At 40.5% G+C, this 63,067-nt stretch overlaps 1 protein-coding gene and 1 long non-coding RNA gene across 12 annotated transcripts; one reads left to right on the top strand and one right to left on the bottom strand.

The window, feature by feature from the left end:
• Positions 1–20,678: 20,678 nt before the first annotated feature.
• LOC111272172 (uncharacterized) lies at positions 20,679–58,178 on the bottom strand. Of its 11 annotated transcripts, none has more exons than XM_086973192.1 (12): positions 57,989–58,178; positions 57,703–57,791; positions 49,247–49,386; positions 48,853–48,996; positions 47,792–47,976; positions 47,279–47,327; positions 47,035–47,191; positions 45,606–45,716; positions 45,221–45,404; positions 44,366–44,479; positions 37,922–38,045; positions 37,150–37,374 (listed from the first exon to the last, which is right to left on the bottom strand). In XM_086973192.1, exons 4-12 carry the CDS (start codon positions 48,892–48,894, stop codon positions 37,255–37,257), a joined length of 1,086 nt encoding a protein of 361 aa, XP_086829318.1. In that variant the 5' UTR covers positions 48,895–48,996; positions 49,247–49,386; positions 57,703–57,791; positions 57,989–58,178; the 3' UTR covers positions 37,150–37,254. The 11 variants fall into 11 exon arrangements, with proteins under 11 accessions (XP_086829307.1, XP_086829302.1, XP_086829305.1 ...); XM_086973191.1 differs by having other exon boundaries at positions 49,247–54,839; XM_086973195.1 differs by lacking the exon at positions 49,247–49,386 and adding an exon at positions 57,358–57,476.
• A 1,068-nt stretch (positions 58,179–59,246) lies between these two features.
• On the top strand, positions 59,247–60,619 carry LOC111272164 (uncharacterized). The gene is made up of 2 exons (XR_015315636.1): positions 59,247–59,352; positions 59,596–60,619. It is a non-coding gene; the product is annotated as an uncharacterized LOC111272164 (long non-coding RNA).
• Positions 60,620–63,067: the final 2,448 nt, after the last annotated feature.

The following is a 63,067-nucleotide window of genomic DNA, read 5'->3' on the forward strand; positions in this document are numbered from 1 at the left end:
GACGGCTCTGTAGGAACGTCCTTCATGCATGCTTCATGACCATTCTCTCTATGTACGAACGTGTGTTGCACGGTATATTCAAAATACACGTGCAATTCAGCATTAGTCTATTGTGCCTGTCATTTTTATTTGAAAATTTCCATGAAGGCTATTTCGGCCTCTAGCCAGATAAGCAGGACTGTCATTTGCCACTTTGCAGGATAGAAGGGTCCAGACAGGGAATGTGCCCCTCTTAGAGGCAGGACGACGTCGCTGCAACGTTTGTGAATGGCATTCTGTCTACCAGCCAAGCCAATAGGTGGCGACAATTACGACAAGCTAAGTGGCAACGGATTATATGGCCGCAGAAGCACCAATTATTTGTTCTGTTATATATGACATTCCTAGCATCATCACAAGCTAAGGGACTGGCAAATACGACGTCTGGCTATGATGATCGGCGCTTACGGGAAGCGCTTAGTACAAAGTAGCTTAACGATTCCGGACGTATTTACATTTAATGTTAGACAGGCTTGAGATTTTTGATGTGTCAGCTAAAAAAACAAAAGAAACGGTACTGTGCAAAAACGAATTTGCGTCTCATTATGGTTTCTTTGCTTTAACCCATAAAAAAGAAAGCGGATATTAGGATTAATTACAGATTTAAACGACGATGCAGTTCCTATAGTAGAATTATGTAAAAAATAGCTACCTGGAAATAGGCAATCTACAATGAACTAAAACAGCCTTGCGATGACAATTACCTAAGTAATATAATATGTAACATAAATAACAAACGCTTCTTTTATCATTGCCAAGAACTACTTAGAGAATTAACAGTTCTATTTGCTTTTTTTTTTTTTTATTATCGACCAGGTGGTTGTCATTTATGCCGCGATACGCGTAATGTCCCGCTGTTTTAGACTTCAGTTCTTGTTGGAGCTGAGCGCCGCTGAAACACTTCGGTATGTTTTATACAACAACATTTTTTTAACTTGTGCTTATATTTCATGTCTGTCTGCTGCGACAAATGTAGCTAACTTGAGTGTTTACTGTTGTAAAATAGACAATGACAACTTAGATATTTAAACTTGTTTTACTTGTGCCACTATATGCGTGCATGGCTGAAGTAATTTAAGCTTTTTTTGTGTTTTTAACATACACAATTCAAGTTAACATACGAATGCGAAACGCACACACGTACAGGTGTGTATACGTGTTTGCTTAAACTCAAACAGTTGCAATAGGTTACAATATATCTAATAGAATTCACCGTGCTATCCTCATGGTATTCCGTTCTAACTCGCAAACTCTCTTTCCGCCCTCTCCCTGTTTATTGTGTTAGCTCTTGTTGACAGATGATATCGATAAACAGCAAGTAAAGGCTACGGATTCACGTTGCTATTACCGTTCACGCCCCCTTCGGCGCCTGTTACCGGAATCGGCGTGACGTAGCGTCGCGTCGCAACTACGAACGGGCAGCATACGGGTTGGATGAAATGGGACGGGGGTCAGCGGAAAAGGCTGAAGAAGAGGGAATATATTACGCTCGAGTGCAACTTGTCCCTACGAACGTCCCAGGATCACCTTCACTCCTGTTGATCTACCGCTATTGATGTTACAGCTGGCCTTGTAGAGTCGAGCTTGTATACTTGTTGTGCGGGAGAGGCAGCGTGCATTACTGGCTTGGACCCTATGTCAGGCATTGCAGATTGCCAGTCCTGAACCCCATTGGTAAAACAAAACTAGCAACCAACAGATGCTTCTCCACTTGATCCATAGTGGTTCGACTTGCAACAGCATGCCCATGTTTCCTTTTTCGTACGGCTTTCCGACGCATCTCGACGAGTCGAGCAGCAAAGACTCCAACGAACAGCCTAAAGCTGAGGCAGTTGACGTCGATTGTTTGTACTCTGTTTACTCGAGCGATGACTCCAATAATATGCTGCAACTGGCACGACCCCCCGTCACTACTGGAGCTGCCCTATCGAAGCATCCACAACGAAACGAGGGTGAGACGGGAAAACAGCGAGGATGGGCAGGGGATAAATCGACATCACGGGACACCCGACGGCGAACTTCGGCACTTGCCCATTCGATTATGCACCGGTACTAGTGGAATAGACCGTAGACCTTGTTGTCTTTGGCTTAGTGTTCCACGACGTGTGCCAGTTTATAGAGGCGACTATTTGTATTATCGTAGACGCGTGCAGATGCTGGCTATAGTCTGTTTAGCAAGGTACGGACAAGAGGGTCTAGCAATACAGATCGAGATCGGCAAGATTAAATGGCTAACATTGAGTTTTGTTTTAGTTGAAACATATATAGTGACATCGTAACGAAGGGAGGAAGAATTACCAGCAACTGCTCCATGAATTCTGATATCGACTGTAGCGTCATTCAGGCCTACCGGCCGTGTGCCCAAGGCCGACATGGCTGTCTATTTCATTGAAACGGGTCAACACGATATTGTTTCCATACGATACGTGCGCGCTATGCTACTTATTGCATGTTGACGAGCAGACCTTTTAAAGTTGCTCGTGGTGGATAATTAGGTATGTAATAGCGATATGGGTTTGTTTGCGTGGGAATGGTATGTCGGTAAGATAGCATGCTGGTTCTCTCTGCCGTAAATGGTTAGCTTTATGATAGCCAAATGGTGTTGCGGCTCAACTCTCCCAGCTGGGGAGATGGCGCCATTGTAACATTAGTGCCAACAGGATTGGCTTCAAGACCACTCTTCTGAGAAGGTTACTGCCATTGCGGGTGATTGGATTACTGAAAGGCCAATTAAAACGACCTGAAAAGATCAGCTTAACTTGATATAGAAATGCCACAACGCAAAAATCAAAAGTGATAAGGATCAACGATTTAGAAAAAAGCAAACGTGCAATTATGTTGTACTTTGCTTACTGACTACGAGGTGTGTGAAGTACGTATTATACTTCAATCTCAGCAAATTCGATCGCGATACGTAGGAATGCGTTATCCAACCTTCTGACACTTCAAGCGATTGTTGTAGACTGGCCACTATTACGATTACTAAACAAAAGAAAATATAACATACTTGTTGGGCTTGAAAGGTCTTGTTCGTTTTTCGCTATAATTCGGCCTACTGTGTCCGTGCAGCAATGGCCTGGATAGCGAAGCCTGCAGTTGAAATAGAACAGGCGCCTGTCGTAAGTACCGTGTAGAGGATCACGCACAATTCGTACGAGAGAGAAGGTTAGCTTCTTGTAACATAACTCGATTCTTGTCGCCATGCGGAGCATCTACAAATCGCTACCATCGTATTTTTTTCCACAATTTGATGCAGAGTAAAGTGTATCTGATTTAATTCTTACTCTAGTCAGATTCATACTAATGATAATATCCTTTGGACTAGATATGAAGCTAAATGCCTTTCCGTATAGAGGGCGTACTACTCACGGACTTCATCACCGGCTAGAAACAGCAAACCGCAATCAGTCCTTGCAAACCTATAATTAATAGCTGAGTTAATAGCCATGTTAGTATGAAAGAACAGGATCATCATTTGGTGAAGTTTCTCGATTTCCATCAGGGAAATTAACCACTTCGCGCGTGATATACATATGGCCCAGAGTACGTAAATACATACATATATGTATATATATACATATATAGATATGTGTATATATACAGATATATATGTATATATACATAGACATATGTATATGTACGTGTGTGTATGTCGAGGGCGACATGAAAAATGATTTGAACGAGCCTACTTGAGGTAGACATAGCGTCCACTGAATTGGCCCCGTCTCAAAAGAGCGATATTAACACGCATGCACACACATGTACACAAACAGCCATGTTATACATCCATGGCTAGCTCCCAGCGGTGCCGTACGACAACGTTTACTACTCCCTCGCCATTAATCAAATGATACCATAATCTAAAGCTTGCTTAACTCTGAACTTTCCCACAAAAACTAACCGCAACCGTTTCTGCTTAAATTGAAAACTTAGAACACTAGCCCCCCTTAGAATGTGTGCCAACAACAGGAATGACCGTGAGAGAAGCGTATTGTATATTTTAAATACGGATAGTCTTTGCATCAATTTATAATGCCATGCCCAACCCAAGCCTTACCATACGTGAATGCTCTGTTTACCTTTGTCGTCGTTTCTATCCCAAGAGAGATTTCTAGGGATAGCTACGGCCAGCACGGCAGAAAATGAGAATATGGAAAACACGGAAAAGATTCGTAGCGTGTCAGATTAAAACATGCCAATCTAAGTTAGTTTCAGCTAACAACTGGTGACAGGAAGGGATAGACTAAAGGCACTTTGTTCGGAAGAAGAAGCGCTCATATTGGAGATATTTTAACGCCCCCGATCATCCGTTTTTCGCTGCCAGCCATTAGCAGAACAACCAGCCAGGAAATTCGCTAGCCTTACGATAGGCCCGTGCAGGACAAGTGACTAGAGACACAGATGATTTCATTAGCCTTCGTACGAGAGTCGAGTACGAGCAAGCGATATGAAAATGACGGTGTCGGATGCAGCTGTGGCAGTAGTTACAGCAGAAGCACTTATAGCAGCAGTGCTGCTAGTACTAGTGGGCTGTAGGGGAGCCAACGGTTACTCCCGCCGGTCGCCTGAGTAAGTCAGTTTTTTACACTCTCCCCTTGAGATCCAGCAGTAGCAACTTTTAGTCATCGCAACACTAAAGTCACTAACCTCCGATAAGGTAGAGTGTAATATCCGAGGTTGGGGGTTACTAGCTTAGAAGGACAGGATATCCGTGCCGATCGGTACAGGTGGCCGGCAAGTTTGGTTAAAGTTAGCGTAAGGTAGCTTTATGTAATGAACGGAAAATGATGATCCGTTCAATTCGTTATATTCTTTCTCCACCAATTTCCCTTCTCCCCCGAGCTACGAGGCTTCCTCTTTCTCAACCTGTCCTGGAAAGTGCTATCTGTCTAAGGTGGCAGCACCGTAGCGAAGTTGAAATCGAAGGCGTCGGTAAATATTGACGGCGGTGGAATGACCGACAACCATTGGCTGTAAAATAGTTGAAATTGATTATTTCCTGAGGGGGGTGATCTGCTTAATGTTGCATTAACCACGATCGCTGCTCTATCGAAGACACTGACTAGAATAGATTAGGCCGCGTCGAGCTGAACGATGCGAGAAAAACGTATAGATCCTCTGCTTCAATTGATATAGAAATATGTCATACAGGCGAACCTTAATGGATAACAAGTGAAGATGAATATAATATATAAAAAGATATTTTACTAGTTGACGATACAAAAGTTATCTTGCTGTGGTACACGTAAGCCAGCAATGATTGTCTAATGCTGAAGTTTTCCAGATCACGTTCAAAGCCAGAACGTTAGCCTCAGGTCGGTCGACTCACTTAATCTGTTCTATAACGTTTCCTTTTTTTACAATAAGAAGAATAATAATGATTTATATCATGCGAGTTGTGCGGCTCATATATGTTTGTGTAAAATATGTACGGAATAATGGTGCAATTTTATACTTATCCTTAATTAAGGGTAAAATTCTAAAAGTTCAAGGGTCACTTTAGACAAAGAAATTATATAAGAAGCGATATGTTGTGCTTAATTTAAATAAATCGTCGGTCGAGGGAACACGAGCGAACACTAGAAAACTGACTTTTGATCCATTCTAAATAAATGGTACTTAATTAGAATAAGTGGTTCATTAGAGGCATAAAAAATTCGAATTTCTAACTGGGAGCGATAACATGATGAACACAGTTTTAATTCTCATAACGGAAAAATTACAGTCATCGCTAAATATAAACTGAACTCTATAAAAAAAAGTCTCATTATCATTGTACTATAAAAGCCGATATATCTCAGTTAACAATAAGGGCGCCCTCTACACTCACCCGCAGTAAAGGACGATTTAGCTATCGCTGATTTCGGGTACCCAATGCTGTGTGTCACTTTTATTGTTTCCTATAACCTTTAGCTCACTCATTAGATCCACAGCAATTGAGGTTAGACAATCAAAGATAAAACCCTTCAATGCAGTAGGGTAAGCATTTAATCGGTTAGACGATAGTCTGCTCTGATGGGGAATTGGGGTGCGGGTGTTTACATGGCATACTTACGCATATCGGATAAAATTAGTTCTCTACTCAGCTATCGATTACTAGTTGATTGACAAAAGAGCGTTCTCGGAAACAAATTGTGAGACAAATTGCGTAAACACGTTCTAAGGACTTGTACAATTTATAAATGAAAAGTATTCTTTCCCTCGATTAAGTCCAGATTAGCTTTTCAATGTGTGGAGTCCACATAGAATAACAAACCATATAAATATGCTAGTCTATATCTTCTAGAGCAATCAATATGTTCTGCACGGTACTTATGTGTTTTATTTTATTATAACTAAAGTAAAACATATTATACGTAATCGCCGTTCAAGCACAACTTATTTGTGTGCCAGTGGGCGAAAATTATCGCCAAGTAGACTGCCGTGTTCCATCGCCTGTGCCAGCTAATCGTATGTGTGCTACGATCTTCATGCCATTTTGTAAGGATACATACTAAAATGTACGTTGTGTAACAGGACGTACTGTACATACGAACAATAGTCAAGAGAATTATTGAATTCAACCTCATAGTGATGACAAATTGCTTAACTTCGCTCGTAAGGACCAGGTCAAGCTCAAATCTGCACAACCATTACACAACCTTTAGCCAGTTGAGGTTCTGCCATCTTGAATGAACTAAGGGAGCCGGGCGAAGGCTACCGCCTGGGCAAGATCGTGCCATTCATCCTGGCTAGTGCTCTCCTACCTATGTTAGTGCTCATCGCCATGGAGGGCCTATTTTCTATCAAAACCCTCAAATTAAAATAGTATAGGCCTGGAAATCGCTCCAGATGTAATATCATGATACTATGTTTATCTGGCCAATGGTGTATCTCGTGAAATGTCTCTTTTTCTTATAGTTTCGTTAAATAAATTGTTTTAGCGCAAATAAACGGTTCCATGAAACTATGCTAGTATGACGCTGTTTCCCTGTCAAGAAGTGAGCCATATATAGCATAGCACGGTAACAGACAGTGAGTCTGCCCAGGAAGACCAGTCAAAGGCTTCCCGATGACATGGGCGGTGTCAAGAGAGCTCTCTCAAACGACGCGTTGTACATTCTACCTACGATTTCGAAAGCTAGTCCAGGACGTTGATTTCATCGTCGAACAGCGGACAGGCCACATGACAGCCTGGAGCAAATTTATCGGAAACATACTAAAAGACCTATTCTTATGCATAGCATGGGTAGCGCCAACGTTTTTCCGTAGTCCTAACTTTGTGACGCAGGACTTTGTGCTCCAGCAACACGAACATCATTCAAATAAAGCCCTCATCATTGACATAATGTGTATCCGAAAGGCGCTGACCATGACTCAGGCAAGGTTTTTTGCCTAGAAGGGCCTATGCGACTCGAAAAGCTATTGTTCAAACATCTTTCAGTTGGCAATGGGTTCGCTTTTGAGATGCTGCAGAAAGCACAGGTCGCACGTACACTTCAGTATAAAACGATGCAGATGTTGACAAAATGCACCATATTCGATCAATGATACTCATTGCCCTATTTGCTTTACTGTCATCAACAGGACGAAAAAGAAGGCGAAAATTACGGGTAAAATGTATGGACTACGTGTGTGTGTGTGTGTGTGTGTGTTAGCTTAAATGTAATTCTCTGTCCTAATTCGTTTATTGTCTCTCTTCCTCTTCTTCTCTGTTCTGCTAGCTTTGGTTGGAGGTACAAATTAAAGCCTTCCACAATATGCATTTAGTTTGCACCCTGTCTGCATAGATACTACGATAAGACATGGACCTCTGCTGCATGTCCCTGCATAAGAGTTTCTGCACAAGTGTTGCTTATTACAACGGCAGCGTAAATCAGCGCGGACACGGAAAGAGTTTCAGCAGACGGGAGGCAAGCGGGCGGGCCTTGACTGTTCCCCAGAACTAACCTGGACGTCCAACCAAACCCAACTGCTCGAGCCATCACACAGCATGCGAACTGTACCTTCATACGAAGCCGCCCCAAGATCTGAAACAGTCACTTGCCATCACAACAACACCCACTCAGCCACATCAGCAAGAATTCACGGCGCAATGCAAAATTCAACGCAGTCATCCTTTCCTAATGCCACATTGTACACACACGTACACATTGTACACGTGAATGGCATTCAAGACGGAGGCGGCAGCGGCCGCCATAGCAACAACAGCAGCAGAAAAGCTGACGTCAGAAGACCTTGCGCGGACCGTAGCCGAAGCAGCAGGGGGTTGGCTGGCTGCTCGCAAAACAAAGCGGCCTAGCAGCCGGACGTGCTACACAAGGTTCACCGTTATTCGGACGAACGGATCGCGGCGGCACGGGAGTGCGGGGGTACCGGCGCCAGCGGTTCGCGGTAGAGCGGTAGTCGCAGAAGCGGATAGGAGGCGAACAACTAAGAAAACTTTCAGGAATGTTTCGTTGTTCGGTTGATTGTTGTCACACAACTTAGAACTTGCTCAGCTACCGCCGAACTTCTACCGCTGCTGCTGTTGTCGCTGGGCAAGATTATATATGGCGGGCGTTGTCGCTATATAGTAGGCTTTTGTGGTAATTGTAGCAATCGTTGTTGTTGATATTACTGCTGCTGCAGTACCGGTAGAATGAGTGTGCGGATACAATGAGATTGTTCGCATTGCCATTCTACTGTCTTCCTTGATTGCTGTGGTGTGGCACCGTTGGAGGTTTATGCCGAAAATGTTTTGTTTACGGAAGTTGGAGATGGTGACTGACGCATGAACTGAAATTAGGCCAGCGAGAACATCTACTCACCACGTTTCTGTCGCTTTTACTGGAGGAAGTACTTCAATTAATGGATATTCATGAACGAAATATATGGTCTAATCAGAAAGTCACTTATCATCATTATCGTTGACGTCGTTAAGCTAATCTAAGTTTTCGAATGATTCCTCAAGATACGCCAACATTCATTGCGCATATATAGAAAATAGCGCGTTCACGTTATTCTGTTCGTTATTGAGCGACTGCAAAATTCGTGCTTTTATGCTTCGCATAGAGCATCATTGTTTCAGCCCCTTTCTTAAGTTTGAAACGATGTAGAGGCACACATCTACGGGCCGAGGCCATTCTATCTAATATTTCTCATCGAGTAAACGGCTAAGAAAGAACGGCTAACGGCAATCAAGTAATTACAAAACTCATATTAACGTATACTTGTAAACTAGCTGCTGATCTTATTTGGGTGATTCTTTTCCCCTCGATGGACAAAGGCCTTCTTATTGTCAACGCAGTTCGAGTAAATAAACTTTAAAAAACATATGCACATCGAGTTGTTATATGTTTACATATTTTAAGTACACTGAGGTTACCATTGAGAAACCACCATATTTCAGCCCCTATTATTTTGCACGTGGCTACAGCAATATCTAATGTTGCCGCTTGATTTACATTTAACGCGCATGATTTATGAACGGAAATATCATTGTGGTACGTTTTCTCCCCCCGGCACGTCAATAGCAACTGCATACGGATAAGTATATGCCTATTGGTGGAACTACGCTGAAAAGTGAGGTATCACGAGTGATGGAATTTCATTTGGCGTCGCCCAGTAATCGCAGAAATCTGGATAGACGCTTCGAAGGTACTCCCTCGCCAAAGCAAGTGTCGTTCGCTCTCTTTAACTGTTCAAGCAATAGAATTTTTACTCAACCCCTGGCAGGCCAACTGGCCTCTTGCTTCGATCAGTGACGTTGAAAAAAAATATTTAAATATCATCTAAAGTTGAGGAAAAGACCGAAAGCAAAATAGGTGGGAATAGAGACGTTGGGAAAGAGCTGGTTCTAGAAAGGAGGGCAAAAACCTCCTCTTTGTGATTCGCTAGGTCAATGCGGTCTTGCTCGTGCGGCTCGTGTCCTAATGGTTGTCCACAGTCGAGCAATTCTCCATTTTCCAAACGAAATCAAGGCATAGAAACGGAAGAAATATCGTGAGGTTTTGAGAGCCACTTAACGTGTACGCTGATCTGCATATGTGTGAATATAGCAGGCACGGTCGCAATAAGAAACCAGATTTAGGTGAGTGAATAAAAAATCTGTTTGCCGCTGACGTCGCCATATTGATGTTAACCCAATACAATAATGCCATCGAAACATGCCGACGCTCTTTTGTAGAACTGTAGCTTGCTCTAGGATATTAGACGCAACCTATTACGAACATTAATTAGACTTTATGTGATCAAATACCGCACTGAATATGGTGACAAGGTCGATACGCTTCTGAAGGTGTGTCCATAGTGAAGAGTAGATATTTTTCTGTTCTACAAGAACTTCGTAGGCAGACTTTTGTCTACCAAAAAATTTTGCACTGTTTGCTCATATACTATTTGCTGATTCGCCTGCGAAAAAGGAACCGCAAGACGGTTGGTACAGGTATGCAAGTCCAACCGGCTAGCGATTGTGTCTGACTTAGTTACAGACCTTCACCTTTGTATCAAAGCGCAATAAATTAAATTGGCTATTGGGAAATGCTATACAACTGGGATAATCATTAAATATGCGCGCGCCCTCTGGCAACCTATTCTGGCCAATTATTCTGGCAACTTTCTATATTATAAAAAGTTTGCTGCGTCGTTGCTATCGTTGATACTTCGGCGGCCGCTGCCGCTACTACCACCGCTGCTACCGCCTGGCATTTTAGTGTGCCCTCACGTTCCTTGGGGTAGGGGGTATTTTTATTTCTAATGAACGCATGCCTGAAACGTTTTTAGAAGCGACGACAGCTAAAAACGCAAGAGCCGCGGCTAAATTTAAACTGTCGGGCTAATTCCGAACGAAGGAAATAGTTACCCAAGGAATAGAACGGACGCGGTTCGGTGGAAACCAGTTTCGAGACGAATTCCGCGGCATCCATTGTGCAAAAATGGGAAGCTAACCAGCGCTTGCGTTTTTGAAGTGCGATTTGAAAATATTTTGCTCGACGGCTAGCCTAACGGTCCGAGTCAACGCAAAAAAGTTCATTACTTTGCTTAGAAAGGTACACATATTCCTTGAGTCCACTTGGTAAACAAGTACAAAGAGTGAAAATAGTAGTTCATATTGTGAATGTTCTAGACAATCGGAGTTCGTGTTGAAGTCTACCCTGATAATTTTGGGATTTGCCCTTCAACAGTGGTAAGGGCAAAGTAAAGAAGCAGTCCACAAGTAGACGTTATCTGTTGATGTAGTTGGCTCCATATTAGGAAGCAAAGTTCATTCTTTTGACTTGAGATTAAATTAAATAGTTTCGTAATCGAAGAGTCGAACAGCCTGAAATAAGGAACAAATTAACGCATTTATAGGGATGTCAGTAAACAGATGTGGGTAAATATATGCGCATTTAGGCGAAGTTGTGTCAACTTACGGGTCTTCCTAGGTCCCATGAAGTTGTTTTCAAACGTAAAGCGTATGTGAGCGCGTCAAGGCACGGGATTTTAATGTTTCAACTAAGGCTCAGACGCACAGAGTAAATGCAAAGTATTTACAGAGTGTAGGACCCGACATGAACTCAACGTATAATATATTTTGAGTTAATTAAACGGAATTGTCCACGGAGGAATCTTATTAATATACATTACAAGCTGATATATGACAACCTGCAGAACATATTTACGATCAAACTAATACCGTGGCACTACTAAATAGGTGCTTTGCATGAGATCTGTTGAATTTTCGAACATTCAAGGTATCCTATTATATTTTCTACGCGTTATACACGATCGGCTATAGCAGTTGGAAACGCTCGATTCGTATTGAAAATAACCAGCTAGAAAGACCTCCTTCATTACATCAGTAACGTGGTTTTCTTCAGCAAATCTTGATTTCTTCAAGATGATCCTACTCACTTGTCGACGGCACTATCTCCAAGGAACGACAGGGGTATTGACTTATAGCATATTCGGCAGACTGCTTTAGGCAGACAGCCGGTGCTCACTCGCTTCGAGGGCCAATAAGGTGGCAATATTGGGTCAAGGGCCTACACATTCTACAACTGCCCTGGACACTTCAGCTGGCTGAACAAGCTGTGCCCAGTAACTTTACCTCTGACTGTTATCCGATATTGTCACCAACTAAGTATCCTGTTCCTTTATACTTCTCCAGAGACCTCTTCCACTCTCCGGCTGATACAGATCCTGCTTCCCACCACTGGCCGTACGGTACTGTTGCTGTCGCCGCTGTGTACGTCAACCACAAGTAGTTGCACTGCTTTTTCTTTAAATAAAGGACAGACTTTACCAGAAGTTATCGGAGCTGTAATCACGAAAACAGAATTCTATGTTTGTTGGTTCAGCTGGTTAATTAGGCGCAGTAGTTATTCTTCGAGCTTATCATTTTTTTTTATCAATTTTACAAATTTCGCTTTTTTCTCAGATATTCTAATAGCTGTTTTTAAAGAAAATATTGCTTCTGTTGTACGGATACGTCTATTGCATTAATACCATCATAGAGAGTATTTTGAGTAATCTTAGCTCAGTAACGATTAGGAAAATCGTGCAAAATCTTCTTTAGATAGCCGAGTACGAGTAATAAAGCCGATCTGTCACTGTGCTAATCGATTCAACTTCCGTAATCTACTCTGTTCCTTTATTGTCATGATATCGATCTCCTACTACTTTATATCGTTATCTCATGGTCAAATGATCTGATAAATGATCCGGTTGCGAATAAGAGTCGTACCGTTTTTATCGGAAAACCCTATCACAGTACGCTGCTTGTAGCGTCCGCATGGTTTTACCAGTCAGCGTTGACATTTCTGCCAAATTTGAACATAGATATAAATGTCCTGTAATGAAACAGACGGCCGTGAAACACAAGGTATCTGCCATAGCGTACTGCTAACATGTTTGTACATATAAACCGAGAAATAAACAATGGTCATGGCTCGAATCTAAGTGTAGACACATTTTGTTTAACGCCGAAAACGAACCGTCCAAAGAAAAAATGCCTTGCAGCCGTACCTGACGCAAAACTCGAACCATCATTTTATGGACGGCTTATAGAAAACATGTTAGTGTTGATAGGAAGCGATAGAATTATGTTATAGGGTTCACTTTTAAAGGCGTCTTCTCTATAATAGAGTGGCACACGTTTCGAAACCGAAAGTATTGGCTGTGAAGATCTTTTTGAATACCGTTGTTTTAGGATCGCTTCCAGTCTTGGAAAGCAAGGATATAATATATTTTCGCGTAGGATTTTTCCACCCGGTCTAAAGTTTATGTGGTTAGGCAGCAATGTTTTTCGTCCTCATGTAATCCTTATTGAAAATAACTATATTAGAATGGCTATACTAGATTGCAGAAGAATCGTGAGTGGAGAATAACTTAGCAGCTTTCAAGTCGCTTTACCTCGGGTTAACTGTATTGAGTAGGACCTCCACATTATAAGTTCCCGGGAGATTAAATGGCCTCCTTGTTAGGCTTCCGTCCAGCATACATTTGTATGCCTCCGTAAATTTGTGTCAGGACAACTTGTTAAAAACCCTATTAGCAGGTATAAAATAGAGAAATTCCTTGAACTTGAAATTATAACACTTCACAATATTCTACCTGGATTTCTAAATCGATGCGAACAAAAACAACGTGTTAAGCCAGTACTCTTTGAGACAAAGCAAATTTACTCCGTGTCATTCCATTATGCACAAGCACAACATTTCAAAGATTATTCAATAAAGAGAAAAGTCTGTGATAAAGGCTGTGTGTAGGTCTTTTTATTTTTAGTCAGCTTTCATTTAATTCAGTCGACCCAAAATTTTCGACCAGTTGTAGGTTTTTCTCAACCTTTCTCGTGATTCTGCCCTGCTATTATAACTATTACCTCTCGTTCAGGTATATATTCATTTTGAATTATGCTTCGCTTCCATATATCATTGCAGTTGCTCGGTTTTTGCCTATCCTGCGAAGTGCACATAGTAATAATGCATCGTTCCTCATTCCACCAAAGCAGCCCACACGCTTCCTGTTCGCCATGGCGACATGCATGAAGACCCTGTTTTACATGTCGAGGCTCATACGCCCACGCTATAGTATCACTGAGCATCAGATAAGCCAGTTCACATCAGTGCTTTGGATTCATAGATACTGCCACGATATTTCTAACGTGCTTGGGATGCAGAACCGACAAAAGTTCATTTAGAGCTCATTTTCTCCATAATAAAGCAAATCGTCTGACTACCATATTTGTCTTCGGCATAACGATACAGATGATGTAGAATGGCCACCAAGTACATAAAGCGTATTCGTTCTAAAATACTCGCTCGACGAGTAGAGGAAGCTTCACAGTAAGAAGTTGCCGTTTGGGAACCCGTAAACAATGCACCAGTGTCTTCTATACGTCTGCTCTCAGGTCTCAGGTTGCTATCACCCTCATCATATACGTCTGCCGATAAAATGTTTGCCATCGCTGAAACGTTTATCGTAAGATACTTCTTCTAGTGGAAAAAAGAGAAAAAAACATTTTTTGTATTTACTGCTGTAATTTTATTATAGCTATAATTAAGACTTATTGTGTTGTTAGCAAGAGCTTTCGATGACTGTCGGCTTTCGCATTTAAAGGTCGGAATTTTAAATTATAATTTTTCCGTTCTTTAACACAACCTTCTCAGGCTGCCAGACGATATGTTCTCAAATTGGCTAACCATTGGCTGCGTATATTCCGCAATACGCAGCCGATGGTTAGTGGCTTATACAAACTCAGCAGATCGCAGACAAGAAGTTGAATAGTCAGCAAAGTGCATTCCAACATGGCTACGAGGATCATTATCAAATACCCAGCAGAGACATATAGAAAAGCCGATTATCGTATATAAATACAAGCTTATTTTATTGAAAGTCACTTGCTTCTACTGGCCATGTTGAGAACTGTAAGGAAATCTAATTAATGCTGTTAAATTGCTTGAATATAAGCAGTGTCAACTCGACCAATTAGCCAAATAATGGCAAAGGAAATAAGTCACAAACGTTCAAATGGATTCCCTACCCCCATAATTTTCTACAGCCTACCTGGTATGTGATCGCATGGAAGCTTCGTTCTTAGAATCTTTTTGGCGGAAAATCTAGAGGGTCTACCTATATTCCGTGGGGGGGGGGGGGGTCGTGATGCAATTGGAGAACAGACAAGTAGCCACCTAGTCACATAATTGGTAAACAAAAATAAGGAAGCATTCAGTTTCACTAAAATGGCTGAGGTTCTACCTGATAATGGAATAACCTGCAAAGAATAAAACATATGTTTTTGTTTTTGAACCATTTCGATACGTGTGATTTATACCGTTAATGCTCTGTAGTTTAGCCTAACAGGACGCGAAATTGTAGATGTTTCCAACTTTGAATATGTACGACACAAACGACCTGAGCTAACAGTTTGTAGTATATAACATCAGTGTAAATATCATCACTGTCACCTGCCTTCGACCTATCTTTCTAACCCAATCTCTACATCAAGATGTATAGCTAGAATATACAGAAGGTAGCCAAGAGCGCTTGTGGTCGTTTCGTGCCCCGCTAGGAACAACCTGACTACCTATGTTTGGTATATAGCGAACGCCTATGTTTGAGTTATTGGTGATGATATAGTTAAATGGCGCAAATTGTTTCCATATAGAGAGCTCAGTCTACAGTCAAAAAAAAGTATTTGAGAATTCCTGTGTTAGCCAGGCCACTTAGCTCCCGAGCCACTGATTGGTCCGACCTAAAGCGTACACTACGGCGTAACCTTACATATACATGTATTGTTCAAAGGAAAAATATACCTGCGTCCGTAACAGTTGTGGACGTTCTTTGGTTTCCGAACACTTCTACTGATTATTGTCACTTAGTTTTTAATCGTTTACTGCCACAAACAATGTATCAGTTGTCATTTCTAAAAGGAAAGGAGTAGCCCCTAGGACTCTAAAGCCATAATTGCTCCTGTGTGTAGGCAAGCGCTTCGAAGAACAAATCTCGGGTTTTGACGAAGTTAACACCTAATCCTTTTCGATGATTTTAGCTTGAAACTATTGGCTATTGGTATATAGAACTGGAAAATCCATTTTATATATTGCATAGCGATTTACTTTATATACGCATACAAACGGCTCACACTATTAGCATCCATCGGGCAACCCCTGGCAAAGTCAATTCCATGCTTGTCTGATGCCCTTCGAAGCTTAACGATTTTTTTTTAACTTTCGAGGAACTCATCGTCGCTTGTAGCTGCAATCAAATCGCGTTCAAAGAGAAACCGAGGTAAACCCTTCACACGTTTGCCAAAAGGTTGAAAGCCAAGTAAAGCCATCCAACACTGGACATTTCGCCAATGTCAAGCTTGACCTTGAGCATGGGCGACACCTACCTTCACAACAGAGACATTAAGCACTTTCCTAAATATTAATCTTAATTACTCCCCGTATCTGTGCTTCTCATTTTAATTGCGTTCTGAATTGGCCAAAAAAGGTATGTTGCGAAAAACGCATGATCGCAAGGAACATGCCTTTGAGAGATAGCCACAAAAGTACATGATCAACTCAGTGAAGTCTAAGCGTTGTGACACTTCAGTGGATAGGGTGTAACGAATGACTATTGACGAATATCAAATTCTGCACGAGCAATGATACAGACACAGCCTATCGGGATTTGTTAATGTCGAAGCTTTGATTTGCAAGGCTGTCCTCGGGATGTTATTCACTGCGAGGCTCTTCAGTAGCGGATAAACATCTAGAGCTTGTCTAGTCTGCGCCGTTCTCTAGATCAAAAAACAGACACCTTTCACGCTTCGCCGGATAATGGGTACCATCTGCTAAAAAAAAGTAAGTATTGCTTTGCATTTAGCAGTGCCATCTTGTCGCATCAACACGAAGCTTGATATAGGTAACGTTTAGAACTACGAGTTGTATTATGAAATATTGAAGTTGCTAAATAGCAGCGATACGGGCCGGTTCGTATGGGAAAATGGGGCTTCGTAATGTTGTTAGCAACAATGGAATATCATCTATTATATTGTAGGCGAGAATTATTGTAAGCAAAATTACGAATGTGCATACAGGAGTAAAGTTCTGACACAGAGAAAGTAAGCACTCGCGTCGATTCGAGTTCAATGAAGTGAGCCAAGGTATAATGACAATTTAATGTAGCTTTCCTCCATCATCTTGTTGGCCACGAATTCAGCATGTAGACAGATTGACACCACGAATGAAAACAACGCCTAAGTTATTGCTTTTAATATCGATAGTATTGCCCCCAATGTATAGTTATTTTATCTAAAGAAATACATATACACCGGTATGCTATTTGCCGCATGTTGTTAGACAGCCTGATGAGCTTGCTATTCGATCGTCAAAATTATGGATATTTTTTTACCAGCACCCTCTGGATTAAACCCAGATGTTTGGCTTATCCTCTCAAAACATTTGTCCAAACTGCGTACGCCATTCGATCAGCTTTTCCGCGTGTATTTTCAAAGAAAAATAGAGAACAAATGAAAAGAAGAAACTTCTGCATGCAGGTAAGATACGTTCATTAATTCATTCCTAATAATTAACTCAATAAATGATTAATTTTGTCGATCTTTAAGGGTCGTTATGGCTAATAGTGTTTCCTCATATATCAAACAAATAAATTGTTCTCATAGCGTATTTGGCAAAACAATGACGAAGGTAGGTCAATCTCAAAAGCAATGAAATGTTAAGATGATTGATTTTAATTTATTTTAATTTAATTAAAAATTAAAATTAATTCAAACACCAGCCACTGTAGAAGCTTGTTGGATAGCGTACACTCGCGTACTTAAAAATTCGAGACAACTGCTGGAAAGATGTTAGCTTCTCCAATAGATTGTGATGGCTATATATCAGAGAAGATGGTATTGGCACATATTATTTTATGGAGTAGATACGCACCGATGTCGTATACTCGATAAACAATTGTAATGGCTCGAAGACTTTTAGATTAGTTGACACAAAGCATTCTATTCTAAAAATAAGTTTAATCGTAAGTATACCGCGCTGTTTTTCATATAGGATTAAGAGGGATCACAATTTAATTTTTATTGGTTTTCGACCACCGCATTGACCCTGCTGTACAATACAGTGCACAGAACCAGCCACAGTTGACGCTGAGTACGAACGCCACCCGAAACATGCTGTATCTGAAAACTTTCCAGGAACGAAGAAACACCTGTTCTGCCTAGAATACATACAATAATCGCAAAAACGACAATTGTGCTTGAGAAGGTGCAAAATAGCCTTCCTTCAGTAAGTTAATAAATTCATTTTTTTAAACTGCTAATTATTGAATTTAACTGGACGGGTAAATCTGAGCGGTGACAAACCAAACAAATCGTCCTTTCACCCAAACCACCACAGCTAATGGTTATATATCAACACTGGTAAAATTGATAAGTTTACTGTCTAACATATTTTAGAAAATATTATATATACCTAAAGAGCTCAGCTAGCAACGCGACTAGTATATTTATGGTTTGCTGTTAGATAAGTGAAGGCATGTGTTATCCTATGACTGGAAGGGGCAGTATCGGAACAGCGTTGTTAGTCGATGACTCCCTTGATGGGTTCATTGACGTCTTTATTAACACTTACAAGCGTTTATTGTCTTTATTATTATCGACCGGTCGATCATTCAACAAAGACGAACAAGATATCACCATTGCGGAGCACATCTTTTGTTGACTCCAGCTTTTTTCCTCTCTCAGTTTAGGATAGACATTGTCGATTGTGGGCTGTGTTACGTTTTCCCTTCTTACCACACGCGAATACGCAAACGGAGATTAAATGGCCATAGCTCAAGTGGGCGGCTGCGCAGATCACATTGAAGGAAAACACTTAGGGTCGAATTGCATCCGCTAGATGCCCATTCATCTTGAGGCGTGCGCGATGTTCGGGATCAGTTGGGATAAGAAAGGAGTTGTTTGTTTAAATAAAAATAGGTATTTGGATAAAATGTTGTTCATGTTCCGACACAGATATATCTGACGGGCATCTTTATTTACTATTATTCGTATCACTACTGTTCTTCTTAATCCCGGTTTCAACAGCAGCCTTGAATCGGTCACCAGTTATCCTCAAAAATTATTTTCTAACGGAAAACATTTTAATAATAACACTGAATACAACTATTCTCGTTGTACGCTACGTACGATAAAATCTAACATACTCACGTTTCACACTGCAAACAAATCTAAAGTCCATAAAATTGAAGGGTCTAGAACGGGCTAAAACCTAAAAATTGCAAAAGTTTAACAAGTACCGTTCCTTGAAGGCAGCTTGACCACGCCGAAACATGGCTTTGTTGCTAAAAATTACCTATAGTTAGTTCATTCCCATGTCTCATCTATTTCATGCATGTCAGTCTTTACATCTATACACATATGTATATACATTAACTTAAGGCCGAATCGTACTTTGATCCAATTTACGTTCCTCAATTTTCTTATAAACGTAGTAGTTGACGGCATTTCCTTTTTCTATATACCCAAAATACAGCGGCCCATATAGCCTTGAACTGAATGCGTTGTCCTTCATATAAGGCAATTCGCTATTATAGCTTCGGGACAGAGACAGCTGTGCTAAAAACGTACATTGATTAAGTTCTTTATTTGTGGTACAACAAACGTTCTATAAACTATCCAAATTGGTACTACTTAGCTGTTTCAAGTAGCCCTATCCTGTGAAATTTGGTCCAAAACAAAAATCTAGTAATTATACCAAAATCCTAATTTGTGTGTAGTACGTCAAATTTGAGTTTATCTTTTAAAAGCAATGAAGCTTAAGCTTTTGTGGCTGACCTATTACATATAGAAAAAATACACCCAACCATAACAACGGTAGGTAAGAAAATAAATTGGCGATTTATAGGGATGTTACGCATTGGCTTAAAAGCGTGTTTTTATACTAGCCTCGTTTAAGCTTAAAAGTTTACGTTTAATTTCAGAGTGCAACCTGGTTGCGAGTCAGGAGTACCCTCGTGCAATATACTGACCAATTTATTGTGTTTACGAATTGGATTTTTTAAATAAATGCTTTAAGGTACACATTCATTCAACTGTGATTTATGTTCAAGATAGTCCTATAAATTTTACTAAAGAAAACGTGTTAAGTATTGAATATAGCCGATAGATTTTCTTTTATACAAAAATGCCTCATAGCATTGTATAATGAAGGGAAGTAAACATTTCGTCGATTGAAACATATCCGTATATGTTCCTTGAAAATATTTAATTTTTTCCTTATTTAATAACTCATGTTGAGTATAGGCTTCAACCATCAATCGCACGCCTTTGCAACAAAGAAGTTTGCACCGTATTACTGGGATATTCTTTAAGAAAATTTTCAGATATAAGCGTACCGGGGCTTTGCTCAATGAGTAAACGAACGTTTATGTCAGAAGTCTATTCAGTCCCTAAGGGGAATATTTAGCGCATTGGTTTACTTTGGAGAAAAAATAATATAGCGAAATATCTTATTTATCTGGAATGCTATACATATTTTACAATTTTCACATCGAAATATGTACGGGGAGGTTTGGGGGCGCTTGACGTCTATGCATATAGTTAGAGTGAGAAAAAAAATAGGCATTTGCAAATGCTGTATCGTACGTATTGAGAGAAATGACGGAACATATGGAATGAATACAAGTAATTGTTAAAATCATTAATTGGGTTAATAGGGTATTTATTTTAAAATTATAGTTTACACTTTATACAGCTCCCACCAAGCATTTGTCTCATTTCTTTTACCCGTTCAGTCAACAACTATATGCTTACCCATTTCTTTAATTAAATTCTATTTTAAATTACAAACGATAATTTAGTATTTATATCATCTTTAATTCCGTACCTAATTTTGCCAGTTGCTTTCCTTAGTTATTATTTTTTTTAAATATGTTCCATGCTCTTCGATAGTAAATTTTAGTTCTTCTTTTCACTTATATACTTCAATGACTATATTGCGATGACTGAATGGGACTAAAGCGACCTTATTCGATCGACAAAGAAAAAAATAGGTCCGTAGTGTTAGAGGAATGGTGGGGGTAGGCTCTCTTTGCTTCTCTATAATACTAATAATAATAATAATAATAATGCACTTAATAACGGCATTCAATATATTTACAAACAGTTTTCTTACCAGTAGGTCTGTATGTATTGCTAATATACCCGGCATGCGTTTGATTCTCAAATCATTCAAACGCCTCCGTTATTTGCTGCTAAAATTTTGCACAGTAGCGTTTACGTCCTCTTCCCATTTCATCTGCTATTATAGTTACAGAGGTATGATGTTTATCCGCTAAACTTTTCTCTTAGCTTTCACGTCGTTCAGTTTCTCTCCCCCTGGCTAATGTAGCTATAAGGTGGACCAACGAACCCGCACAGAGACCAGGCGCACTGAGTTACCGCCGGTGAATTTCCAACGCCTGTCCCATAATACATTGTCCGCATGTCGTCGTGATGACGTCTAGAATGGGTGTGTAGGGTTGATTGCACAAGGGAGTTCCTTTATATACACTGCCTCCTTACGTTATTGTCTATTGACGAGGTTCAGGTAGAGCTCCTAGCTTCGTCCGGACCCTGTTGGCCTTTCCGAGGCATGCTGGGCGGTCCTAGTTGTGCCTGAAGTTGCTGACTCAATCGGGCCTCCTTTCTCACCTTCAATAGCGGACTGTTTCTTTTACGCACAATGCAGTAGAATGGACTAATCAGGAGTAGTGGCGAACCTGCCAAACAGGAGCATTTTTCTCCGCAAGAGAGAGACCGCGAGAGTCCGGAAGAGGGAACGCGAGATAGGTTCGCAGTGGAATCTGTGAAATTGCTGCTTTTCGAGTTCTGCCACTGTAAATAGCGAAACAAACGGCGAATACAACAACAGCTTATTGAACTATGGTGAATAAGGGGCAAAGCACAGATCCATGAGTCTCCGACGTCGATCTACTATTAGACCTACCGCTGCTGCCACCACTACGTACAAACTTTCCATGTTCGTATTTAATTTTAATCGCGTTGTGCCGTCTAACTGATAGGGTTAATCAATACAGCATTATAAACTGTCTAGCTACAGCCTTCATTTCAGTGAGACATAATTGTCTCACGTTACAATGAACACTCCGTACGTAGTAAGGCTCACAAGAAGGTGCAGTCGACGTGGAGCCAAAACTAAGATCTCATAAATTTTTGTCTTAGTTGACATTTTTGAGAAGTCAGTGTTCTCCTATGGATCTGTCGGACCACACGATGTGGCGCTTTCCGCATTTTACTTGGCTCCTTATGTCCTCTACGTATATCTTCTTCAAATACTATGGATTATATACCATAGTTCATGCTGTAGGCCGCTGAATACTTCTCGTTGATTTTTTGACCTGAACCTTCCATGGTCGCTGGTTTCAACCTGTAATAAGGAAATGAGTCATATTTTTTAGTGCAGAGTGACTGTTTTTGTTTTTTTTTGAGCCAGATTACTTGAATGTCTGCTTCATCGATTCTAAAAGAATGATGTTTGATTGAAGCCCTATTGGAAAATGCTAGCTATTAAATAATTTTCTGTGTTAATACTAATACCCAGTAGAGTTAAGTGAATTAGAACAGGCTAATAAAAGCACAATTACACATATAGTTACAAAAAACCAACAGGGAAACTCACGCCGAAATTGTACGATGATGTAAGTCGGATCTGAATTGGATCGTTAAGAGTCCTCCGGGCGTACCCGTCGTCCCACGAGGTTGGTACAGCTTTAAGTTTACAATAATGATGTTGCAGTAATCCTCTGAAGGAACGCCAAGTAACCGAAAACTAATACGAGATAGTTTAATATACTCGTGTGTCTACTCGTTGTTCCTGAAATGTACCGTTCTGAAGAAAAGTCGATAGGAAATCTGTTGCAGTGATTGTCTCACGTAAGGAAACTGTATCTACTTTATTGTGATCTAAACCGTGCACGTCCTGGCACATGTACAGCCCAAAAAGGCACAAATAGTGCGATCTAATCCGCAAAGATGCCATATCTCTTTTTGCATAGGGTAGCTTTGATTTCGTACCAACAAGACGTATTCTCACCCCGGGAGTCAGCCATAAGCCAAGAACTAACCTGGATAGAATTCGAGAACGCGCGTTTGTTTGATATCCGTTGAAGGAATCGAGTAAACGCAGAAAAATAGGTGCCTGGCCGTCGAATGACCTCTACGAAAATGCCGATTTGATAACGACGTCGTGAGGATCGTTGAATAGCCATCACGGGCCGCTCGACGTTGCTGGGCTTGTACGCTGAGTGCCGACTCTCGAACTTCACTTGTACCGTCGGCTAATCTTCGTTCAGCTATTGGTTGAACCGAATAGTTAAGCTGGCCCGTCATGTTGTCTACATTCATATATTCCCCACCTGATTCGAAAAAATGGCAACAATCGTCAATGACTTAGTGATTGTTAAAATAAGTGAAATAGCAGACGTTAAAATCCTTCCCCCGTAACCAACGACAATTGTTTTTGAACAACATCTTCAAAACTGATTACCGTAAAGTTGGGCAGAGCTAAAGAGGTCATGTGTCAGAGTGCAATTCGAGCGGGACTAAAAATAAAATGAAGAAAGCAAAGTAATTATACAACATCCATCAATCAATTTGTTTAACTTCATATGAGCATCGTAAAGGAAAACGTAACACCGGCCAACAGTAAAGCTTTACGAATCTGTAGAACCAATCATATTTCTATAACCGGAACCAAGAGATAGATACTCAACTTAAGTAAACTACGCAAGATGGTTTTTTACATTTTCATTTCTACAATATATAAGATATATTAAGGACGTTCACTGACGTTAAGAAGCATATGATATGATCTAATATATTCTTAGATGTGATCTTGGTAGAAGACACCGGTGACACCAATACATTGGTGCGAAAATCAGCAAATACTTCTATTATAAAAGTGGCCGTTTCCCTACTGTTTCTAATCAAACGAATAGAGATCTTCTACTATTCTTTAGACGCCAGAATTTATTTAACTGTACAAACACAGGTGCAAAAATCGAAACGAGGTCTCCATGCAGAGGGCTTTACAATTTAGGTAACGCCACCATTTGTTTACTGAAAGTCAGTCGTTGTTCATTCAGCTTACTGCTCAGCCTTCTAGCAGACGCCATTTGGTTCTACTTGGTAGTTTCTTTTGGATTTCGTATCTTATTAAATAAAGGCTCACAGGACTTATTAGGGTTAGTAAAAGCGTATTCTAAAGCATTTAAGCAAAAAAGTTCTTCTGATAGCAGTCTACGGAATATGGTTTCAAACTTGGTTTTCTTGTTCGCTACAACCATACCTTTGCCAGTATTTATATATACATAGCGGATAGCTCTAGCGCCTCCAATGCTGCTAGCGTAGTTCTTTTTGGCGGGCCAGACGAAGCTAAATCTTGCACCTTATTATTGAATCTGCAAGTTTATATTGTAGCTTGAATTCGATAACTCACCAGCGATATTCATTTGTTCAACTCTGTACATTAAAACTTGTGGTTGAGGAAATATTCCTTCCACTTGGCAGCGGAACTGTGTCTCTTCGGAATCTTCCGGCTGAAGAAAGCTCAGATCGAATTTTTTCGGTTTAGCTGTAATTAAATACCGTGATCTTAATTAATGTTCAGCATCTCTGGCATAAGCATTATCATCATTACAGAAAAGTATTTCCGAATAACCCCACGAAGCTCGACTAGTGGCAGTAGTCAGAACATCCTTTCAATATTAGAATTTGACAACGTCGCATATTGTCCATTGAGATTTCGCATTCGCTTCTAAAACGTGTAAATCGACAAAACCCAGATTCAATACGAACCGTAGACAATCATGTCAGCAGCACGAGTATCTTGACTTTGTAGCGACGTTACAGAACACGAGTACGTTCCGCTCATATCAGTAGTGGGTCGCAAAATATTCAACGCGCGGTATCGAGTATACCAATCTTGACTGGCGACGTAGTGTCGGTTGATGTGGCCTTCGAAACGCGGTGATGAAGTGTACGATCTTTTGCTTAGGTCGGGAATCCACTGGTAGATGGGTTTTGGGTCCTTGTTAAAAAACCACTTGACTACTAGTTGTTGGTCGTCCTGGCTATAGGAGTAGATGCAGTCAAGTATCACTGAATCGGCCGTGCCGTTTTCTACCGAACTGGGTATGGAAAGGCGCTCTATTTTCACTCCGGACACCCCGTTCCAGGCGAGGCACCAGTTGACCCAGATGGGTATTATAGACAGAACTAAACTGCCTGTAAACAGCAGAGGACAACGATGCGAAATTAAGTGACATCCTCTTCATAGCTTCTAACTGCAGACCCTATATAGTGTATATCAAATACTATTTAGTTTACCTGACATGCGTAATCCTTGAACTTTGATCACACATTTGAAGGGTCCGACAACATGCTCTGAAACTGGAAGTAACATTTCATAAAACTCTGGGAGCGCCTGAGATTTTTTTGGCAAGCGCTTTCTGTGGAGTGATTTCTAAATGGCTTTCTATGCAGAACTTACACTCTGCGGCAAACTTTAACTTATCCGTATTAAAAAGGAGTTATTGCTGTGATTCGGAGTCACATTTTAGGCTGACAACCTAAAACGCTTTCAACTTCCACCTCAACTGACACGTTTTGCAAACGAAAAGAAACTAAAACAATCTGGCTGCGCTTTTGTTTACTTCCAACTTATTGAACCTCTGATTTCCACACAAGTTATGTAGTGAATGTATTTCAGCTGGATTTGGATGGGCAATTTTTAGGTATACCTCAAATACACGTTACATTTATATGAAATAGCTAAAACATTAAAAAATTTATCTATTCTATTGTGTAACAGTGAATTATAATTGTAATATGTGGGGTGATGATCGGTATATTGGATATAAAATTTATTGTAGAAAAACAGGTGCTGAATAAACCGGCTCGCCTATAAGAGAACAAGGCGCATCCTTCCTCTAGAAGAACTTCTAGGCATTGCCGATTCTTACAAGACTGATGTTCATCTTGCAAACATGGGAGATCAGGCTTCGGATTATTATAAACCTGCTGTGTTTTCGATGCAGATTCGTCCTTACTGGCTTGTGACATCTAGATTAAATATATAAATAATATTAAAAGTAATTTCTCTACTACTCACAATTTCCGCCAGGTACCAAATCGCACGTTATATAGTGCTTTGCTGTTACAGCTGGTACATCAGGAAATATGATAAGATATTTATGATCTACCATAAACTTCGTGCAAAACTCGCTGCTCAAACTAGGTGTGTAAGCGGACAGTAACATAATTAAATTATCCGTCCTGAGACGGCCATATATGAAGTAAGGAAAAGGAGGAAGTTAAAAGTTGAGGAAGGGTTAATAGTTTAAGTCTACCTATTGTGGGTATAAGTCAAGGATACATGGACTAACTCTAGAACAAGAATCGATGGTTATCACCTGTTCAATAATAAATCGAAATCATCCATTCTGTCTAGTAGCCCGCGAGAACTCACAGGACTATCTCTTATTTCAGCTTTCCGGTAGTGCCTGGCCGTTTGACCACCCTGTGAGGTAAACTTGCTAAACCTGATATCAACTATTACCACATAACTGTACATTAAGCGGGCTTGTACATAATTTAAACAGCAATGTTTTTCTCCACAAAAATTATAAAAAAAAAGTTAATATTCACGCTAAAGGCATCGCCAGTGACGTATTGAGACTATGTCGTATAAAGAGTACAGAGTGTAACGATGTTTATTCTCATAACACGTAACTGTGTAGTAAATTAATATGTCAAATAATTCAAAACTGGCACCTAGCTTTGGCAGGTAATTTAACACGCGCCTTTGGTCTGATATCCTACCAATTCGCCAACGCTGGCTTTAGTATTACAATATAATTTAGATTTATTAAGGGTATCTACTAAAAGTGTGGACCAAACAAACAAAACGCACTAAAAATACCCAATAGATCTTTTTATTGCATTGCTTATTTTAACTGTAGTGCTAATATCCGTGGCGTTTTCTCTCTTTAAATATTACAATTTTCAAGTGTTTTCTTCGCCACCTGATGAGATTTCCTATAAGACTCATCCTTATATAAATATCGATATGGATTACTGTAATGTTTCAACGATACGAGGAGTAAAATCGTCAAAAACGCCGTCCAGATTCTGTGAAGTCTCGATGTCGGCATCGCATGCCTTTGGTAGACTATCAATAGTTTCTTGCAGAACAGCAGCATCCTTCTTTATCAAGGAAGGCTGGGGCAAAAAAAAGGACAAAGGAACGCAGCTCGTTCGTTCGAGGCTCGAAGCCTTGCTGAGAAACCGTTGTGTTTTTCGCTGTATGCATAACATGAGTCTGCACGAACGGCAGTGGCGGCACGATCGCCACCAGTGGAATGTGCAGCCCGAACGGCGAAATAGTGTTCGTTTTAGTAGTGCTGGTATCCTAGAAACGAGGCGGAATAGACCTCGTAGAGGGACCAGCGTAAATGTCAATCATGCCTGCGCGACATTCGAGGAGTGACAGACCAAACTTTCGCATCCCCTCCTCCGCCCTCTCTTACTCGGAAAAGAAAAACCATGTGGTGGCTGCTGCCGCCCCTGCTGGTTGCGTCTGGACACACCCGCTTACGGGCTGAAGGGGTCTGTTCCTGCCGGGACAGACGTCCAGACAAAGCAGCACATACCCCACAGACATCTTTCTGCCTCGACACACACGGTCAAGCCTTACACATACACACTCACACATCCATATATACACATATGGACCTGCCGAGGCTAGTGGGACTCTTGGGAGTTGGTTCGGGCTCGAAAACATCGGGAATGGCTCATTCCGGATGCAGCAGACGCGACAGCGATGAAGTGTCGACTCTTCCCAGTCTGACGACGTGGGAAGACTTCATGGCTAGTGAGGCTTCAGGCACGGTAACGCTTCCCCACACGCAAGCTTTATTTGACACACAGTATACCCACAGCATCTATCCTGGGATTTCTTTCCGTGTGGCATTTCTAACAGCCTACCGCCCTTTTCCTTTCCTTTCTACAATGCCGCACAGTATGCAAGTAGTGCATAGCGGTTACATTAATAACGAGCATCGTTCAGAGACACTAAGTGTGTTTTGTGTCAATCAACTATACATTCGATTGGGTTCATTTGTAGTTATCAGCATTCGAAACAGGATCCTTCAGAGCCTAGACAGGAGTCATTGAAAGCTATACCAGTAGCAAATGCATGTTTATATGGTAAACCAACTGAGGCTGGTAAAGCCTAATGTAATATATTTACATTTTAAGAATTAACTCAAAGTAGCCAGAAACGTAAATTCATCAATAACTTGAAACGTAGATATCACTTCACAATAATAGATGCGGTCCTTTTTATAAAATCAGGTGATTTCAATAATGAACAATTGTCTTCTTAAAACGTTCGGTTCGTAGAAGCATTTAGAACAACTTGGAAGTAAAAGCAAGTTTTGCGTGGAACGTTTCCATATTAGTACCCTACGATTGTTCAATGGAGTGGTTTTGCAATAAAATTACGATATTTATACCTATTAGTTGAGCGCATTATTATATTAAAATTATTAGAACGCATCTCCATGATAGTAAGCAAAATTATCTCGTAGTATCTACCGGTTTGATGGCCCGTTTGTAAGCTGCAGTTTCCCCGGAAAAAAAATGTTTCTTTTTTTGCTAAAATAACCCAACTATATGTGCCAAGCTGGTCTATCCGTTTTGATGTTCATGGTTGTTTCCCTGCATCGTCGCCCAATGAACAAAGACAGTCTATTTGACCACATTGATGGCGGCACATTTTTTTATGGGGGCTTCAGAGGAAATAAGTACGTTACACCGTTCTCCATCGTTTCGATTACGATATACACCTTTCAGTCTCCTTGATACATCTCATTACAGTCGTCAAGACGTTAGCCGGGCAACCAATGACAGTCCAGTCCTTCTTTATAAGGACGGTTTATTATAAAAATGAGATCCCGCTTTAAACAAATCCAGTCCCGATCAAAACTGAATAAACCGCTAGCCTATTCGATCAAAATACGCTGAATCCCATCTCATCGGCTTGCCGTCTTCGCTTGAGAGGAAGTAACTATTGGCCACTTCCTGCTTTCGTATTGTCATATTCATCTGTATATTAATTCATACTTCAGATCATCTGCGATTGGCCCATTAGAAGGCCATGGTCAAATTGGTTAGCTATTACTATAAAATAGGCTTCAAGATTTCTGAACAGATGTATTACATGTTTCTTATTTTAAATATAATAATGTTATTTTCCCTACGATATGAGTGCACTTGAAATTCTACTGAGTCGGCCTATATTGACGCCTTCGACTATAAGTGTTGACAACGCGTTTTCCAGCGATTTTAAGAGACGCAGCTGATGGTATCTGAGGGCCATTTGTTTCAAGGGCGCCCTTGACATACAATATCGTCATTCAACAAATTCGCAAAGTTCCGTCACTATTCGACAAATAGATGAGGAATAGATGCCAATGATGAACGTGATCTCAGTGCAATCTCACTCACCTTAAGTTTTCACAGAAGGCAGCTTGACCATCAGGCAGAGACGTCTGTTTTCTCTATCGAATTTACCTCGTTCGTTGCGGCTTCTCGCAGCCTTTCCTCTATACAGACGTATATATCCACGTATACATGTACCAAGAACATAGTTCTTTCCGTTTTAGGCACAAATTACCTTTACAGTATCTAAAAAGTGTTTCACATCTGATCAAATAGCTATCTTCTATGTACGAGGAAACGTCGTGAGCAAAAGAAGGGACAAATGGAAACGTCAAATGAGATGAACCTAGATGCTACGAATATACATAGCTTATAGGTTTCAAGTACTTAGATGATCGGCCAATTCATTACTCTCGAAAGAAAAATTACAAATGTGAATAAGGTGCTTGAATCGCATTCATTGCCATTGTAGCCTTGTCTTATTTCTGGTCCAGTTTCAAAGCAGGTAGAACTAATAGAGACCATGTGCGAGAAGTTCCATTCGAAAAAAGAAGCCGACAACGATAACTACTGTAGACGCTGTAATATATCTTGTTGAAATACTCTGACAGCAATTGTAACTGCGGCGATATCCATAAAGGGCATTTCTGCAACGGTTGGGCAAACGTGGTTTGCATATGGCGTGGAAAATGTTACGACTATAAGGCCAGCCATGCTTCTGCTGATCATATCTAGCTGATGGCTAGAAGAAGAATCACCAATTACATTGCAGAGTGACATTTAGGTGGCTCACTTTTCGCCTAAACTCACTATAGCTAGAGATTACTTTCCTTACAAACTTGCCTCTCATTAACTAGAGAATCAGCGTTCCTAGGCCAGTTTTGTTTCTGTAGCTTAAAACGATAGCAATTCCAGACTCGTCTTTCAAACTGACACTTTGAATGTATTGCCAATGGGACGTCTCGATCTTGTTCGCCATTTTCGTGCAGGCCAGGCAAGGTGTCCCATGCTTAAAATCCAGTATACAAGTATGGCGCATGTTATCCGCAGATTATATTTTCGATTATGACAAAAGAAGCCAGAAATTTAGCTTGTCAAGCTTGTTTGTCAACCAGTCAAAATCGTAACTTTGTATGCCATATACATTGCCGTAATTAATTAGCCTATTCCATCTGACTTGTATAAAATACGTTCGTCGATAAATACGTTGCTGAACATTAATATTACAAGTAAGGAATCGATTGTCAAACACACCTTCTCTTATTCACTGTTCCTCTCAAAGAAAAAAAAAACGACGACAAAGTTATTTACAATTGCTCGGAGACGATACGCTGAAAGTGTATTGTGTATCGAAATAGAATTAGCGAACTGCCATAGCAACTTACGAAAACGATAGGAGCAACAATCTGAAATGTGTGAGTCTATGCTAAACTGCGCAACTGACTTAAAATTGCACGCGGCAGAAATTACGACGTCATAGTGCCGTGGATAACTGGCCACAGGTTCTCTTAACTGGTCGTACGATACGAAGCCCCCTCAAAATGTCTCGTTTGTTTAGACGAGTAAATGACGAATAAGCCTAGCTCTTTTTCGAAATAGTGCTTGTTAAATGTAGCAGTTGGTCGGTAGTGAGAGACGCCTCTTTTGCAAACGAACATTTTGTCATAACTGCGACACCATACCCTGGAAGACACCGACCGACAGGCCTGATGTCCTTAATCTTGGCGGTCCTTAAAACAGAATTTCAACCATACAGGTTTATGGTCGTAAGTTAGCTAATGTGATTCCACCAATAACGATCAATAAAGGTGGTCTGAAGCCAGTAGTTATAAGGGATACGGTAGCGTCAAACTATTCAACTTCCATATGAATATCAGCTAATAAAAGTGCTCTCACATTTGCTATGTCATATATACATTTTGCATATATGAACTTTACGTAAGACTGAAATCTGTAAAGACCAATACTTACGCCAAGAACCTTTTCCAGCAGTCTGTAGCATTAACATGTTATTTCCGCTATTTTTAAATAGATAGGTTCAACCTGTCTTTTGACACGAGATGCTATGCTTTCCTTTCGACGAGAAAGATCCGCTCTATTCATCTGAATCCTATAGCGCTACATTTAATTACTCTGCTGTCCTTTAGAAATTCATTACAGAGTAATTTTCTACTCGACGCCTAGACTTCAGTATAATGCAATATATCCAATTTTTGTTGGATATACCCGAGTCCAATTAATGAATATCACCTATATAGGTTGTGCTCGGTTATCTATTTTACCGCCAAGCATTTTCTATTTGTCGACTGTTATAGATTATACTGATACTATCAATATATAGATGTGGCATTTCTAATAAATCACTTTGGTCTATTACATGATGCAAGATGCTACCCTGAACCAACGAACTTGTCACGGAACTTCTTAAAATAAAAGCACTGCTTCTCAGCTCTTTAGACGCAACTTGACAGGAGATAGTACATCATATATATATAAAACCTTTGTATGTATAAACTATGGACAGCAGCTAGTGATCTGAGGCTATCGGAACAGTTCTTTCTGTTTACGTTACTTCCTCATTTATACGCTGTCGATGGATAAAAAGCAGCTGCTAAACGTAGTTAATTAGTAAAACTATTATGTCTAGATAAGAACTGCGAGCGATCGTAAATAGAAGCTTTGCAGGCGCAAGAACATTCGCTGGATTAGCAAAAATCTATTAAAAAAAGATCTATTAAGTAGTTGAGTTTAGAAAATTTCTTGTAGTATCATATTTGTGTATTTATATCTTCATTGGTCTGCGAATTAAGCATGTACTTCAGCACAGGAATTAGTTCGAAAAAAGCGCGGAGTACGTGCTAACGTTTGAACGACTCTTGTATACACGAAGGCCAATCGAAACGTTATTGAAATGCTCGCAGGCAAGTTCGTCGCATATAACGCGACTGAATGGAGTACTGCTTCATTGAAGTGTACAATGATTACCTAATGCTAACCAAAAAGTGACTCGGGTAATACAAAAGCTACTTAATGAATAGCATCATCAGCAGTAGCAACAAGCACCTCAGCAACAGCTTCGAAAATAAAAGTGGTCGTTATTTTAATGGAGCCTAAGTAATATAAAGAAATTGCGGAAAACCCATTCGTGTCGAGCACACGCAACGGACCGGTACGTTGTTGCTGTGACTGGTCGCAAGAGGCAGTACGGCTTCCCTCAACTAAATTCAGCAATGCTGAATTGCAACTTACCAAATCTCTTCCAAGGATATGTCATTTTAGCTTTTAGATAACTCACGTTTAGATTTTAAGCTCTATGAAAAAAGCAAGGCAAACATAATTTACTCTCATCAAAAATGCAGTGGCTTTTCCGGTGTCGGTCATGTGAGCAGTTCTATTTGCATTAAAATTGCATAACTTACTATCAGTGAGCTCAGTTAATAGTTCCCACCTTTTTGAACGCAATGAGCGGGAAAAGGTCAGGTGCCGGAAGGCAGGTTAGAAAAACGTGTAATGCATATGTGCTACGTGTCCTCCTTTATAATAGGGTAATCTCTAAAGATTTGATCATAAACAGCCTGAAGCGTTCAATCAATAAAGAGAAACCTGAGTCTACGATTGTCATCTTAGAATATTTTCCGTAATCGGCTTGTACACACAATTGAATTGAACCAGCTATAAACGGAGTGTCTTCCTATTATTCAGATCTAGAAAATGAAACTCGCTTGCCCCGATGACATGGAGGTCGGCCAGAAGAGAATGGTTCTCGAGGGATCGCCTGCTAATTTATTACCCCATGTTCAAGGACGTCTGTCTTGTACGTTTGTCCTAATCGAACCAAAATAAACACTAGAAGAAGAATAGTGTTTGTCCTAATCGTTATAATCGAGCTTCTTGTATCCCTCTATTACGCAGCACTTTTTTTTAATTAGTCTATTAGTTTAATTAATGCAAAACGTAATAGACATTCTATCTCTGCCTCATGCCACACGGAGAAAGTGGATGAAATAACAGCTAGAAGCAAATACTAATAAATGAACATTTTAAGTCGGCTTGGTCAACGATTCATGAAGGCCGCGACGATCGCCCATAATCCACCAACTTGGATGGTTCTGTCAAGATTTAAGGCTGAGGCTTTCCAAATCAATTGGGTATGCTTAGTACATTACTATAGTAACGCTATAGTATGTTACGTTAAATGTTCAAATTATCACTTCGGTGATAATTCTTGTTATTTGGGGCTTATGTGAATGAATATATATAAGCGTATGCGCCGTATGCAATATCGTGTAAAAGTTGAAGTCATTACTGTCAACTTCGTAGACGTTCCTCAATGCTGTAATAATGTAATCAGCAAGCATTCAAATAGGAAAGTGACCACCTAACCGAAGGACAAGGTGGGCTTATTAAACAAGGAAAAATCGTTTGATTTCAAAATGTTTTATGGAAACGTAACAAAAAGCATAATTAAAAAGTATGAGTCTCCATTTCTGTAGGATATAGTTAAATATTGTCTACACATTTTTTGTGAAATCGGAAATTGACTCATCAGATGCGTATGAAATGAAAAATATTATTTACATGAGGAAAGAGCTACTTGGAATCATCTAGCTACCTCAACATATGTAGGCAACCGACATTCAAGGTTTTCTGAATGTTTGCTCTTATTTCTCGAATAACTGGTGTTCTGTTTGTCTAACTTATCATGCTGCTTTATCCTAGGCTCAAAAGCTACTGACCTATATTCTGTACACTGGAGCCCGTTCTTCGGCTGGAGCTAGCCCACCAGCGCAGACGACGCGGTAGTCCTACCAACATTGCTTAGAGCATACGCTAACCTTTGACTTTCATGTGCACACGTTTTTCCTGATTCACTATTGACTGCTCGCTCTTTCAGTACCGTCGACCTCTATGAGATCGTTTACGGCATAAGGAATAACGGTTGCTAGACCTATTTTGCACATAATTCTGATGTTAGCTCTTTTGAAGAACAACTGCCGTCATAACAATGGTAATTCCAATTCAACTGACATAGAACTTGCATTGTTCTGTCTTGGCACACCCATTTTAGATCCTCGGAGTACATTTAGCTGTACATGATGGTGTCAATTTCAACAAATCTCCCTACGCGTAATCCTCTGTTGCGAAGGGTTGCAGTAACAAACTTAACAACGATTTGTATATTTTAACACGAACTTGCACTTCCGACTGCCTGAAACACACTGCCGCAACAGGACGTGTCTGAGAGAATCCACTTACGTACTCGACGCGGCCGCCACGTGGAGAGGGTGTAAGGAAAGGGTCACTTGAGGAAAGGGAATCGAGCCTCCTTTGTATGAGACCGCTTGATTGTCAATAAGCGACCCTCTACTGAGCAAGTCTTCATTGCCTTTATACGTATAATAAAGCTCATTAGCGAGTTGAGGGAACCACCACCATCGATTATGAGATATTTAAAATGGAAGAAATATGTCGCAGTTGCACGCACTGCATGCGGTCAGAGAATCGTACGTCTAACCTGAAGCTTTTTTCTATTAATTCCCTTAATAGTTTACTAATGTGTGCATAGAGAGAGGATTCGTTGCTATCCACTAGGTGTTAGAAAATAAAGAAGGCGTCATGTATAATCGAGAACGCATAAAAGCATTGTTTGTACAGGTGCATGAATCTTCCGCATGGATCAGATGCTAGGGGAAGCATGCTAATTGAATGAATTGATAACGTAGTATGGCCTAGTAGGCCAAAGCCAGTTATTTTGCGTTCTAAACAAAAACTATATTCACTCAATGCGGCCGGCAAAAGGTTTAGCGGAACAGTAGGATCACAACACAGCTAATAGAGGCAACGCCGTTTGCTATAGTTCAAACCTATGGCGATACACTGTTGCGTTCCCCAAATAGGCGATCCCGAATACCAGTTCAGGCGTTAAAAACGTCTAGCAGGTGATTTAACTGAATCCGACCCTGTTTGCCTTAAACATTTTAACCGTATTTACTGTCAGTATGGGCAAGTTATGCAATGCTGCATGTTAACTAAATATACCGATGTGTCTCATTGCACACGTCACTCAATTCGGGAAAAATCACACTAAGCTTTTGATTTCCTCAACGAAAAAAAAATAGATAAATATAAGGTTACGTATAAATATAATAAATATTATAAATATAATAATAAAGTGTAGACGAAGATAGAAACGTAGGCCATGTTATAATTGTCTTTGGAAATTGGCTTTTCATAATTATTTTCAATTGGTACGTTTCATCTTCTCAGAAAATTGACTTTCGGTTGATTGTAGTCATTAATAATCATCTTACCAGTTTTAATATTGTACCTTGTATTCTCACTGCTTTTACCCTAGCGGCGGTCTTCTGCTTTGCAATATGCAGAAATAACCAGTCCACATCAGGGTCGAAACCTATCGAAAATTCTCGTTACCTAATCTACAGGACCATGTCTATATGAAAAAAGAAGTGCTAAACGACTCTCTGTAATAACTGGCCAGTGATAGCGGCAAGAGCTCTAAGCTCTTGTCGATTGTTAATCAGTCACTGCTAATTTTGATCATACGAAATCTATTCTGTCTAGAGTGAACCTTTTGTTAATAGTTTTAGATCTTCACAGTTTACTTCGATCTGTTTATTGCGAAGGTACGTAGGCGTACGTTAGCGTTGTCCTTGGTCGGGCCACGGTGTTTATCAGCGATCCTTTTCAACCACGTAAGTTACACTCTGTGTATTTCAGACGTTCTCAGCTTTCATCAAGCCAGCCCACCCGCTCCACTGAACACGACTCGTACATTATGAATCTGACACGTGACGCCCGCTTCCCACAACGACTCACGATCGGTTAAAGTCTGTGTAGTCAGGACAGAAGCCTGCTAGCTGTGAGGTGTAGCTATGGGAGAATTTGATGCGATAAGCCGTCAGGCCCAGTTAGTTTACATAGATGATTTGATAACTTACTTACACATGTTCATACACAGGACCACTGGGCTACAACGCTTGCCTATACTTATTAAACCTAAGTCACCGAATAGAAGCAAGCAGATATTGGACGCATTTTGCAAATCAGTTACACACAATCATATAAAATACACACTTTTAACATAAGGCCTGTTAGGCACTGGCCAAAAGATGACCCGATCTGAACTGACAACCGGGTCAGTATGTTGGTGAGGACGGACATCGAACAGCTAGATTTTGAACTCGAAATTGTAAAAACATATAACAACACGCGCATTAGCTTTAATCCAGCCTAAAATTAGTTCGGCAGGAAGAAATCAAGGAATGTTATAGGCAGCAGTAGCTTGAGAGGGTCGATTAGGCCAGTGGCAGAACTTCGTACTGTTATCTAAATAAAGAAACGCAGGTTAGGAGTAGTTTTTTTTCGAGATTTTCAGGTTGAACAAGCAAGTTTTTCCCACTAACCCGGTAACACAATTTTAACATATAATATCGTAACTGTAAACAGTAAGTAATTAGCCCAAAATTAGAGTGAACAATCAATACGCTTTCTTCTTGCAGAAGCATTCAGCTCAGTACCGTAGTGTTTGCAGAAAAGTGGCTGACAAACAATAAAGGTAAACGATGGCAAGCTAAGCCTGAAATACAGGGCACACGTATTGCGCTTTACTTCTAGAGGAAAAGAGAAAGCCAAGATTCATCTGAGGTACTTCCGTTCATTATTATTACGTTTTCTGTTGGAGAGAAGCAGGGTGCCGCTGCTGAGTTTGATGGGAAGCATTTGTTAAAAAAAGCAACTAACTAAATTGATCGCGGAGCACCGTGTTCAACGAGTACCTCTTCGCGGCGAAACATTTCTGCTTGACTGCTAGCAACAAACAGCAAGCTCCTTTCGTACACACGTGCTTTGCGTGCAAACACCTGGAAGCGTGCGAATAATTAATAATCATCACGCACAAGGTTTCCGTCTGTCTTACTTTACGAATTTAAATCAGCCTGATTTTATTTTAGCGATTTGCCGGCTTTTTGCAAATTTGAAGATACAGAGTATCATGATAGAAAAGTAATAGGCCCAGAGACACTTTATATTTGCGTATGTTTGTTGTTGTTACCAAGTCTGTAGCTTGATGTTGGTTTATTTTTTTTCTCATGGAAAGCAGATCATGTTAACAGTTGTGTCATCCTTTAATGGTTCAATAAACTGTTAAGAAATGATAGCCAAATGAGCGTAGCTCTATGGAGAAAGGCCATCGCGTCAACTATTCTATAGGCAGTGTCAATGGATACCTGCCACGTTAGCGATGTTGCAAGAAACGTGGTAGCATATGTTTCCTATGGAGTTCTATTCAGCTGACAGCCTATTTACAAATGGTTTTCAGCTACGATTCGTAAGTCCTTACGAGAAATTAGCAAGTATACATTACTGTTCATAAATACAGTACAAATTCATAGGACGCGATAGCTTTACCGTGTATCTAAAATAATGAGGCCATGACAACCAACGCCGAATGCAACACAATCTCTTCTTTGTGCATAATATGTGTACAGATACAATGATATAAATATCATGAAAACCGAACAACTTCCGAACCCTGTGAAACAAAATGATGTATCATTAGCAAATTAACGATAACAACGTAGGTGCCTAACCCTTCTGTTTACTCGTTTAACACTTATGGGTAAAACTTCCCTTCGAGCTGCTTGCTCCTCACCGATGCTTCAGTTTCGAGGTGCAGCGTTCGGCTGCTACACGTAACTTATTTGGATAGATCGATATCAGAAGTCGAAAGCTTTGGCCCGACACCCAACCAGTATTCTGTCCTTCTCGCTCTTCGTGACGAATTTAGAATATCTTTTTTTTTTTTTTCTTTCCTATAGTAATATCGTTCAACTCCAAACCAGCTAGCTGTCCCTGTTTTGTTCCGTCTGTTCATAGTCATTGTCCCTTTCTATGTATAACGCACGGTAGTAACACGTGCGGACGGTTGCCTTTTACCGGTGGGTCTCCTCAGCTCATGGGTAGCGTCAGAGACAGTAAGACTGCAATAAAAGAGGCTGAAGTAGCATCAATGGTTAGGTTCCACGAAGAGACGTCGTCGTCAGAATTCTAGAACCCTTTCCCTTCTCTCAGGAAGAGGTGACCGATCGTGTACAAAGGCTGGAAAACGGAGCGGCACACAACCGGCGGCCTGGTGGGACACCAGAAGCATGCTGACGGACATCGCGGGGAGACCGTCGAAGCAGCGGCAGTACCACGCTACCTAACAGTAGTGAAAGACGACGTGGAACAGGAACACGAGATGCAGCGCCACTGCATTGGGCGAGCGGGGGTGACAAGTTCGACTCTCGGCTAGAATTTGCGTTTCGAGTTGGAAAGAGCGAGACAGAGAGAGGTCATGACATGGAGTCCCTTATGGGGGACCTAAGGACAAAGCGGTACGAGCGTATGCAGGGCGCTACGACACCTAGCCATCCGAAAGAGCAATGGAATAAGGAAAGAGGCCGAGGACTATTTCTTTTTTGTTCGTTTCAAACCGGACTTTATTGGAATGGAAATTTTCCGACAATGCACTCTAGTTGGAGAGCGAACGAACGAACAGATGGATGGACAGCTCTCTGACTGGGAAACAACGGGGGTGGCAGTAGCGTAAGCGGAGGCGATGGTGGAATGCACGTGCATGTTAAACAGGAACAGACTGAGATATATAGATAGAGAAGTTAGAGTAGCATAGAAAAAACAACACTGAGGGAAAGGCGACGCAAAACGAGTTTGGAGAATTGAAGGGTGACAGAGCTAGCTTCTCTGAAGTCGTCGGACTCGCGCGGATAAAGAAAACTGACAAGGGAAGATGGCAGGGCAGAGAAGAAAAATCGAAGATACGCGGTTGTATATTGTCGTCTTTTACCAGCTTCATTTCATTTTCATAGTATGGCTTGAAAAAGAAGTACGTTCTTAATGCCGATTGTGGTTATCACAACGTCAAAAATACTTAGAATCCCACCTCCTCCAAGCATGTACGTACCGAATTGTCTTAGTCTTCATTAAAAGATAACAGAATCGGCTTTCCAGGTTGATGTAATATGTGCATGTGGACCTGTATGTTCTGATTCGTATGGCATAAACAATATATTTCGTTGGTGTGTATCCTCCCTTCTAATATTGATGATTCTAACAATAGTCATATTTCAACATAAGTGAACGGTGCTAATTTTATTATTGAGAATATTTAGGTTTCTAACGATTTTCAGTTTTTTTCTTTTGAATCCAGGCAAATGACTCCAGGGAAAACGTTATGATAACTGCAACTGCGACGGCACATAGATCAATCTATATATATATAGTTGCAAAAACTCATTTGTTTATAAGAATACACGTAAGAAGATGCAATTAAAAGAAAGAGCATCTGGAAGGTTATATATATATATATATATATATATATATATATATATGCCTTTTTGCTCGTGTGTTTTGTGCACATATCGAGTAAATAGACCGTGATGAAAGAGCAGCTTTTAGTGGCGCTCGTGCGGCGTACCTGTCTGACTCTTTTTCAACACGTCAATATGTGTGTCTTTGATAGCAGATAAATAATATAAACTATATATAAAAATATATAATAATATAAACGTCAAGGGATCAAACGGCAGATTGCGCGGAAGTTCACTTTTGACACACAAACGTCCGTCGAATTATAACATAAAAATAAAAAAAATCGAGCGCCTCCTAGTAGGGCTCACAAGCCTCACCAGTATATAAATGTAATAATTGGCTGGCAGTGATTATGATCTGTGAAGCCGCAGTGGTTGAAAAAAAAAGGTTAAAAACATTTATTTAATATTCTCCATCATATACCAGTACACCGTTTCTGCCCTGCTGATTTCCCGTCGCTCTCATGATTCTTGTGAGTGAACGCGCAGAGCTGCTCATGCACACAAATTCAGGACACACATGCAAGTAGTATAAGAAGTAGTTGTAGAAGCATTATGGAAACCTCTAGGAGCTCTTTTTTCTTTTTCCTTTTCTGGCCGTTGTTGTGTGGGGCTGTCGACGACTGAAAAAGCTGACCAACCTCCAGAAGGCTGTAGCCTCTGTTGCTGCCCGAGTTTTTTATGTTTTTCTATGTTTCTTTTCTGACGCCTGCCTGTTCCGGGTGAAGCAGCTGCAGCAGCATAACCGTGCGAACTACAACCACGAAGGCTGGTTTCCATCGCTGCCATTGTCGAACACGGCCGAATACAGCCACACTAAGGCTTCGCGCACTAAAGGCTACTTCGAGCGAAGTCGGCCGGGCTCTGCGGCTCTACGGGTCCTAACACTGTCCTTAGTAGTGGTCGCGGAGCGGGTCCCCTTAGCACAACCCATTTCGACCCCTTGCTCCCCCATCGCTTCTCAGTCCCCGTCTTGGAGGTCACTTCCGTTTTATGAATATTACCTCTTCTCCACCTACAGTGCCTCTACCTAGTTGAAGCTTCCCCTCACTACTGCGGTTGCTTCTGTGTTTTCCGTACTTTGTTCCTGCTATGGCCAGACAGGGTCAGGGAGGACAGTTCAAGCCAAAACTATGCTTCGTGCCCTGGCGCGCTATAGCACAAAGGGTCGCTACTACGGCTCCACGAAGTTCAACGGGCTTCTACGGCGCCGAGAGCGCAAAATAACATCGCTCTAGGTAAAAATACCCCGAAGCCTTTAGCCATACGCTCTTTCTCTCTGGCTGTCGTTTGTCCTTCAGCGTAATAGTTACACCATTCGGAGGGTGACAAGAAATGGTTAGGTTCGTAGCACATTCACCCTATTGGCTGGTCCACTGTGAGACGGGCGGTGAAGAGTAGCAACGGACTTATCCCGCCCAAAATAACCTCTATGAACAGCCAGTGGATTCGCAGTGAGTGATGGTAACAACATCAAAACAAAGTTTGTCGGCGTTGTAAGCGTCGATGTTTTTCCATTTTTCTACCATAATACGTCTATTACGACAGCTTCGAAGGTGATCACTGGTCGATAAAAATGAAAGTAACTCAGTCAGGTGATACCCTCAATATACTGTACAGCAATATCATACCTAATAAGTAGAAACTGTGGGAAAATTTCGAAAATCTTTATTATGTATACCGGAGCGTGCGTAAGAACGATAGGGAACAGCTAAACCAGACCCTAGATACAGTTTTTCATTATTTAATTCATAAACTATGGATGGCGATGAATGAAGATTATATATAACGCAAAATCAACTTCATGTATCCCGAGTTGATTAGTGTGTTGTTTTCAAAAGAGTTAAAAAACGTTTTTTTTTTTTGGTTTTCTACAATGTTAATATATGTTAAATTGTAAAAGGGACGTTCTCGTCAATAGAGGTCGCTTCAAACGAAAATAGTGCAGGATGGTTAAACAATGAAGTGTTTCGAGATGTGGTAGAAGTCGATCGATCTAAAACTTCAAGGGCGCTAGCATTTAGGTTTGGTGGCAGAAATATAATGGCTGGTCATTTCGATCACATAACTGGACTAAAAAATTGGACAAATGGATATCGTACTTGAGCAAGGATTCAAAACGAGGACGTAGGCGTAGACAGGCTTGGTTTTCTTGCTTTATTCTTGTATGGGAATATGACGTGTAGTAAAAGTTGATACCCTATTACTAAAACGGTCATATTAGTGAACGGGTGCGTGACATCCTTTTAAGTGAAAACTGATGTGACATCAACTTGAAGCAAAGGGCAATTGCCACTTGAATCTCCTTGGCTACCAAGTGTTATCAATTACAGCTGAAGTGTATTCTCAAATACTGAAAAAAATAATAAACAAGGTACGCATCGAACAGCCAAAATTATTCAGCGAAGAAAAATTTTTCGGACTGCGAAGCAACGCTCGACTTCGTGTGCCAAAAATACTTCATGATGTCAAAATTGCAGGAATAGGTTGAAAACGGTCTGGCATCCACCATACTCAGCGAACGGCACTGACACAGGTTGCTATCTTTCTTGGAAACTTCGACAAACTCCTAACATCTCAATATCATGTTGAGATGGCCTTTTGAATCCTAAGCTCGCCTACCCTAGACGCAGAATGATTAAATAACTGTCAAAATGGTACGTGGTCGTTCATAGGAATGAAACATATATCACTAGACAGGAAATAAGGAGACTGTGCTTGTAGAGGTCCATTGTCTCACAATTCATACTGATTAACCCTGACTAAACTTCACACACTTTATATATAGATATATATATATATATATATATATATATATATATATAAATAAAATCTATTTATTGTAATTTCTTTGCAAAAGATCTAAATTTAGGTTTTACTATTCCTATCCATGTATCCGCTATTATCAACTTTAACTTTGAATAACTTCAATTTAATTGGCTAGCGCAATATGGACCAGTTATGGATTGCGCAAATCACGACTAAAGCATCGTATAGAACTGCTTTAGCTGTCGTATATATATACTAACGATGATCCCTAACAGGAACTTCGTAGCACGTCACATATTCAAAGGATAGATGTAGATCACAGATACGAGCTAGATATGGCCTTACCTCTGGTAATGTTGAAGTTGCAGGCCCGATTGCCCTGCCGTCGACTTAACTAAGTTGATTGATAAACCGTTAATGGTTAAGTAGGTAGGTCTGACTCCCAAATTACTTTAAAAGGTCTCAAGTTTGAATCGATTTTCCGAAGCAGCTCACCCTTCCATTCCTAATATAGGAGCAAGTGGTATACTTATCATACTGAGCTATAGTGTATGAGCTACAAGCCCACTAATGACAATAACTAGTGCACTGCACGAGTTATTACAGGTCGAATTTTTTGCCAAAACTGAAGTCTTTTAGCTTCAACAGAAGGACACATCTTAACGTAATGGCTAAGACCATCTCTAAGTATCTAATAAGCATCGAAGTATAGTTTTCATTTCTGGTCATATAACAGCGCCGACTGGTCCTGCTACACAATCGATAGTTGGATAAAAATCTCTAGGAATATCCGAGCATCAGTTATATTTATTCTTGACATCGGACGTATTTTTAGGCAGGACGATAGTTTTCGTCGCTTTCTCCTGGAAAATCGATGAAATTATCGACATACGTATGAGTCATGGAACTACGGTATGTCACCCCGAAGTTCTCCTATGGCAAGTTTCAAGATGGTACTATGCCTTTTTGCAGGCTAATAATATTTTGTTACCAATGTGACGATCATTTTTGCCCAGATTGTATCCTTTCCCTTCTAGTTCAAGGTAGAAGATGCTGGATTTTGTCAGCCAGGTTAACGTCGTGCGATGCTAGACCACAAAAGCATCAGACGAAGCAAGCCACCATAATGCCCTGCAGTATTTCGAAAGAAACCTAAAATATTCGAAGAATGACTTCATGCGTGAACGACGGACACTGGGTTGCTGGCAGTGACAGCTCGTATGAAAGCAACTGTTTCAAAGATAGTGGTGCTTATGCTAGATACCAGGACTTTAACTATATGAAGAATATGGCCTGCCTGTTACTCTAAATGTAACATAATACTTGAATGTATGTAGAAGAAATGGTCGACCGAGGCCAGTAGCACCCGCTGCGGAGCCCATTCAACCAATATACATCGCAATATGGGATAGATTATCAGCGTAGTCATCCACCAGTACAGTGACAATGACAATAGGAGTTCCTAAGCTGAAGCCAATTGCCATACAAAGCAATAACATAGCAGGGAAACCTGTGAAAAGCATGATTTGATTGCGCAAGTCGTGGTGTTAGTGTTTTCCGAAAGAGTAAAAACATCATTTCGTTTTAGCGAATGTATAATAGACATATTGTGAAACACTTTTGGGAATCCACTGTATTATAATCAAATTCGAATAGGACGTCTATTTCGTTCAAAGTGTCCGACTTGAAAATCATAGGAATACAAGATCAATACCTGTGACAAATGCCGCAGTCGATAAGCAAACTCCAAACGTAATGGAAGCGCATCCGATGACGACCGGACGAGACACGATGCCCATGTCCGAAACAAATCCTACCGAGAGACGGCCTGCATGGTCAGATTTACAAAAAAAAAAAAAAAAAAAAAAAAGCAACTGCTGCTGAGCTCGACATGACTATGATTCAACTGATTCAGGTTAGTTTGTATGACATATCCTAGTTAATTATACCATGCTACGGATACATACAGACACAATGGAGTAAACAATTATTATAGGGTAGTAGGCTTGATTAGGCATGACAGTGATCAAATGACGAACTCTGTAAAGCCAGGTTATGTTTTTCTATTATATTGTACAGTTAGGATTAGCAGTATATTTATAAGCGATGACGTTAATTTAATAACAAGCCTGCAATATCACGGAGGGCAAATCCCCAAAGAAGATAAATCGCTTTGTGAGCTTCAACCTTGGAATGGTCAAGCATAAAAGTCTGGAAAACGGTGCTACAATGGATCAACATAACGTATGTCAATCCTACGACATAAATTAGCGTTCTGGAAACAAGATCCACTTGAGGGGTTGCTCGGGCCTGTAAATGTTGCAGTTATTTGTATTCAAATCAGGTAACAATATCTCAAATAAAGCTACAGAAATTATGCCAATCATAGTGAGCAGTATTTCCGCTTGAGCATCGAAGTTAAATTAGGGCAGTTATTAGTAATAGGAACTAACATATATGCTTAATTATAACCTGATGATAATCTGAGGCATAAGTTATGTCCACTCGCAAAATATATGAGCAAGAGCCCAAAGGAAGAGAGGCCGCTTGCGCACTCACTACAGCATACCCGGCCGCCGTGGCATGAGAACTTTCATAATCCTCATTAATTTCGAAGTCCTGTTCTGGAGCGCACTCCATCGAGATTGCGGGGGCAAACAAAGAGATCGGTACTGAGATAGCTGAAGCGTTTTGACGCAGTCGTAATCGATGATTAGAGCTGATCGACTCCCGGCGAGATGATGATAAGCCACCTAATGGACCCATAAAGATGCAGCTCTGTAAGCTATGCTGGGGATTATGCTAAAAGTTCTTAGATCTTTCAGATAACCTGTATCGGTGCTAAACCTTGACCGGTAGTGCAAGACACATATTAGAAAGCTTCTTTTTTTCTATTTCAAAGTCAAAACGGTTGTATACTAATTCTGATCAGATATGTATAAATATATACTTGCCTGAGTAAACTGCAGTAGTTTCAGTCGATACTGAAACCGATTTGATCGAATCGCGACGAGGCCCCCACTGATGGTCTGCATTTCGTCTCCATTGGCGGCTCTCTGTTAAGCCTTCGAGCACATATTTATGATATATGCTTAAAAAGTAGATAAGAGCATCGTACCAATCGAATGGGTGTCGTAAAATGTGTTTTCGAGGCAAAATTCATGAAGACGGGATTTAATGGCCAAAATCTATATTTAGTTAGCTTCGAATCACTTTAATACACGGTTCCTATAAGTGTCAGCATTCTAATTAACTTTGTTAATAAAAACAACGAGAATAAAAACAACGAGAAGTCTGATATACACTAAATCACCGATTTATCACCGGAAGTCAGTTAGAATCAAAACATGACAACTGACCCTCAGAGGTCCGAGAATACGATGACATTCTTTACTTGAACAGCATTGCGCTCCGTAGCACCAAATGCAGTCCCTACACAGTATTGGTATACGGTACACGTATCGTTATTATTACCCCCTGGTGCGTACTTCGACTGTTAGTTAAAACGTAAGTTAAATTGATGATTGCGGAACTATTGAAAGTTCACCTTACTTGACATTACGCATTGTGAAATTAAGAAAGATTGCTAATGAGAGCAATTAAGTTTATTATAATTAATTAAGTTATTCTCGTTTTATAATAAAATTATTAGTATCATGATAATAATTAATACTGATGCGTCGGATTGCACAGTAACTACTGAGATTGAGGCAGTCGAAGTATCGCGAGTAAAATTAACAGAGGTGGTTGAAATAGTTATTTTAGCCAGCTTATCTAACTATGCCCATTGTTCTATGGTAATATAGGTGGGTAAGTTATTCCTTATCCCCGACCAAAGCGGACGTCTAATTTAAGCTCTCGCGTTTAAGTTGAAGGGCGATCTTAAATTAATGCCCGAACATTGATGCTGTTGTTGAAGTTCCGCACGCTAGCATGTTCTATCTATATTGTTAACTTTAATAAGTTTCGGGCTATATTATATGACATAAGTTGTAAGATATCAGCTTAGAAGTGAAGAAGAATTGCTCTCATATATATATAACGTGTAGATTTTTTCATACAACGCTAAACATTTCGTTCGGTATAAAAATCCACTATGAAAGAAAGGTTCATATTTATTCTATGTTGAAAACGCGAGGCTTATCTCCGTTCGGCCATTCACGTTCGGTTATCTACTTAGCAATAACAAAAAATGGATTAAGAAAAAAGTTGCCGTTTTTTTTTTTTCTCTAAAAAAGGGTTTTTGTAAGCGAAGGACACTAAGGCAACCCAATTTGGGGCAACGGAATACCACACAGTCATTAGCAACCAAGGTTCCCTCCATCCAGCAAAGGGTTGATTTAAACATGATTATAACGATTTTTTGCAATGATACGAACTCACTTCCAGGACGCCAACGTCCGGTACATGAAAGCTGGCGTCCTGTTGATCTGTTGCGCGTATGCGTATCGCAACCAGGAACAGACAAAGCCTCCCTGTTCTCGTCGCCACCTCTTCCCCCGGCGGCCTCTACATCTTCATCCATCCCTTCCTGAACTGGCTAAAAAAAGCCAAAGAACAATAACGAGCTTGGACAATACACTTTACGAAAGATAAAAGAATCTTACCCAGGTTAAAGTTAACTTACCGTTGAAGAGCGTGGAAATGGTTGGCCAGAAGTCGTCTTTTGGGTACCACTGAAATATGTGTAAAGGTTGTATGCAAAGGCTTTTCCATAAATGATCCTTATCTATTCCCCTAAATCAGTAATCAATGTTCTGAGCCAATTATCTGGGTGTCAATCTTGCGGGTACTGTGGCGCCAACTAGCGATAAGCTTGGGAACATTTCCATTTTACGAAATTGCCATCTTCGTTAGTTAAGACAGTGATATCGCGGCCAAATAACCTGCATTCATTTAAAGCCCTTCCTTTCTGTTACTTTAAATGTCTTCATTTGTCTTATGAAAAACACCAAACACTTAATAGAAAAGTAACAAAATAATATATTAAGATTATTCTAATTTCGTAACCACGATGCTACTGTCAAAAAGGAGGGATGGGAGAATTTTCTAAAAGAGTAAATACCGGCTTATTTAATTTTTTTTAGATTACAATTGCGAAAATTCATCTAGTAAGTGTATTATTTGGAATTAAGCATACCTACTCGACATTGAGCTCGGGGGCATTCTAATCAATAGGGCGCAGGCTATAGCGTGTGATATCATGGCCCCGAGCAGAGTAATTCCCGCGTGAAATCCCAGACTAAACATGACGTGCTCGAGGAAATTCAGAAGGAACAATGACCTCAGCGAAGAGCCCGTATAGATTATATCGCTGGCCACCACCTATCGAATAAAAGTGACTGCACATTTCATAGATAACTCTAGTTAAATGAATGTCTATTCATACCACTGATAAAGACACTTATGTTTAATGTTTCGATCTTTTGCGAGTAGAGACGATGAGTCACACGTCCTCATTGCCATTATTCCGTTCCGCTAGAATCGCTTTATATATTTATTATACCTACTTAAATAGATGGTAAACAAAGCGTTGACACACCTTCACTTACGGGTAAAACTAGCTGTATATAAATTAAATAGCTATATATACACACGCTGAAATCTTTCAGTAATTGTCAGTTAGTTAATTCAGACCTTCTTCTGGAGGTTCGGACTCGACAAATGTAAAAAGTTATCTATACTTTTTGCTTGCTGACGGAAAAATATTAATCTCGAGATTTTAAAGAATAAGAAAAAAATTACCACATTCATGCTACTATTGTATGTAACAAAAATATCGGCTACCCTTATTTTTTTTTATGTATTCGTTATATGGGCGACGATATTTAGAAAATGGTATCTACCTTATTGTTGTCTAGCAGACAGCCACGGCGGACATGTTAAGATTAAGACCAACACTTCGTCGACATTGTTTCTTTGTGGATAAAAATTCGCTTTTATCCTTATATGCAACTTGCTAAGTAGCAGTATTTTTCTTTGTGTCATCAAGCGCATTAAATTATTCGTTACCAATCCTATCTTAAATAAATAGCCGAACATTTTAGCTGAGAGATTTTTTAGAAAAGGTCTGTCAATACGTGATGAACGCTTCCGCATTTCGAAAAAAAGAATATATGTTTCAAGTGCGGTATTAAGAAAGGGCAAGCTGAATGCACAGAGATGTTACAAGGAAATTAATATGGAATGACATCGACTCACCATGAAGGACTTGACAAACAATTGTAAACTTATTAACGTCATCAGCGAAGTAACAAGCTGTTATCGCGGCGCACGAAATGGCGGACCCAATTAAGGCAATGCAACGAGGCCCGAATCGACTTGTTAAACAGCCAGTTATCAAACCTGAATCGTAAGTATGGTCATAATTAGAAAAGACTCGCTCTACAGTTAATGGTGTGTTAAGTAGCAAACTAATCGGATATTCTGTACCAGATCGGGCACCATTAGCATCGCCATTTTAAAGGAAAACATCGGTCAGACATTATTCTTGGCGTGAGCTCGAAACTATATTTCCACAAATGGCTTAATGTAATCTTTCTACAACGAGGCTGTTGACGTAGTATTGATCCATGTGAAATCATCAGCGACTTACAACTTGCGTTCCATCAACTTTCAGTCCTCTAAAACGAGAGGCGCCGCGATGTATGACCGACAAACAGACACATACGCAACAAGGGTCCATTCCAGAAGAAAAATCTAGATGATCCACACTGGTAGAGTGCAAAGGTTTATCTAGTGGTAAATAACAGTATTGGATTGTTAAGCAAAGCAACCTACGGCAGTTAGCACCCCACATATAGTCTAATATAAGACAGTGTTTACACTTCCAACTGGTATCATTAACTATTGTTACGAGCCTACATGTTTATGACCTTGACCGTTCCTGACTGGATGGTTTCGAGCAACATAGATTCGACCTGACCTGACAAACTGGAGCTAGCGCCGACCAAAGAGGGTGGCCACGATGCACCTGCTTGTGAGGCGTCGTAGAACTCAATGACGTTCAGAAATAAAATGCTCCCTGACCCTTATACTGCCAGGGTGAAGAAATTCAGTAGCGAGCAGGCCGCTGCAATAGCCCAACTTCATGAACAGTCAGGGCCAGCGCAGTAACGATCATATAGGGACTGTGTCTTATAGTATCTCGTTGTGGTCTTCTTGATCCCATTAGTCTTCGGTGCGTCTATGGTCAGCTTAGCTTGTGGAGACATGTGGGTCATTCTAGTGGTAAGGCTTTCTTGAGGTGAAGTTGGGATCATTGTCCATTTGCGTTTCGTTCGGATTGGTATTCTTTGTCCCTATTTCAACATCGAGTACTTGTAGCTTAGCTGTTTCCAAATAGCATATTTATGTTTTCGATATATGTTGACACACTTCTTGCGAGCTTCGCTTCGGGATGTCCGTGTGTTTAGATTGACTTTCGTTCGTAACCGCTGCGTTCACGTTTCATTTTACCATAATTATTGATTGGTTGGCATTCGTTCGAAACTGTCTGTAAGCAATACGATGTTCTAGCTTCCAAGGTAAAACCTGATTGGATGATTTGTCTTGTTAGTGCAATCGAATGGCTAGATATCAAGTACTCTTCGCTGGCGGTGGTACACATCCTCAGCATATTAATGCCGTAAGTAGACGACGAAATTGACTCCGCACCTGAAGGCGGCTCCGTTGAACTAGTCAAAAAAGGATTTTTCTATTATTACACGGTATATTTGAGAGCTATATGTCAAGGGAGCCTAGAAAAGTTTCACAACTATGCAATATCAACAGCCTATGCCTTCTACTTACTACGCGAGGACATGACCACTCGTTGCAACGGGTACCTAACATTTGCAGGTACTCGCACATTGGTTAAGCGTAACCTTTATAGGAATGCATTTTTAGATTATACAGCTCAGGTGAATTTAAAATAATAAAAGCCCATATCTGGATTCAAAAAATCTAGATACGTAACGACACAGGCATTCTCTGCCTGACGTAATCACTGAATGGCCTGGCCCCTATCCAAAACCCCAACCAGCTTACAAGTCATTTGAACGAACTCCTTTTCAAATTTGCGACTACTTCTAATAGAGACCGTGCGTAGAGCGATATTTGGGGAGGATAGCACCCCCAAGTATCCCTCCCTCTAAAAAAATAACGAATCAATGAAAGCCAAAAAGTTTAAAATGTTTAGAAAAACGCAAGACAATAAACAACCTTATCTGGCCAATTTGGCAGACAGCCGTTTCTCTCTTCTCTACAGCAGCTGCTAATTTCAGCATTAAAATTCTCGATAATCAGAGACGGCTTTTTGAGCTATTTTGATAAGTTTGGGAGCTTTTTCAATCTAATTCCTATTCTAGATTGTCCAGTTTGCCCCATGGAAAGATTCTACGAAATCTTCCTCGAAACCCGTTGAGGACCAGCAGCAATGTACACCGTCGATCTTGAGCCACTGAAAAGAATTATAATCCTGGCGAGGTCAATATTACGCTGCGACACTAATCAATACCTTCTCATGAAGTCATTTTCCGAAAATGGGTCTCGGTCTTAGTCTATGTGTTCCCATATGTCTACGCTCCATTTACAATAAGCTTTACAATAGTGCCACAGACATCAGATGAGCAAACCTTGAAAAACAACAGATAGCACTTTGAAGACTCTATCAGTTTACATAGATTACTCTGTATAGTAAAAAGGATTATTGATTAACATTAAAAGAAAGGTATCTCGCTATCGGTCACGAATCAGTACTACAAAAAATGTTATATTTAGCTTCACATCAGGTCTCACAGCATTCGAACCTGGTTAGTCCACAAAACGATTATTATTTAGTAGTATAATATTTGAGAGTATCTATTGGTTCCTATATTTCGTAGGTTAGGTATTCTTTTACGCACTAATTCTAAGGGCATAGGTATTATAGAGTTTCTACCATGATTCTCTTCAATTTCTTTATTTGCTTCTAGTGAAACGACGCTTTTCAATTGGTTAATGTAGGCAAAGCTTCAGAGGTTTGCAAAATCAAACGAAGAATACACATCGCCCTGACGTGACGCACGTTTACAACTATAGGGACATAAATAAATACCTGTTCTCAGTAGACACAGCCAATCACAGATGTTGCGTCCTTCCCTAGGGCTTAACAGCTAAAAGGAACGCGGATTTCTTTTTGGCTTGGCTGGACTTCCAAGCAAGGAAACCTAACACATTTGGTTCAAACAGAATTGCATTGCGCCTTTATACATCTACATTGAATCTACACGCGACTCCCTACTTTGCGACGCGTGTCTCAGTCAGGGGTTTGTCTGGAAAAGTGTTTCTTTCCTTGCTGCTTATCTGGAGGGAACACTCCATCCAACTGAATGCAGAAGGTCGAAACTAAGGCAAACTAACACGCACAAGCAGAACACGCAAAGGCAGACGCTTTACGACTGACCCGACGTCGGCACGTGGCTTTCGTCACGCACAGTGAACTAATAGCCCCTCACTCACTGTTCACTGTGCTTCTTTTACTGAAGAGAACCGCAATGGGTAATGGCTGGGCTGGGTTTGGATGCCCTAATAATCCCCTAACCTCGAACCCTTGCCCCCCCGAGTATTCGTTTTTTTTTAGATCTTTGCCTATGGCCTTAGCTTTGGAAATCTCGCCTAAGCGTCATTGGAAACGCTAAAGGCACCCGCTGTTTGGCGCCTGCTTTATCTGGTATGGCTAAATGGGTTTTGGTATTGACTTGATGGGACTCAGTGATACGGGAAGTGGTAATGTGAAAAGCTAGTCGGAGGGGTCGCGTGAATCGCACACACACGTTCTAATTCTACACTGCAGCCCTCCCGTTTCGAGGTGCGCTATGCAACTTCCGATCGAGGAGCTTCATATTAAGCTTGCGGTTTACTAAGTTAAGTACCTTTCAAGCTAATCATGACTTCAGAGACACAAGCTAAAATCAGCTGCTTCATTGGAGCACGAACGCTGTTCAATTATCATGATTAACTGTGAAATAGATTTTAATGCTTTTTGATTAGTAATTTTGTCTCTTGTACTTCTCCACGGTGTTAGAAAAAGACTACGATTGCTGTCTGTCTTAAATATCTATTAGAGCGACATATGAATATTCACCGGAACTCAAATGATTGTTTGTGTCTATCTCGAAAACAACGCAAGAGTTAGGTTCCTGTTAAAGAGGATACGATCAGAACAAATAGAACCTAACCAGTTTTTATAAATAGTCCTGGCGTGTCGCATGTGACCCAGAATAAAGAGCGACAACCGTCCTGCAAAATAGCAATATATTATTGTACCACAATTTTGCCGCACATTGTTTCCGATCGTTTTACACTGGTGGTGAATTTTTTAAGTTATAACTTATGTGATTTAAGTTAATCTCTATGGCGTAATTTAGAAACAGCGATCGACCTCGTAATACAAAAAGAATCGACTTCACAGAACAGCCTTTGGTCGGATATTTTATGAACTGTGCCACAGGAATTCAATAACTATTTATACATTGCAGTCATCTCTGTCTTGTAATTACTTCGTATATATATGTACGCGCATATAATCTATGCCTTAGTGTCGAGCCCCGCATCTGTTTGTATGGCATATTGTCTCCTCAGGCAATATTTAATAATACGCCGTATCCTCTCGCCATTTCTCGTTAGCTCCAACTAGCTCGTACCCGTCGGCTATGCGGTATGCGTTCTTCGAGCTCGGAACACAAGTGCTGCCTTAGGCTGTCTTCGAAACGTTGATGTTGCGAATGTCTAAAGTCGAAGGCCGTCCCAACAAGACGGGTTCTGCAATCGGCCATTTGACCGGTAACGAAATCGGCCACCATAGCCTAGCTGCCCTAGATACATCTGAAATAGCCGAAAACTAAAGCCTCTCGTTGGTGTCTTTGTCGCTGCTGCAGACGCTGACGCCAATTTTCAAAGTTGAACATCGTTATTGGTTGCCCCCGAAATCCGACAAGACCGCGGCAGCTGGTGCAGGCACCTACGGTAAGCAGCGCTTTCACATAAACTAATTAGAGCACCGCAAATTCGAAATGCTGAAAGAAGCTAAGCCGATGGTGAAACCGGGTGAGAACACCGGATAATGTTTTGCCAGCACATGGTGTGGAAATTGGCAACTCTCACCATCCACCCCTTGTTTTCTCGACAGGCCGTGTTCTATTATTCCTTAGACAAGGTGCCGTATCACCCTGTAATCGGTCTTCCACCTGTATCCGTTTAATTAATAATTATGTATGCAGGCATGTACGTGCGTAAGATCTAGACATACATGTTGAAGGTTATATGCGATATTTGTCAAACAAGATCATTTGAATAGTAACTGTTGCACATAGCAACTGGTCATAGTCGCTCAGACGTGTATGTGCGTACTTATAGAAGTATATGGGGCATTGTCTGTTGACCCTTTGGTCGGAGAAAGTATGCACCAAAGATGTTACGGCTTCCTTGCAGTTGACTAACGACGCACGCCTTTGACGATTTACGCTATATGCCACATTCGCCAATTTTAGGAAATAGATAGCGAAAAAGTTAAACTTAGCAATTAAGTTTATTCCTCAAATATGTTCAAGCACTACTGCTTGCGTCTCTCTTGTCTAAACTTTGTATGTCCTAGAAAATAAATAGGGTTCCCCTGCAAACATAGACAATGATTATTATCATTCATTTCCAATGTGAATCGTCTCTCCTGTTCGTCTTTAAAACGGTTAAAGTCCTAAAGTTTAGTCAACTCAACGTATGCTGTATGAGAAGCTGGATAACTTGTCATATGCCTATATTCGCTCACTCTGATGCCTTTCAGACAAAAACCTTACCGGCGTCGCTTTTGGCAACGTGTGGTTAACGATATTAGTTTTCTATTCTGTCTAATGATAATCGTCGTTGGGCTGAGTAACTTAGTGCCCATTAAAAAAAAAAACCGAAAGCTGTTTATTTAGTAATCTGTGAGGAGTTAGTTACAAAATCGACACTAGAGACCGTCAAAGAACGAATGAAAATACTGCGAAGCATCGAACTACACCGATCTAATTTAATGTGTCATATTATATATTATAATAAATATTATAAAGAAAAGTATCTAAGTTATATCCTGACAATATTATAGTGAATAATATGATGAAAGGGACACCGCTTACCAAGGTGGACGGTAAATGTAATATAAGCCAATTTCGACAGCCGCCGCAATAGTCCTGGCAACAGGATGTAGACAACTCTTAATACGCTAGTTTCATTGCTACATCTTTACCTTGTATAATGGATATTATATAACTGCTCTAGCAATCAAGGTTTGTTGGTACGATACGGAACTGTCTTCTTTGTTGTGCCTATGATTTCGTAATGTTTTTAATATTAAAACTAAAACAGTGTTTTTAAAAACATGGGCAAAAAATAGCCCAATGACAGCGTTTCTTTACATATAAGCATCGCCTCGCTCCTAAGGACATCTCAAAATATGCCATGATAAATGAAGCCAAATTACCGTGCCTAAAATTTCTATTATCGTAGTTTACAGTTGAGATATACTTGAGCTACTTTCCTAATAAATGAATGAAACTTAGAAATTCAGTAGCAGCAATAAATGCAATTCTTTGATACAATTGGTATCGACGAATTAATCACAAACTTACGCTTGCTGTGATTTTTTTCCCTATCTATTACCCCAAATATTACCATCAACACCCAAATTCCCTTTAGACTCTGGCTCGTATTAGCAAAACTAGTACATGACTATTTACAGGTATAGATTTATACGCTCGCTTGCCTCATGTTATACACTACACGTGGTCGTACCTGTCAATATTTTGGCCATTTTTTTCTATTAGTTCTCAGCAATGAAGAGTGTTCACGGTGTTACTGACAAGTTGTCGGTAGTGAATATTCGCAATGCTGCACACAATATATTCGAAACAACTAAAGCTACCAGCATCGAACAGCTGCGAGGTCGAGCGGATACTGAATTCATTCACGTACTCGCTTATATAAACTTACTGTATGTATTATATATATATATATATGGGTCGGTTGTCAGATAGCTAACATAAAGCTGCCTATAAGATCCAACTAGAGGAATCTAGCAAGAATTAACAAAGAAAGTGTTCGGATCCCATAAAGGCGGCTAATCTTTACAAGATATTTGGAGCCATGCATACGGGTTCGCTTGAACTCGATAAACGTCGAATATAAAGGCGGCTCCGGTCTGTGCTGAAATAGTCAGGTGGAGATCGCATGCTTCGGTAATGAAATAAAGATTCGTTTCGGTGGGGAAGGACAGCCGGAGTAAAACGTTCGTGCGACGAACGGGCATGTCAATGACGTGCACGGAAATGACGTATTTCATCATATTTTTAAATCTGTAACAATCTATCTCTGATATTATGTACTATTCTAGTTGGTTTTGACTACGATTCGGTAGTACCATTTGTGACGGACAATTTCGCAATACGACAGCTCACTTTTTTCATATTCGATTATTTTAATTAACGGTTCAACGCTCCTTTGTTCCTGCTTCACGGTGCATTTTTCCGTAGACGCTACAAGCGTTTACCTGTACTGCACACAAGGTCGACGATGGTCGCATGTAATGTACGGACTGCTATGGGACGAGATTATACTGTTATCCAAACTTCTCTGCCGTTTGGCTTGCTATTCCAGTAGCATAGGGAAGTTGGTTGACGCAGGTGCGGTAAAGAGGCACCATTAACTACTGGGCAGCGCGAACGATAACCCGCAATATTAATTTCGGTCATCTGTGAGCTCTGCGATAGGCTCAACAATCACGTCAGGCCGTTGCTAGCTGTATGCAGACGAAGCTATCGTCAGGGATTTGCTAACGACGAAGGATACCTTGACGGAGAGTTTTCTTGCAAATGTTCTAGTTTTTCGTCAGGTGCCTGGTCCGGAACAAATCTGTGCTCTTTTGTCGCGATACTGTAATAGGCAGGGTTTGATTCGCCAAAGGACAAACCAGCCAACACCAGGTTAGAAAGCTGAATATTTAACGTCCTACTTAACGACCGAACGTCCTTAGTACGTCATCATTTTTTTGTATTTGCAACTTCTTATAAGCTTCATCGATAATAAACAACATTCGAAACCAGTCCAGTGTAGTAGATACAGTTTGATACGGAACGAATGTTCTTGCCATCTGCAGATACGAAGTATACTATGGCGTTCACATCTGGTTTTATCAGCATATATATGTATATGGAGTTGCAGTATACTGTGTTTGCCTTCGAATCACTGGGCGCCCTCTGAATATTTTTTCAGTTCACCCAACATGTTGGTAGGGCTCTTTTTCTCTCTCATGCATTTCGTATCTCTGCAGGCTCATCTCCGACTTTACTTCTAGTCTTTGTAAAGCCCCATATAAGCAATATGTAAGTCATTTACTTCGTGCTGTTGTATGAGCTAATAACTCAGTTCTGTTTGAGATGTTGAGAGACACCTTTGCAAACGAAATTGAACAGGCTCTAAGGTTAAAGCAACACTGATTGAATGCTACCGACCATAGTTTAGGTTAGGTTAGGTAGTGAGATCAAGCGACTGAAGGCCTGAGCTATCGGCTGTGCCCATTGCGGAGATGATGTTAACGACGAACTTGAACGACCAATTCGAGAGTTCAGTGGGCTGGACCAAGAGAGAGGAAGAACTTACCCTTACCGTCTGCAATCGAACGGACATCGAATAACATTGGCTTTTATGCCATACCGTTTCTTGGTCCCGCTGTGTGTCGTTGTCAACTGAAGAAAAAAACTGGCAGAAGAAGGTGACCTCAGAGCGGTCGACGAAGGCTGCCCTCATTGACTTCGCTCTTGACCCGATTTCGTCTGAAGGTAGATAGGTGAAGCGATGTGTAGGGAATTCGATGGCACCGAAAGACATCGCAAACGACGGCAGAGGCTAGAAGCGATCAGATTCTTCTGTTTTTTTGCCGACTGTTCCCCCTTCTCTACTTGTCCATGTCTAGAAGCGATATATAGTTTTTCCGCCTTGGGTGTGCGGGAAAGACGTCAGTATATTGAAAAAAACAAGATCATTTCTAGCGATGCTTACCCTCTTCCATTCTTAGGCAGTCAATCATGTTAGCGTCTCACGTTGCGACCAAAAGTGGAGTAGTTTGATATGGTTAAATCATTATTGACCTGTTGTGATCAAACGTATAGTCAAAAATATAGAAAATCAACAAAATAGCGTTCGTCGCATATCTAAAGAGATATTCAAGTGATTTAGTTCGGTATTTACGTAAATGTAAAATACGTTACATAACACATCTTTGTTAATGTAGGTTTTAAAAATACGCAGCGTGTAGTTTTACATATATCTGCAACAACTGTCTCACCTGAATAGAATGTGAGCTATCAAAAAGGATTATGGAACGTTCCTTGTTTTCGGAAAAATTAGTCTCCTATCCCTTTCAGTTAATATTGAATTTCGCACAAGTCACTTATTCTACCGTCATTTTACCGCGGAGGCCTATTCCACTTGGCCTAGGCAAGACTGACTGTGATGACTGTCTACCGACAGCCAGTAAGCGAACAACGTTCCGGAGACAGCGTTATATTTAAAGCGAGCGGGTTACAATGGCAACACAGTGCAGGTAGTAAAAGAAACTGGCCATACTTTGGTTGGTTACAGCCACGCAATAATTCACGTAACGAGGGTTCTTTCTACAGTGATGTAAAGGGGCAATTTTTTGCCGAATAGCCCAAACTAACACAGCTTTTAATTTTATGCAAAACAGCGTCAAATCTATCAAAATAATAATTGAAAATAATTCCAAGCGATTCAAAATGATGGAAAAATGCGTATTTGTCATAATGTCATATGTAAGTTAGTTCGTAACGGAGCCACGCAGTCCTTGAAACGGCCTAACCAATCGTTTTAAACCATCTCGGAACACCATTCGAATATCTGAAATACATTACTGTGTGGTTTTTAGGTTTTGTCAAAATTGTTAACATCAGAAGAATACTAGAAGTTTGCTTTTAGACTTATTGGCGTGTTTGTATTCAAGCTGCACGTGTACTCGATCTGTGTACAAGAACGTTTGCACGAGCTGTTTTAAATTAACACTAATTTCTATAATTTCCTAAATTTTTCTTTATAAAAGCAAAGGATCCCCAGTTTAGCCCAGATTCAGACGTAACTCAGGTAACCTTTGCGGTTTAACAGACTCTAGTGTGTCTTCCCCCGTTGAGCCAACTGCTCTCTCTCTCTAAACCTAGATTCCATTTTAACAACCCTGCCCTTTTAAAATTCTACCTTTTTCAAACGCCTGAGAGTTGTTGCCTCTCGAAAGTCGTCTTATCAGGAACGATACAACGTTAGCTTCTGGAAACCAGCAAGGAAAGAGGAACAAAAACATACGGACAACGAAAGGAAATTCTTTACCGCGGAGCGAATAGCAGACAAATACAACGTTATTGAGATGAGATAAACGAGCCAGTAAGCCTTTTGTTTTTTTTAGATAAAAACGCTTTGGAAGTATCGTCTGTGTATTCGACAGTATTTCTTTTTGGACGGGGTCAATTCGCGAATGGCACGGAAAGGGCACGGGAATGAGCTTGCATTGAAGGTTAGGAAAGAAACCAATTTGCAAGTGGAATAGCCTTTTTGCAAGGGAGTTTTTTTTTGTATTTTGATCATGCGTCTCTTGGGGGCCTGCGGTATACTCTCAAATAAAGAGCAAGTTCTACAAATAAGGTATGTACAACAAGTTGCTTATATTTAAGACCAGTACTTCAAATAAGGACAAGTTCATGGAACGTCCCCCTAAAGGATGACGCCCGTTGCAGCTCAGAACAAAGATGTTTTAGCGGCAGAAGCGCTCTAGGTCCGCTGCTGCATTTCGTTATAATTCTATAGTAATTAGTGTGATGAACAATAGTTAAAAAGTGTGGAAATATAAACAACGGTTTTGGGTTTTATATCTACTATGACCGTTAGATACATCCCACCCATATGCCTCGAACGTCATATGAATGGAATGAAACCAGAATGGAAATCAATGACGACTAGCTGTTTGTATTGCTCAACCTTGGGATCGAACGCACACGTCGATACTTCTGATTCTTATAATTATCAGCCTGAATGCACCAATAATTATGCTACACGTGGTACTATTTTGACCTATGGCAGTACGTTTACTCTCATTGTTCACCTAGGTGTCAATTATTGCAAAAAAAGGCGATATGATCGAACTAAATTGATGCCGGCCTATTTATCCTTCACCATACCCTGGAAAAAAAAGATGGCCTAAAAAGATCGCTCAAAAAATGATGTAAAATCGTACTGTACCAGCCTCAAAATTGTTACCCAAGAAGGAAATTGTTGGCGAACCTTTTAGCGCTTAGAACCGTCCGTCCGTTACATGCTAAGGACACACAACTAGCGAGTCTTAGGAAGGTTGAAGAAGAAATTGATTAATGGATTAATATAAACGATTGTCTTTTCATGAAAAATTTCAACTTTTAATAGTAAAAAAGTTAGAGATTCCGTTACCAAACACTTAGTACGCCAAACATGCGTTTTCCAAGGATTCGTGGTGTCATAAAGGTTTGATTGTACTGCGCAATGTGGAGCAGGATCTTGAATAACACAAGCACTGGCATTTAGATGATTGCCATTTGTTTAAGGACTGAGGGGAGCTATAACACTGTGGACGTTGTTTCCTGAACCAGTTTAATCGTGCTGAAGCCTGTAGAACCCACGTGGTTGTCTATTATTTTTTTTTTTATAGAGAAATGATCCATGGTTAACCCATGACCGTAATGATCCGTAATATGATGCATATGTCGACTATGTTGTTAAACCCGAGCAGTGAAGTACGGCCATGCTGTATGTAGTAAAAAGCAATCACATGTAGCATATTGGTAATGCCAACGACAAATGGCATAATGGGCATGAAATACGGTGCGTTGGTATATATATATATATTCAAAAACGAATAAAGCGTTTATTCCAGCAAATATTCGGCACTACGTAATTATTTAATCGTCCTAAAATAAGTTCTCTTAGAAAGGATTCCCGTCGGATGCAACTCACCTACAGCACCTTTCTTTCCAGTGGCAAAAATACTTTCCAAAATTGATCGTCGCTTAGGTTAGCGATTTTTTTCATTTCTTATGTCGAGCTGAAACGCTTGTCCTCGAGGCTTTTCTTTAGTTTTGCAAATAGGGGAACGTCGCAGGTAGCTAAATCTTGTAAATACGCCGGTTGGAGCTATATATTCATCGGTTTTTTGCAAAAGCTTTTGTACAATGGTGGAAGGTGCGCCAGTGCATTTTCGTGATAAAAGACCCAGTATTTGTTTGCCTCATTTCTGGTTCCTCGCGTCGAACGAACCCCCAAGGCTTCTCGGTAATACCCCTCGGTGGTCGAAAAACCGGGCGACATAAACTCATGGAGAACGATTTCCCGACGGTAGAAAAAAATCGTGAAAAGCACCTTGTTTTTAGGTATATATTGTGCGACTTCCAAGAGACCTGCTCTTTTTGGCAAGACAAAATCGGGCCCCGAGCGATAATTCAGTAGCGCAAAATCTTAACAGCCTTATTTTTGAACAGAGTTACATTGTTCACACACTAGGCCGAGTTGTACTCTCAGACAGGTTATTTTTCCAATTTTTCTGCAAATTATCAATTATTTGTATGACAGTTTCCTTGAAGAAACGCCGGCCCGCTCTGGCCAATTATAATTTACACAGTCGTTTGCGTTTTTGTTAACTGTGTGCTATGATATAATTATGGACAATCTTTTAATTCTATAGTTATGCTGAAAGACTGATACCACCAAGTGGTTATCACGTTTTGTGTTCTGAACCAAATGTCCCCGAACAAAGAGTACTTCCACTTAGCAGATACAACATCAGATTGTGTATGGGACGTAGACGCTACAGGAGTGAAACGAGTCCCGGATCAGCTGTAAACAGTTTCACCATTCTGAGCTGTTTCTATCCCAAAGCAGGACGATAGCAGGAAGAAGGCATTGTCATATGCGTAAAACGCAAGCAGCAGCTTGTGTGCTTTAACCACCTGTGTAAAAAAGGATTTCGAAACGCCCAGAGATATTAAAAGCAACTAGAACTGCTACAGCTGTAAACTCTTTTAACCGTTCCAGAGAGTTTACGTATCCTGCCTACGTTGCGACGGGGCCCACAAGGTTCACGGATGACTACTAACTTGATAAAAGTTACCTGTTTTTTGAACTACATATTGCATTACTGTGAATGCTGTGTAAAAAAAGGCTGCACTTGAAGTTGTGCATCAGTTTTAACGCGAAAGTTTGGACGAACTTAATTCTTGACATGCTTTAGATAACTGCATATTGCAATGTAGTCAGGAATAGCCGGTTCGCTGTTTCAGCTGCTATAATAGCAACTTTCCTCGATACAGATATTCTGACCTTGAGGCTGAGCGAAAAGCCGTCGTCGTTGTGTCACGAACAATTTATTACCCAGATAGTATCTATTACAAATGTATATACCTCCATGTCTTTGCCATTTTGTATATAAAAGGAAATAGTGATCACCTGATTACGAGACACTAGCAGATGACAAATGGCCACTTAAGATTGTACTAAGTATTAGACAAAATCCTTGAAATTTGTCGTGATGTGGCTATAGCATGCGCATATTTGTAAGATTTAAATTCGCCTTGAAGAATTATATTTACAAGCATATTAATAGATGTTTACGTGCTAATTTAAATACGGTATACATTATAATGAACACGGAAAATAATTGCGACGGGGGTACATTGAGGGAAATCCGTCTGCGCACTTGTCCACTCAACATTAATAGTCGTAGCAGCCTTTTAATCTGGTCGCTTATTAATAGCCGTCTGTGTATGCTATACGATCCGACGTCGCAATTTGCCTTCTCTGACGCATCCGAAAGGATTTTGCAAACCCACTATCTCTGGCTTGCACCTGCTCACTTGAAGCAAAGCCAGCAACAACAGCTGCCAATGATTTTCTCTCGGTGCTGTTTTCCTTCTACGTCCTCTTCCTAGATCGCTGTCCGACCAAGGGGTTCAGGCAGTGGCCTGCAAAAGCTCAACTGGATCACTGGCTACCGCTATCGTACGTATGAATGTCCAAGGTGCTGAACGGCAAATAGCTAATACCCCGCCATTTTCGGATCAGTATGAAGGGCTTCATAACTTTAGAGACTCTCATAAATCTCTTCACCAGCAGCTATTTGACGTCAGTTCCAGGGAGGAGCAATTATGTTCGACACAAGAACGTAGGCGGCGAGGCGTCGATTTAGGAAACCACTGAGCGGTCAGCGGAAGACAACCATAGCCGCGTATGAGGTGGGCCTATAATACTCCTCGTTGTGCTAGCACTACATTGCTCTATAAAATAGAATATTCATTTTTACTCGACAGGAAATTCGTTCGTTGCCGGAACAATTGAT

Source organism: Varroa jacobsoni, unplaced genomic scaffold, assembly GCF_002532875.2.
Source record: "Varroa jacobsoni isolate VJ856 unplaced genomic scaffold, vjacob_1.0 scaffold_184, whole genome shotgun sequence".
Lineage (NCBI taxonomy): Eukaryota > Metazoa > Arthropoda > Arachnida > Mesostigmata > Varroidae > Varroa > Varroa jacobsoni.

What these genes read in the sequence shown, in the direction of transcription:
- LOC111272172 (XM_086973181.1), bottom strand. Translation starts at nt 45,686, where the DNA reads ATGCAGACCATCAGTGGGGGCCTCGTCGCGATTCGATCAAATCGGTTT. An exon ending in AACTACTGCAGTTTACTCAG is followed by an intron (nt 45,405 to 45,605) that starts GCAAGTATATAT and finishes TGGGTCCATTAG; the next exon opens with GTGGCTTATCATCATCTCGC. An exon ending in GACTGCGGCATTTGTCACAG is followed by an intron (nt 25,277 to 44,365) that starts GTATTGATCTTG and finishes TGCTGTTTACAG; the next exon opens with GCAGTTTAGTTCTGTCTATA.